The sequence below is a fragment of the Lactuca virosa genome, chromosome 7, assembly GCF_052849685.1.
Source record: "Lactuca virosa cultivar CGN04683 chromosome 7, Lactuca_virosa_CGN04683_v6, whole genome shotgun sequence".
In the NCBI taxonomy this organism is placed as follows: Eukaryota; Viridiplantae; Streptophyta; class Magnoliopsida; order Asterales; family Asteraceae; genus Lactuca; species Lactuca virosa.
Window position 1 is genome coordinate 207,763,109 of NC_136432.1, and position 72,089 is coordinate 207,835,197.

General features: G+C 38.2%; 5 protein-coding genes across 6 annotated transcripts; 3 read left to right on the forward strand and 2 right to left on the reverse strand.

The window, feature by feature from the left end:
- The first annotated feature begins 13,825 nt into the window (after positions 1-13,825).
- LOC145124006 (pfkB-like carbohydrate kinase family protein) lies at positions 13,826-16,200 on the forward strand. Its single transcript, XM_079059212.1, has 9 exons — positions 13,826-14,032; positions 14,182-14,313; positions 14,398-14,500; positions 14,585-14,632; positions 14,717-14,814; positions 14,877-14,991; positions 15,066-15,148; positions 15,306-15,837; positions 16,017-16,200. The coding sequence occupies exons 1-9, from the start codon at positions 14,003-14,005 to the stop codon at positions 16,073-16,075; spliced, it is 1,200 nt and encodes a 399-aa protein (XP_078915338.1). The 5' UTR covers positions 13,826-14,002; the 3' UTR covers positions 16,076-16,200.
- Positions 15,042-18,402, reverse strand: LOC145124007 (LOW protein: PPR containing-like protein). The gene is made up of 2 exons (XM_079059213.1): positions 17,378-18,402; positions 15,042-15,107 (listed from the first exon to the last, which is right to left on the reverse strand). Exons 1-2 carry the CDS (start codon positions 18,310-18,312, stop codon positions 15,056-15,058), a joined length of 987 nt encoding a protein of 328 aa, XP_078915339.1. The 5' UTR covers positions 18,313-18,402; the 3' UTR covers positions 15,042-15,055.
- Positions 18,403-18,570: 168 nt separating this feature from the next.
- LOC145124008 (HVA22-like protein k) lies at positions 18,571-20,464 on the forward strand. The gene is made up of 8 exons (XM_079059214.1): positions 18,571-18,707; positions 19,119-19,177; positions 19,347-19,444; positions 19,559-19,610; positions 19,687-19,750; positions 19,831-19,926; positions 20,027-20,099; positions 20,203-20,464. Exons 1-8 carry the CDS (start codon positions 18,675-18,677, stop codon positions 20,328-20,330), a joined length of 603 nt encoding a protein of 200 aa, XP_078915340.1. The 5' UTR covers positions 18,571-18,674; the 3' UTR covers positions 20,331-20,464.
- Positions 20,465-22,920: 2,456 nt separating this feature from the next.
- On the reverse strand, positions 22,921-24,639 carry LOC145123507 (Tetratricopeptide repeat (TPR)-like superfamily protein). Its single transcript, XM_079058715.1, has one exon. The coding sequence runs from the start codon at positions 24,572-24,574 to the stop codon at positions 23,018-23,020; it is 1,557 nt and encodes a 518-aa protein (XP_078914841.1). The 5' UTR covers positions 24,575-24,639; the 3' UTR covers positions 22,921-23,017.
- Positions 24,640-65,659: 41,020 nt separating this feature from the next.
- LOC145127887 (deSI-like protein At4g17486) lies at positions 65,660-67,935 on the forward strand. 2 transcript variants are annotated; one of them, XM_079063018.1, is made up of 4 exons: positions 65,660-65,926; positions 66,584-66,827; positions 66,922-67,209; positions 67,444-67,935. In XM_079063018.1, exons 2-4 carry the CDS (start codon positions 66,605-66,607, stop codon positions 67,716-67,718), a joined length of 786 nt encoding a protein of 261 aa, XP_078919144.1. In that variant the 5' UTR covers positions 65,660-65,926; positions 66,584-66,604; the 3' UTR covers positions 67,719-67,935. The 2 variants fall into 2 exon arrangements, with proteins under 2 accessions (XP_078919144.1, XP_078919145.1); XM_079063019.1 differs by lacking the exon at positions 65,660-65,926 and adding an exon at positions 66,005-66,151.
- Positions 67,936-72,089: the final 4,154 nt, after the last annotated feature.

Consider the following 72,089-nt stretch of genomic DNA (forward strand, 5'->3'; position numbering starts at 1 on the left):
ACAGACGACGATATTTTGTTTCCCATGATCAAGTTTATCTTCACATGCTCCACATCCCTATTTCTTCTTAGGCCCTGCAAATCAGAACAAATGTGAAAACCACATCCTGTATCAAGTACCCAAGAAATAGCATGTGATGAATCATTAGATTGAATAGTGTAAATACCTGCGAAGGACGGCTTGATCTTCCCATCCTTGATTTCTTGCAGATACTTCTGGCAGATTCGTTTTCAATGCCCTATGTCGTGGCAGTGATAGCACTCTGCATCCTTTGGTTTTGACGTGGGTGCAGCGGGACCGGCCTTGGTTCCACTAGAAGAGGTGCCATCATGGGACTTTCCCTTATGATGGCTCTTTGAAGGAGCCTTCCTCTTCTTACCCTTCCCTTGCCCAATAGTCAGAACTGGGGCAGCAGTAGGAGTAGGAGTTTGTGCAACAGATTTGTGTTTGAGGTTGCTCTCAACAGTCCTCAACAGCCCTTGAAGTTTACTCAATGTGACTTCCTCTTTGTTCATGTGGTAGGTCATGTGAAACTGATTGAAGCAGGGTGGCAGTGATTGAAGAATGATGTCAATTGACAGCTCTTCATCGAAGTTAACATTTAACTTCAGCAGGCGGTCGACATACCTATGCATTTTCTGCTGATGAGCAGTGACAGACTCTCCGTCCCTCATCTTGGTTGTGATCATCGAAGTAATGATCTCGTACTTTTCCTGCCGCGCACTCTGGTGGTACTTGTCAAGTAAATCCTAATGCATTTCGTAGGGATAGTAGTCATCGTAGGACTTTTGGAGTTCAGCAGTCATGGTCGCTAGCATGATGCAATGGACTTTCGTGGCATCATGCTCATGGGCCTCAAAGTCAACGATCTCCTCGGGAGTAACAGTGTTGACATTCACCTCCTTGAGCTCCTTGTCAAGGACATACTCATTTTCCTCATAGCGGGCAACCATTCGGATGTTTCGGATCCAATCATTAAAATTGGTCCCATCGAAGATCACCCTCCCACACAAATTCATGAGTGAGAAGGAGCCAGAGGTGTTTGAGCCTGAAACGTTGTTGTTGTTTGAGTTCGACATTTGAAAAAGAAAAGGGACAAAGTTTGATTAGAAAAGAATCCCCAATTAAACACCCAAATGAGAAATTAGGGCTAGGATCCAACAACATTATTTGCAATTTAGAAGAGGGATGTCGTAATCTAAACAACAAATAATTTGAAGGTATGTGAATGACGATTCACTAATTTCCACCATGAAAAATGAAAAGGATTAAGTTTTAAATGTATTGAAAAATCCTAAATCTTTTGAGATTCATTGAACCTTTCAATGGCATGTTTAAATCTCAATATGCCCCTCAAGTTTGTGACTGGGATACCGAGGGTCACAAATAGGGTGTGAATAACCATGCAAATGTACATGCTGCCCTCAATGTTACAGTCACCTAATCAATGTTCCGGTTAGCCATACACGCTCCATTGATCTATGACAAACATTGAGTCGCCCTTTGCCACCTTTGCTAAGACCCAAATTAGTATGTCGGTTAACCCCACACGCTCCACTAACGTCTCGACAAGGGTACAAAGTGCAATTTCATGGAATAGCATCAAATTCACATTTTTTCCTAAAGTAACTAAGATTGGGAAATTTATGAAAACATTTAGTTACTTTATTAATTGAAAACATTTAGTTACTTTATTAATCATTATACTTTTAATGAGAAATTAGTTTGCCCTATCCTACCCGTTCGGCTAACGACCCTCCACCAATCAAGGAAGCGGTGGGTGAGAGTGAACACCCATTAAACGGTCATTTTATAGGCCATAACCTTATACCCCCCTTATAGATCGGCTTCGTGAATGACGCCTACTAACGGTAAGACTATCTTAATCTTATATATATATATATATATATATATATATATATATATATATATATATATATAATTATTAATCTTATAATATTATAATAGTATAAGGGTGTATTTTAAACATTTCAAAATACTAGAGTTTTAATCAAATTTAAAATTTCCGAAAATTAAGACCTTTTAATTTAAAATTTTAAATATTAAAACTTTTGATTTAATAATTATCCCAAAATTAAACAATTAATTTGAATTATTAAATCTTGGAGGATTATCTATTAAATTAAACAATTAATTTAACCTAATCCCTTAATCCCCTAGAAATTCGAAATTTGGGATGGGATAATTCAAAAAATCTTTAATTACCTTTTAAACAATTAAAGGGATAATTACAAGATATGGCAATATCCAAATCCCTAAAATTTAGGAATCTTATCTTAGGGAGGAGGCAATTTCGAAAACTGTAGGGTTAGACAACCCTAAATTCGAAATCTTGGGGCTAAAGGAAAGGGTTTGGGAAACCCTAGCAAAATTTCGAAAACTAGGGTTTAGAAACCCTAATTTCGAAAATCAAGCCCTTTAGGGTTTATTAGCCATAACCCCTAATTTGTCAAATTCATACTCTTGTATTAAATCTAATTGAAAACAAAACCAAAAGCTTTGATACCACTGATGGGTTTTACACAAACAATCCTATGTGTGCATGCAACCCTAATTGGATCATGTTTTCACTATTAGACATACAACTTTATGAACACAAAAAGAAACCTGACATGCTTCTACAATTTTCGAAATTCACATAGAAGAATAGAACACATACCTTTTGTTGTTATGTAGTAATAACAACTTGTTTCTTGAATCTCCTTAGCTTTGAAAGCAAGTACCACACGTGTAGTACCTCTAATGACTCACAAACACACTTGAGTGAAAGGATGAATATGAGAGAGAGGATGGAGGATAACTATCTAACAAAATCGACTCTACTAGGTTTTCTCCAAGGGTTGCCGATTTTGAGTGCCTTAGGGTGCTATTTATAGTTGAAGTCAACTAGGGTTTCAAGGTGGAAACCCTAAACCCTTACCTTAGGGCCTAAGCAAACCCATGGACTCCTTTCCTTAAGCCCTTGGATGAAAACTCCTAGATACTTCTAGGATTTTCGGCCAAGCCTTAATAAAGGTGATCCAATGGCCCAAAGTCTCAACTATCAAATAATTACAAAACAGTCCCTACACTTTAATTAATTCCTTTAATCCCAAAATTAATTCCTAATTAATTTCTGATTAAATACTAAATAATAATATGATTCCAAATTAATATATTATTCATATAATATATTAACAAATCATATTTATACCCTAATTTATTATTCTTAACAATAAATCAGCCTCTCTCCTCAACAGTCATCGTGTCTAGTCACTAGTGTGAAGGCAACTCAAAAGGACCATGTTACAACCGGGTCAAGTGCATACCAAATATAGTTATGGACTTAGACACTAATCCAACAGATCTTTCTTCTAGAAGTATAAAGTTTGAATCTTGATGATGAAATTGTTAGATCTATCTAGTTTTGGGTGTTATGAGCTTTTGGTCATTTTAAGTGCATAAAGTTTAGATCTTGAAAGTTTGTAATCTTGTTATGGATAAAGTTGTAAACTTTATCCATCTAAACATCATTTTGATTCAGATCTGAAGGTTGGAGACTTGGACTTAATGGATTAAGTTTAAAAAGATGTACTTTTGGGTCCCTTTGAGACTTAAAGACTAGATCTTGTTTGTTGGGACCATTCTAATGGATAAAGTCGGAAACCTTATCCATTATGGAGCTATTATGAACCATAAAAATGTGATCTTGGCCCTTTTTTCCTTCTATTCAAGAGTTGTGATGTCTTATTGGGTTAACAACTTAGGGTTTTGGAAATTAATCACTTTATAGCCATGCAAAGTCATAAAGTTGGAAACTTTATGACTTAGGACATCATTTTGGGCTTGGATCTGAGTTTTGGACGTAAGGGCTTAATTGAATAAGCTCTTAATGGAGTTTTAGGACTGGATTGCATACGCTAGGCGTACCTGGTGGCACGTTGCACGTACACGGTTAGCACCCCGTTTTTGGTCAACATCAGAGTACGCTGGGAAGAAATATTGACTTTTGGACCTTGACTGTTGGCTTTGACTTTAACCAGGGTTGACCAAGTTTGACCTAAGGGCATTTTGAGTAATTTGATTATAGTTTGAGACTTGGGTTTCTGTTAATTGTATAGGCGTCCGGTAGAGACAGCTTTTGGAGCAGCGATCAGTGCAGTTAATCTTTCAAACTGTGAGGTGAGTTTCCTCACTGTGTTTAGCGAGTTGAAGGCACCAATGTTGGCCCATGGTTTAATATGTTAGTATGCTAGTTGTCTGCGTGACTCTTGTATGTGTTATGTGTATATGTTTTACCGGGCGGGGGCAGATTACTATTCTGCATGCTATTATCTTTGTGATTATCGCATGTGTTTGTATGATTATATGTTTATATGTTTATATGTATACCGAGCGGGGCCTGATGCCAGGCGGTGCCTGATGAGTGACATATCTAGTTACCGAGCGGAGCCCGATGTCGGGCGGGGCCCATTATATGTTTTATATGTATAGTATGTGGTATTTTGGGGAATTCACTTAGCTTTATGCCTATGGTTTCCAGTTTATCTTTCAGGTACTTTTGATTCGGATGGGAAGAGCCTGGGATGATTGCAATGCACACACCATATTGTTCTGCCTTTTGTATTACTCTGATGTACTTGGATGTTTATTGATACACTCTGATTCACTATGGTTTTCATGATGTTGTTTTGGATAATGGTTTTATCAATTTAAAAATCGAAATTTTTGGTCCTATTTTTAGGACGTTACACAAGTGCCATTGACTTCACCTTTTCTGGCGACGACATGTCGTCAGAGTAGGTAGCGCGCGGGAATAAAAAAAAACTCGAGTTTATGAAAATTTATACCGACGACAACTCATCATTATAGATTTAATAAAAATAATTTCTATTTTTTATTAGTAGTGTTGCAAATAAAATTGAAACAAATTCGTTTTTTTCAACCTCTATCCAAACAACAAGTCATTCGTATAAAGGGAGGTGGATCTGTGTGACATGTGTGCTGACAACTTGTCGTTAGTACCTGTTTACTAATATGTTTTTATATTAAGCAGGAAAAAACCAAAGGACATTGTATTAATTAACCCTATGTCGACGACATGTAGTCAGCATAGGGTTTCATCTTCTTCAGCTACCCTAATCGATCCCATTCATAGACGCCATATTTCTCCATATTATCTCTCGACAAACTTTCGACTCCGACGCATTCCACCGGTTTTTAACCAGTGACTTCTTCATTCCTTCGTGTTTTCTTGATTTATAATTTTTTAGGAATGTTTGTGGTGTTTTTAAGGATTTTGGGTTTAATTTTGCAGAAAAAAAATAATAATCTGACAACCGCTCTGGCCACTCCCTTTCACTGACAACGATCAGGTATGTTTCTTGGTCTTTCTTTTCTTCTTTGTTTCTGATTTCACCTATTTTCTTCTTTGTTTCTGATTGCACATTTGGGGTTTTTTTTTCCGAACCAGTCATCATCACTGGACCAATCATCGCCACCATCGCCGACCACCGTCGTCAATCCCTACACCGGAGGTAAGTTCACTGGTTTCCAATCATGATTTTTGTTTTTTTTCTGTTTTCTAATTTTGGTGGGAAATCTATTTTTGCTGATGTTTAGATGTTTTGTATGTTTGTATGTAACACCATGTTTCCGGTCATTTCTTATTTCAGGGCCATGGGCTGGAAGACGATTGTGTAAAGGTTTTGGGCCTTAAGGAGATAATTTATAGACCTTTTGGAAGGAGGAAATGATGGTCGCGAGATCTTAATCTTTGAATTGTGTTTCATGCCAAAGAGTAGGAAAGGGAACATCATAGGCTGGGGTCTTAAATGAAATATGGATTTCTGTTCGAGAATTTTTTTAGTCCAATATATCTAGATAATATTGTGGGGCTCTTCAATACCTTTCCGCGAATATAAAGATCGTCGAAAACAGAGTTGGAACGAAGAAATTATGACCTTTAGAAGTTAGGAAGGTTTTGGGCTTAGTCGAGTACGCTGAGCTTACTAGGCATCCCTGGTACATTGGGCGTACGCGATCAGAACCCGAACCCTATTTTCATGGTTTGGGACATATTTAAGCTCCTTAACTTCCCCAAACCCATTTCATTCTCAGCCTCCCCCTCTCCAACGCCCTCCTTTGAAACCCTAACCCTAGTTTGAGCCTTGGGAGCAAAAAGAAGGTGTATTGGTGCATCTTGGAGAAAAAGGAGCTCATTGGAGAAGTGTTGGTTGCTTTGGAGCATCTAGATGCATACCTTGTTCACCTTGATCTTTCTTCTAGATGTATAAAGTTTGAATCTTGATGAGGCATTTGTTAGATTTAGCTAGTTTTGGGTGTTATGAGCTCTTTGGTTACTTTAAGTGTATAAAGTTAGATCTTGAAAGTTTGTGACCTTGTCATGGATAAAGTTGGAAACTTTATCCATCTAAAAATCATATTGATTCAGATCAGAAGGTTGGGGACTTGGACTTAATGTATTAAGTTGAAAAAGATGCACTTTTGGTCCCTTGGAGACTTAAAGACTAGATCTTGGTGGTTTGGACCATTCTAATGGATAAAGTTTGAAACTTTATCCTTTATGGAGTTATTAGGAACCATAAAAATGTGATCTTGTCCCTTCTATCCCTTCCATGCAAGAATTATGATGTCTTATTGGATTAATAAGTTAGGGTTTTGGCTTTCGGACCTTTTCTAGCCATGGAAAGTTATAAAGGTGGAAACTTTATGACTTAAGTTGATGCTTTGAGTCTTGATCTGAGCTCTGGACGAAATACCTTAAGGAATTAAGTGCTTAATGAGGGAGTGGGAACAGGCCGCGTACGCTAGGCGTACTCAGCTGTCCTGGACTTTGACTTTCGTTGACCGTTGACTTTTTGACGAAGTTTGACTCTGGGTCAAACTTGAGGATTTTAGACTGTTGATTAATATTTTATCTGGTTTTGGTGTTAGTGGAATCACAGGAGCAAGCAGTGCAGAAGGGAGAGTATCGTAGTGTTTCAAGGTTCTTCGATTCAGGTGAGTTTCCTCATTGTACTTGCAGGTCGAAGGCACCAATGACGGCCCACTTGGTTATGTATCTTGGTATATAAGATGTTGATATGCTATAGTGATTTGTTAGATCTGTATCCTGGTATATAGGATGTTGATATGTTGTAGTGATCTGTTAGATCTGTATCCTGGTATATACGGTGTTGATATTTTGTAATGATATGTTAGATCTATATCTTGGTATATAGGATGATGCTATGCGGTATTGATCTGTAGATCTTCTTGTTTGTCTTTTGGTTGGTTATATGTTTATCTGATGTATATATTGACATGGTGTAGTTGGGTTGAGATTGTACTACTTTGTGTTGCCAGTCAACAAACCTGGGGCAATCCAACTGGGAGGTTGTGGGCCAGGGGTAATCTAACCGGAAGGTTGTAGGCAATGGGTAATCCAACCGGGAGGTTGTGGACCCAATATATAGTATGTATTACAATATAACCGGGAGGTTGCGGACCAGGGCAATCCAATCGGGAGTTGTGGGCCAGAGATAATCCAACCGGGAGGTTGTGGACCCGAAGGTATTCCAGTCTGATGACTGATTGACCCAGCATGCATGATTATATATGTTATATGTTTGTGTGGTGGTACTTTGGGGGGGACTCACTAAGCTTCATGCTTACAGTTTCAGTTTTATGTTTCAGGTACTCCAGATGATCAGGACAAGACGAATGCTTGGTCGTGCACACCATCCTAGATTTTATGAGATTATGATTTTGGGATACTCTGATTTATGTTTATGACTTGTGGAAACTATGTTTTGTAAACACTTAGGGTTTTGGATTGGTTTTAAAAATGAAAATTTTCACCTGGATTTTTAGGATGTTACATTGTATGAAACCAATTCTGTGTATAATTTGTTTGTATGAAACTGATTTTGCTCATGTTTTCTGATTAAGGTTCGTTGATTTTGGGTATTATAACTTGAACAAGGACTAAGCCCGTAACATATTAAGGGTTGGAGGCAGATGCACTTCAAAGAAGGTCGGAGTTGGTGTACACCATAAGCAGAAAAAGATTGGGTAAGTAATAAACAAAGTTAATACACTGTTAAATATGTTGTTGTTGTTGTTGTTGTTATTATTGTTATAATAATAATAATAATAATTATTGTTGTTATTATTATTATTATTATTATTATTATTATTATTATTATTATAGTGTTTTTAAGGTATATTATTTTTATTTTAGTGTTTAAATTTAGTTTTTTTAATTAATATATGTTTATTGTTTTCTTTATTTTAGGAAAAGATTCAAGCAGAGTATACAAATATGCAAGAAGATGTCAGGGATGTAAATGAGTCTAATTGTCTTACTCATGCCCTTAGTGAGAGACACAGACATACTCTCGGAGTTGGAAGGAAACCAAAAACCAACAATCATTTAATTCCAAATCAACCTCCTTCCAAATCTTTCAATTCTCAATCTCAAAATATGGATAATACCCGATTTGTTGCATTAACCTAACAAATGCAACAATACTTACAACAAATGCAACAAGGGTATAATAACTCATTGGCGATCGTAATTTCTAACTTTCAAAATTCCACAATTTCAATTCAATCCCAATATTTTTCCATAAAATACCTCCGAACCAACCAACAAGACCGAGGAGACCGAGGAGGCGGATGACAATTGTGGTGATTGATCTTTTATATTATTTCGAACAATGTTTGTTGAAGACTTGTTTTTTTTTTTTTTTGTAATTTGGTATGTAGTAGACTTTAAGTCTTGAATTCGAATTATGATGGTTTGTTATACTTATTTAGTGTTTGACATTATGCTACATATTATCTGGATTTGTTTTAAAAAATAGGTTTGGTATATATAACAAAATCTATATAAAATATTTTTTTTAAAAAATAGGATATACCGACGACATGTCATTGGCATAAGTCCTAGTTATATATAAAAACAGTTTTGACATATACCGAATAGCTCAAATGGAAAAATTGTTACACATTTATCCCGACGACATGTTGTCACAATATGTCAATGTGTCCTGACGACATGTCGTCGGTATAAATTGTCTCTATAATGACGACAAGTTATCTGTAAAAGTAAATAATAACTTTTTTCCTCGGAAATCACTTTCAACGACCCTTTTCTAACAACTTGTCGTCGGTACAGGGGGCCTATCACGCCGACTTTTTACCAACGACTTGTCGTCGTTATAAGCTTTCCCGACAACATGTCGCCAGCATATGGGTAGTAAATGTCGTCGGCATAAGGATCTTTTGTTGTAGTGAAACATGTTATTGTCTATTTCATGTAACTTACATTTAATCTTTAAAAAAAAAAACAAACCATATAGAGTGTGATTTTTCTATTGCATTTGATATTATTATATTACTGTAATTAAGTATTTAGTTCTAAAACTTTTTTTTTGGAGGGTATAAAGTAGGTTTTGACCTCTCGTTTTAATTTTGGAGGGTATAAAGTAGGTTTTGAACTCTCGTTTCAATATTTGTTACCTAAATCAACCAAATAGTCAAAATTAAAAATCAAAATTAAGATTTACCCATTTTATCACTTTGACAATTGTTATAGATACTTCGTTAAGCTAAGCCACACGTTTGTATTGATATTTATCACAAAGTCATGAACACATTATATATGACACGTAAGCTTGATGTTCTTCGAATTCCTAAGTGCCACAAACAAACCTTGATTGTTCAATTTCTAACACTTTCTGACACTGTTTCTCCTCGTATTTGTTACATACATTTTATCGGTTATATACAGGAACCAAAAATCTGAAAGAAGCAGAATCAATAAATTAATATGAGATCAGTAGTTAAATAATTATTTTGTTAATTTATATGGTTAATGAATTAATAATAAATCAATTAGAATTGATTAATTATTAATCAAAATTAATCTGGAATTTATTCGGGATTAACTGGAATTAATTAAAGGTGCAAGGGGTGAACTGTAATTGTTCAATAGTTGAACAAAAGAGACAATTATAGAACCATCCAAGGGTGGACGATTTTGGGAACTCTTCTAGGGTTTCCGGAAGCCTCGTGGATTCTAATAAGGTATGATTTGAATTGCGATTAAATCCATTATTTAATTAATTCAAATTTAGTTTTGCCTGCAAGTTACCTAAATTATAAATAGGACCCCTTGGGCATCAAATTTCGTTGACACCTTTACCTAAAAGCTTAGAAACGGAATTTTTATCCTTCTCCTCTCTCTCTCTCTCTCCTCTTCATTCTAGGGTTTCTAGGGTTTTGGGTGTGAGCCATTAGAGTCATCATACTTTTGATACTTGCTTTCTAAAGACACAAATGAAGGGATTCAAAGAATTGTTTACAATAACAATTCTAAGGTATGTAAACCTTAACACTTGTATGATTTTCGAATTAACTAGGGTTTATGCTAGATTTTCTTATTCAAATTATGTTGTCTTCAAAGTGTAATACATAGATCCTTTTAGGTTGCATGTGCCATTTTCTTAACTGTTAAGTGATTTTCTGCATTGAGCATTTTGTTGTAACCTAATAAACCCATCAATGAGTTATTTACATAAGCAAGAAGGGTATTGTAATGATGTAATGATGTAATGATGTACGACATATTTATGGGTATTGTAATATATATATATATATATATATATATATATATATATATATATATAGTTATTTGTATATTGTTCAATGTATGCTTTTGTGATCCATTCGTTACGTCACTCACCCCAACACTTCCGCCGCCGGCTGTGGATGTAACACATGTCCTGGATCTTTCAATTCCCCCAAACCCTAACCCTAATTTCGATCCATGACAACTCCCCAATCTCCGTTTCAAACTCTTCCATCTCCATCATCGTCATCATCACCTTCTTCACAAGTTTTACCCTTCTAATCTAAATTTTGCATGGTCGTTTAAATATTTTATTGATGTTCGACAATAGTGGAGCTTCATAGATCCACCAAGAACATGACGGAATTTTACGTGAGGATGAAGTTCTTTCGAACCAGAAACTCGAAACCAGAAAAACCCTTTTGCAGATACTTCATATGGCTTTTTTGGTTTTCCCTCTAGTTTTACTTCTTTGCTAAGTTTCTCAACAATCATGAATCCAATACAAATTCGTTGAAGAAAACGATAATCTCTCTCTCAATCCAATGTTGTTTCTTGTCCTTTTTTTGAATTAGTTCCCCAACAACCCAAAATTAATCAAGGTTTGAATTTGATAATTTGATTGACAAAGTTTCTGTAGGGTTGATTTGAGTCGATTTGAAGGTTTGTTGAAGGATTTGAAGGTGTATGTAAACGTATTACCATCGAAATACAACAACAATTGCTATCAAACAAACGGTGCAATAATCATTTATTTGCTTTGGAGGTGGCGATTCATAAAGCATTGATGAAAAGCGATGTTCAGACGTTTAATCCCTCGGAGGCTAACTTCTTCTTCGTCCATGTTTACGTTTCCTGCAACTTCAACACCATTAATGGATTAAAGTATATAAGCAACTAACGACATTGATTTGGGTAAAAAAACTCTCCCGACCCTCGTCAAGGAACATAAACTACAGGTGTATAGGTGTGTGTGTGTGTTCATCCGAGAATCGTTATTGACGTCGTTTTCCATGTAGTTCCTTAGTTTTCTGGTAGTAAAGCTCTGTTTTTCGGTAATTTGAGATCTCGTAGCTTTTCTGAGTCGAATTTCTCCGGAGATGAACTTTTTTTCCCGGTAATTATGACCGGATCACGTCATGAAACTTGTTTTAATTTTCAATTTAGTTGATTCTAGTAGATAATTTGTGAATTTTTAGTTGAATTGTTATACAGTATGATGACTTGACGGAATTAGAATGGTTGTCGAGTTTCACCCAAGAATCATTCCCAACCAACGACTTTTAAAATATGTTAATTGTCTCCACCGTGAACATAAATCCAACCACCGACACATCATCCTCTGCTTTCTCACTTGAACTCCAACGAATACAGACATAACCGGTTCCTCTACCGCCATTAATATGTGAATGTTTTCCAAGAGAAATAGAGAAGAGAGGGTGGGAATAAGGATTGCGCTTGAAGAAGACAAGAGGACAAAGCTGAAAGGAAGTAGGGACTTTTTAAGGAGAGAGAGAGAGAGAGAGAGAGAGAGAGAGAGAGAGAGAGAGAGAGAGAGAGAGAGAGAGAGGTGTGGGGCCCTTCTTATTTTTTTAATTATTAAAATAAATAAATGAGTATTAGATTTTTCAAAATTGAAAGAAAAATAGAAAATAAATACATCATAGGGTATTACAGTCATTTCAATATTCGGAGGGACCAAATACGCAACGAAACTAGCTCAAAAAACTATCAATCCATAATAGTCGGAGTTTTGACCAAAACCTGGAAAAAAAATTCATACCACATAGACCATTTATGTAGTTTTGTCTTTAATAAAACAATAAATTAAATAAAAAAATATCAGGAGGGTATTTTAGTATTTTCAGTTTTCCTAGGGACTAAAACCACATACAAGCATGGTCAAAAAGATCACTAATCCCAAAAAATCGTAGTTTGGACAAAATCCCGAAAAAAATACATATCACAATGACCATTTTTGCAGTTTTGTCTATATTTTAAATATAATAATTAATAAATAAATTTTGCCTAGTTTATTAAATATGATTAGGTACATTCTAAATGTAATAATTTATTTGGTTATAATTTTATTTTATAAAATTTTATAATAATAAATAGAAAAACCTAATAAATTGAAGGGTATATTTTAACAAACTGTATAGTAAAGTATTTATCTTTTGTACAAAAAATAGTGTTGGAAGGATGATGACTAAAGGGTAGGGGTGAGCAAACCCAAACCAACAAACCAAGAAACCGACTAAAACCGACGAAACCGAAACCGAAAAAATCGAAACCGAAGCAAAACTGACGGTTAGGGTTTGAATTTTTTAAAAACCGAAAAATCGGGTTCGGTTTCGGTTTTTACGCAACAACCGACCCATCCATCCCGAGAAACCGACCCATACTTAAAACCGACAAACCGCCCCAAGAAACCGACCCATCCAACCCGGGAAACCGACTCATACTTGATTGTTTTTTTGGTTATAATAGACTACTTTGGGCTTTGGTTGTAACTTGTATTAGACTATTTTGTTGTAAGACTCATGTTTTTTAAAGTATTTAACTTCAATTTGGTGTTTCTGAAGTATTTAACTTTTTTGCTTCATTTTTGGAAAATGGGTTAAAACCCAAAACCCATGGGTTTAAACCCAGAACCCGTGAGTGTATGAGTTGAACCCAAGAAACCGAAAAACCGACCTCAGAACCCAAGAAACCGAACCGACCAGAAACCGATCCTATTGGATTCTGAAAACCAGAAACCGAACATTTATGGGTTGGGTTGGGTTTGGGTCCAAAACCGACCCATACACAGCCCTACTAAAGGGTGTTTAGGATTCCTTTTCAAAACAACTAATATATTTATTATTATTTTTTTTAAAATTGATAAATTAAAAAAGATGTTTAAACTCAAAAATATTTTTTAAATTAACTTTTCTATTTGCTTAAAAAAAATTAAAAACAATTTAAAACATGTCTGTTTAAAGCTTTTTAGCTTCTTAACCATAGCTTAAAAAATTAATTTTAATAAGATTTAATCAAACATTTTTTAACTTGTTAATTCAGCTAATCAAAATATTTTTATAATTTTTTTTATCATCCCAATAAATCAATAAACATTTTTATTTAAAAATCGAAACACCCCCTAACTAGTTGTGAAACTACTATTCCAAGATCTAGGGCCATTAATATCCAGTACTAATGTTTTGTTAATCGATCTTTGAAATTCATTGCGTATCATAGAGACCCTGCTTTGATTCATAAATCATCGTCGTGTTCATCGTCGGACTCATATGAAACTCTATATCACTCATCGGTAGTACTGCAGTAGCTCGAGATAATTCAAGGGAGTTGTTCGGAGGCAGTATGGATCGTCACTCTCCTCAAAAACCACACGTATACCAACAAATTTATCTTCTTTCCTCAGTTAAATTTCTCAAGTTTTTGTGTCAATCTGTATCTGCTTAATTATTCACGATTTCTCAATTTTTTTAGCCTGTTACATGTCTAAATGCTCATTATGGTCTTCCGATGAGCGATTGCAGTGGCTAGTTAAGAGCAAAAATCAGAAAGAGGAAGAAGGTGAAGCGCAGGCTGTGATAATTGGTGGTATGGTGTTAGACATACACGCCATTCCTTCTATTCCTCCAAACCCTAGAACCACCGCTCCTGGCAAGGTACATCGATGATACTTCCAGTTTGAAAATGATGATAATTTGTTAGAAACAAACAATTCAATGTCGATATAATCCAATATTCAGGTGCGCTATGCAGCGGGAGGTGTAGCAAGGAACATTGCCGAATGTGTATCAAAGCTTGGAACAAAGCCTTTCATGATAAGCGCATTAGGATCGGACATTGCAGGTTCGAATTCAATATAGTATGAATCAAAATATCAAATCACAACACTACTTACGAATTGCTAATGTAAATTTTCAAATGCAACAGGAAATATGCTGTTAGAGTACTGGAAATCTACAGGATTATCAACAGAAGGTAGATTTTTTTTAGTTTTGATTGAAATTTCACAGGAATTTTCATGAGTTACAGTTTTGTAACAAAGAAACAATCTTATTAAAGGTATTCGAATGGGCAATGAGATAGAGACTCCAGTTGTATCCATTGTTTTTGATACTGAAGGAGAATCTGCAGCTGCTGTTGCAAGTGTTGAATCTCTTGTAAGTTACATATTATCACTTTTGTAAACTTTTTCCATTCTTATATTTGTTGTTTGATACAGGAACAATTTCTTACACCCAAATGGATTCAACAATTTAAATCAAATATATCATCTGCTCCTATTGTCATGGTTGATGCAAACTTAAGTCCAGTAGCTCTTGAAGCATCTTGTCAATGTATGTACTATGTCTATGTATATGTACCTCCCCCCCCCCCCCCCCAATGTCTAATGAAATCTTTTTACTTGCAGTGGCAGCGGAGGTGGGTACCCCAGTGTGGTTTGAGCCTGTATCTGTAGCCAAGTCAAGAAGAATTGTTTCAGTTGCCAAGTATGTGAGTTTCCTATTTTAACCCTCTATTGTAAAAATAATAAGCTTGAAATATTGTTTCATTAATAGTGTATCTTGCAAATTTGACACCAATTTTTTTTTTTTTTTTGACACGTGAATTATAATAAACTTATTGAAAATAAAATACTGATTTTTTACAGATAACCTTCACTTCACCGAATGAAGAGGAATTAATTGCCATGGCAAATGCCCTATCTCCCAAACACACCTTCTCCCCAATTCAAAAAGAAGCCTCTGGAATAACCTCTCTATTCCAACAACTAAAACCAGCAATCTCAATTTTGTTAGAAAATGGCATCAAAGTAGTCATTCTAACCCTTGGATCAAAAGGCGTATTATTATGTTCCAAAAAACACTTCAATTTCCTTCATTCTATTGGCCCAAAAAGAAACAACAATAACAAAAGGTTGCAAGAAACTATAAATCGAGTCTGCCCGGTGGGCCGGTTTTCCGGCGGTGGTGGTGGTGGTGTGGTCCATTTTCCGGCGGTGTCATTGGCGGCAGTTGTGAGGTTGACCGGAGCTGGGGATTGTTTGGTGGGTGGTGTGGTGGCGTCTGTTTGTGGTGGTTTGGATTTAATGCAAAGTGTTGCAGTTGGAATTGCAGCTGCTAAAGCTACTGTTGAAGTGGAGACCAATGTGCCTCTTCAATTTGATTTGGACCATATTGCAGGTATGTTTTCATGATGAGATGTCATGTTTTTATTGCTGATGTGGCATGTAAAGGATCCATGTATGTTTGTAGTATAGATGGGCAAAATAGGTAAATTAGGGTTGAAAATATTCTAAAGAAGGAAATGTTACATTTTTCTTGGAAGAATTTGGATACTTACAGTGTATTTATTTGTGCAGAGGATGCAAGATCGGTGTACTTGGGTGCAAAGGTTGTTTTTTCTCAGTCTATGTTGTAAGACCATGTATAATTTCCAACATTGAATGAAGAAGGTTCTAGAAGCTTCTAATGTTTTGGAATATACCAAACTTTATGTATTGTTATCAAGATAATAAACTAATAGTGTCATGTATTGTACTAAAATCGATATCGTTGTCAAGGTTCAAAAAGATAGAACAAAATGAGACAAGATATAAAAAGACGTAAATAACCTCAAAAAAATTCATATAAAACTTTTTCAGTCTCCATCATTTCCATAACCAATAATCCTAAAATACCATAGACACCTTCCATTTCCAAATGACACGTGTCACCGGAGATAAAACTATGAACTTTCCCACCAACATGAACCCAACTACAACCAGCCGCCTTACCAATTTCCTTCCCTCTCATCTTCTTCCTCATCCTCCCCACCTCCTCCCACCGCCCCTCCGCCGCATAAACATTCGCCAACTGTACATACCTAGTCCCACTCTTCCCGCCAATTTTCAACAACTCCTCCTCCACTTCCCGTGCCAGCTCACCTTTCCGGTGAACCCTACACCCACTCAAAAACGACCCAACCGCCACCACATCTAACTCCACCGGAATCTTCCTCATAAACTCCATAGCTCTCTCCACCTCATTACCTCTCCCATATAGATCAATCATACACGAATAGTGATCGATTTCAGGTTCGATTTTATAAACCTCCGTCATCAATTTGAAATAATCCTCGCCGGTTTTAACCAACCCACAGTGACGACAAACCGATAAAATCGCGATGAAAGTTACGTTATCCGGTTGAAACCCTAATTTCACCATGTTATCGAAGAGCTCAAAAGCTTTATCTTCATAACCATGGTGAGCGAAACCTAATATCATGATATTGTACATCACCAGATCCCTAAATTTCGAACTTTTGAAGATTATTTCTGCGTATTTTATGTTCCCGCATTTCGAATACATATCGATTAACGCACTGATTGTTTTATAATCGATTTCAACGATCGTTCTTATTAAATACCCATGAATTTGTTTTCCGGGATCGATGATTGCTTGTAATGCGCATGCACCAAGCAAAGTTGCAAGAATCGAACAATTGGGGATTGTTTTTTCTTGAATTTTGAAGAATTGAAAGAGTTTGAAGACATCTGAAGAATCATGACTGTTTAAGTATCCGGAAAACATAGCTGACCAGACTACAGTGTTCTTAGATTTTAAAGAATCGAAAAGTTTTCGGGCTTTTATCATATCGTGTTGTGAAGAGTATCCTACAATCATTGAAGTAGTTGAAAACATGTTTTCGATTTTATTTCTTGAATGGATTGATTCAGCGTACCTCATGTTGCCACATTTGCAGTAGAGATCGATGATTCCGCTGATAATGAAAGGATTCGAGTTCATTCTGTTCTTCACAATTCTGCCATGAACTTCTTTCCCCAATTTTAAACTTTTTGTAGAAGAGCAAGCACTCAGAACGCTAGCAAAAGTGTGTTCATTCCATTGAAATCCGTTTTTCATCATCAAAGAAGATAATTCAATGGCGTCTTTATGATACCCATTTTGGGTGTAACCTGTAATCATCGTGTTCCATGATACCACATCGTTTAACTCTAATTGATTTGAAAAAATCTCCATAGCCATATCTAATCTTCCTTCTCTACAACAAGCTGCAACAACTGCATTTTTGGAAACGACATCCACTGACTCAAAATTACAGCCATGGAAAGCCTCATAAGCTTCGTTAAAACACCCAGATTTTGAATACATATCAACCAGCGCACTCACTGCAAACCCACTTAGATTATTTCCAGTTTTCACCATGAACGAATGTAATTGTTTCCCATATCTTGAATTCCGAATCTTCGCTGTCAAATTACACATCGTGGTGAGAGTAAATTCATCGATCTGAACATCATATTCATACCCTGTGAAATGCATCTGTGTGAATAAATCAAACGCTTGTGTTTCATGACCTTCACTGTTTGCGTATCCAGACAACATGGAATTGTAGGTCACGGAATCTTTACATCGGGCAGCATCGAAGAGAAGTTGGGCCTTGGGTAAGTTGTTGGATTTTATATGGGCTGAAATTATGGCGTTCCATGTGAAGACATTTCGTTCAGGCATTTCGTCGAACAGGTTGCAGGCTTCTTGTAGGAATCCATGTTTGGAGTATAAATGTATAAGCTGATTGCATGCAAAAAGTGTAGGAGTGTAACCAGATTTTATGGCGTAAACTTGTGGTTTGAGAGCGTCGATGAATAACCTCATTCGTGAACAATATCATCTCCCACATCCACAATCTCTTATTCTCTTGATTCAAATGTACAAAAATCGATGCGTGATGTGCAATTTGATTCTAAAAAGTAAAACCCACCCAAACCCCTTCCCTCCTCTACTTTTTAAGCATGTAAGCGTTAAGCATTTAAAAGTGACAAATCAAAAACGTTGAAGGGCCTTTTTTGATTTATGATAAAGTTGCTGGACCGGAATGTAAATATTTTCCGCCAACAACATAAACGGTCTCCGCCCTAATTTCCTTTAAAGGTTTAAACCTGCGTTTCCGGATCTAATAGCCTTCTGATCACTGTATCGATTACAGAATCCGATTGCAGAGATCCGATTTCAATACGATGTCGATCCTAGGTTCAAATATCCCGAGCGAGGTAATCGATCTCAAACTCCTTATGTTAGGGTTTCTTTTGTTTTTAACGTCGATTTCACAATTTGAAATCATTTCTCTTGAATCGGTATCTGTTTTCATTTCTTATGTCATCGTTCAATTCTTCCCCAAAAAACACGACATTTGATAAACTTAATACGCGATAAGTTGAAATCATTTGACTAGAAACATGTTGCCAATTAAAAACTAGTAATCAGATGAAATGAGGACGCTGAATTGTAGGTATGCCGTTATGGAACTTCGTCGTGTTCATCATCTTCGTCAATGTGTTGGAAAAACTTTGTAGATATGTAGATATTAAATTGTCTAGCAATATACGAAAACATATTTTTGAGCTAAGGTTTATTCTACCAATGATGATTCAATAAATTTGGGGATTTTTCATGTAATGCAGGTTGGATTGAAGTTGCTTCTTTGCCCACTTGGATCCAACATTGTCCTAAAAACAGCATGGTAAGGTTTGACTTGAGTCATATGGTAATTGAGTAATTGAATTCAATGCATATAAATTATTCTATTAGTCCCAATTGCTCAAATTGAATAGGTTTTCATGTTCTTAGATATGAAAGAAAGTATATGAATTCCATTTTTCAAATTGTAACACATTGTGTTCTTTCTGTAGCTGTTCTGTAGGTGTTATTTTACCTGTGTACTCTACATTTAAAGCCATTGAAACAAATAATTCAACTGATCAACAAAAATGGCTTTTATACTGGGCAGGTTGGTAATGCTGTGACCTAAACTTCAACATAAGTTTTATTTTATGTTACATTTATCTATTATTTTAAAATCTTTATGATATTGGTAATATCTTGGAGGGTTTATTGGTTGCAGCATATGGGAGTTTTAGCATTGCAGAAACATTTGCAGATAAAATTATCTCATGGTATTATCATGTTTATCCCAACTCTCAAATTGAAGGTGGCAGTGGCATATATGTAATTATTGGCTTTTTTTCTCAGGTTTCCACTATACCATCACATGAAGTTTGCTTTTCTTGTTTGGCTTCAACTTCCCACTACCAATGTAACCAATTTCTTTCTCAAATATCCTAAATTAAAAGTAAAAAGAATAATGATATTGGAGTTTGTTTTATTGTTCTACAGGGTGCTAAACATTTGTACATGAGTCATTTACGTCCTTTTCTTTTGAGGCATCAAGCTAATCTAGATCAAATTGTGGGAATCTTGTACAATGAAACAGTAATTAAACCCTCTTTTCTCAAATTTTATGTATATATTTTTACATTTTAACCTACTAATTTGTAATTAAAAAAAAAACGCTTTTATTATGATCTTTCAGGGTAAATTTGTTAGTGCTCACGAAGGGGAATTTAGATTCATGAAGGCAATTGCCCTGAAGATTTTGATATCAGGTATTATAGGTATTATTGGTATCAGAGCATTGATTTAAGTTAATTAAGTATTGATACATATGGTGATTAATTTTTTAATTTTTATCTGTTTTATTTGAATTAGCAAAACATTTTATCAACGATAGCAGTCAACCGGTCCCACCTCCAGAGGGAAGAATCACAGGCTTAGGCGAACAAATAGACAGCTCTGATGATGATGATGATGGTTATGTAACTGTGCCTGCAACTTAATGCATGATCAAGCAACAATGTACATGACTCAAAATTGTTGCTTTTGATATCAAGTAAATGTTCAAACCCTTTTTTTGTTAGTTTATGAAATGGATTCTGTAAATAATTTTTTTTTTACAATTACTGTTGGAGTATATTATTGTGTTATATTTCCATGTCAGCATTCTTTGATTCAAGTGTTGGTTTATGGTTGTTGAGTTATGTAACATACACGTTTTGAAATCGTGTTATGTAATTTGAAAAGTTAAAAATATTATGAAATATTATGTGAAATTGAGTGTTGAGTTCTAAACAGATAGTTTTTACTAGAAATGAAGTAAAACTATGTTTAGAATCACTCATAAAATATTGGAAGTCTTATGAGATTCCAATTAAAAGCCAATTAGTGAAATTTAGCGAAAATATAAAATTTGAAATAAGTAAAATTTTATTATTGAAAGTTGTAGATAATCTCGTTAGAAACATGTAGGCGAAAACCTCATCGAAATCCGAGTTATAACGAAGAAGTTATGACCAATCAAAGATCTGCGATAAAACCGGCACGGTGCCGAATGACGTAAAAAGTGAGTTTTTGAAAGTCGTAGTAATCGTTAAACCGATAATTTTGATAAAAAGAACGCCAAAATCTGACTTCGTATGAGGAAGTTATGATTTTTACAAGTTTCAGCTTAGCAGTAGACAGCTAAAAACTCGAATTTTAGATCGAGTATTTTTAGCCGACACAACCTAAACGAGAATCGAAGGTATCGTCATTAGTAGTACAACGGTAAAAAGTCTGACGAAAACGGACGTCGGATGAAGAAGTTATGAATTTTTAACGGATTTACCAGTCTCGGTCTGTTAAAAATAATAATATAAAAATAAAGTCAAAATTTTCCGACGAAGTCTAAACGAAAGTTGTAGAGCATAATTTTCTCTACGCATGCATATAAAGAACGTCAAAAACAGAGCCCGTATGAGAAAGTTATGGATTTTACAAGATTGGGCACATTTTCATTTAATTTTCGCATGAATAGTGTTGATCCACGTGGCATCTTCTGATTGGACCGTAGCCTCGCGTGGCACCCTCTGATTGGTCCGAAGTCGTCACCCCTTTCCCCATTGGACCGAAGTCCGGTCCACTAAGAGGCTTCCATCTGTCCGAAGTCGATGACGCGTCTGAGGAGCTGGTGGCTCGCAAGCTCGCCCCGTGTCACCCTTCCGAGCCTCGCACCTGGCCGCCTCGCATGCGCGACTTCTGGCCTCCGAACCGAGCTCCGGCTGCCGCGTGGCCTTCGCAGCTGCTGACCCTCCTAGCCTCGGATCCGAAGCTCCGGATCTCCTCCCCTATAAATAGTGGCCTTGCGAGATTAGCCGGGTATTTTGAGAATTTTGCCATTTCTCACCCATTATTCCATATTTTTAATATTTTGACTTCCCCCGAAGCCCCGGGATTAATTCCAATGCCCGAAACACGCCCCGAGATTCCCGAGAAGCCCGAAAAATTTATCTTTTCGGTTTCGAAGCTCTACCATCGCAGGCCCGGTTTTCAAGAAAACTCCCGGTTTTCAACGACGAAAGTCATATTTAGAGCCGAAGTGCTGCCCAAATTATTATTTTGACCCCCGGTTGTTTTAAGGTGAGTTTAATATGTAGAAACAATTGTATGTTATGTGTTATATGTGCTATGTGCTTTTCCATGTTATCATCTCGAGTTGTTGTATCCGTTATTTTTATAGCAAGACTGTACCTCTGACTTGAAGTGTATGACATAGGCATCACTTTGGCTTCGGTAGAATAATATTCCTGAGTATTTTCCCGTGTTATTTTTATTTCTGCTATTTATGATAGCAAAGCTATACCTTTGACCATGTGATCAGTTTAAGAACTCAGATTCACAGTGGTACTGGTATGTAGCCTCTGACCATGTAGAGCATGTCCCCCAATAAGTGAATGACTCTATTCTATGGCATTGACAGATGGTTAGACAAGGCGTGAAAACCTGAAATCTACAAAAATGTTAATTCGAAGTTGTATGTCTTCTGTGCCATTTTGGCCAAAGCGTTATTGATGTATATTAAGTATGGAAATTGTTATGTCTCAATGATTGTATATCTTTGAATCAAATCAGTAATTGTTAGGGAAAGCTTATCACATTATGCCTTCGTTGTTCCTTGCTCCTATTTGCTTCTGCCATATTGGTATATATATGGCATAACGTTATATTGTATCTATTATTGAACTCACTAAGCGTTATCGCTTACCCATCCCAATGTTTTAACATAATGCAGGCAATAAGCACCCAGTATAGTTGGAAGACTTAGAATAGTTGTAATATTATTTTTTGTATTTTGGTTTAGGTTTGTATAGATTTACAATATTCTTGGTAGTCATGTAAAATCTTAAAACATAGTCGGTTTGTATCCAATCTTTTGTAATGACTTTATCAATGTAAAAATATTATTTTATGAATATGCATGTAGCATGTTTTGGAGTAATTATATTGTCAAGTATGAAAGTTTGGGTCTTTCAGAAATATGAAAGTATAGAAAGGGGTTCTTTCAAGTTAGTTGTTAGATATTGGTTAGAAAAGACATGTAGTGATGCATGGTTGAAATTTTTTGACATTATGTCAACCATATTTAAATATGTTGCATCAATATATAAAGCATGTGGAATTGCATTATCACTTTGTAACACATTTCACCTCAACTAACTTCACTCATACTCCATCCCGGGGTTTTCATCAACCCCTGACTATCCATCATCTGTCTAACACCCGCAACATCTTTCCATTTCCCAACACTTGCATATATATTCGACAACAAAACACAATCACCCGAATCATTAGGATCAACTTCCAACAATCTCCTCCTCACTTCCTCACCCAACTCCACATCACCATGAATCCCACAAGCCCCCAAAAGTGTCCTCCAAATCACATCATTCGCCTCAATTGGCATTTTCATTATAAACTCATACGCCTTTTTAAGCTCCCCACTTCGCCCATATAAATCAACCATACATCCATAATGTTCATAACTCGGTTCAATTCCATACTCATTTTTCATCATGGAAAAGTATTTACATCCGTGTTCGATTAACCCCGCGTGACTACACGCGTAAAGAATGGAAATGAATGCAATTCCATCGGGTTTAACCCCGGAATCCACCATTTCATGGAAGAGCTTCATGGCTTCTTCTCCATACCCTTGCATTGCTATTCCAGCCACCATTGTTGTCCAAGAAACTAAGTTCTTTTTTCCGGGCATTTTTTCAAAAACTAAACGAGCCATTTTTATGTTCCCGGATTTAAAGTAAGTGTCCATTAACGCATTGGTGATAGAAATTCTTGAAACAAACCCAGATTTCTCTAAATAACAATGGAGAATCTTGCTGAATTGGAATTCACCAGATTGTGTACAAACAGAGAGAATTCCAGTTAGGCTTACCTCGTTAGGTTTTGATCCGAGCTTGTGAGACTGTAGGAAGAGATCGAAAGCTTCATTGAAACATTCGTTGTGAGAAAACCCTGTGATCATTGTGCTCCAGGAAACATCGTCTTTTAATGGCATCTCGGAGAACAATTTCATGGCGAGGTGAACTTCCCCTGATTTCATATACCCGGATAACATGATGTTACTGGAGTGTATATCTCTAACCTGCATACGTTTGTATAATGTCTCAGCGCCCTTTACGTCGTAACACCTAATGCACGCTGTAATCATGGCATTCCACGCCACCACATTTGGTTCAAACATTTCGTCGAACACCTTCCGGGCATGACAGATCCACCCACATTCTGCGTACATACTGACAAGCGTTGTCCCGACGTATAGATGGTTGTGTAATCCGTAGAGTATTGCTTGAGAATGGAGTTGGATCCCGGTGTTGTAAGATCTTATATTCGCAGCTGCTTTGAGAGAAAAGGCGAAGGAGAAGCTGTCTGGTTGCAGGTTGTTGGAGTTCCGACGCATGTCGATGAAGGTAGTGAAAGAGTTGTGTGGGTGATCTGAGTCGGAGAATCCGCGTATGACGGTGTTGTACATGAATGCGTCTGGATTTGGGAGGTGGAGGAGGAGAGAGTAAGCGTGGTGGAGAGCATCGGAGATGAGTGTGGCGCAGTGGAGGATGAGGTTTCCGGTGATGAATGCATCGGAGTCGAGCCCGGTTTTGAAGATGTGGGTGTGAACTTGTGTGACGGATCTAAGGGTGTTGCAGTGTTTTAATAGACATAAAAGATCTGCAACGTTGCCATTGACCATTGGTGAAGATTCGTCACCGGAAAGTTGGCCTACCGGAGCAACAATAGGTGATTGGACTTTCGCAAGAAATTAATATGATTAATCAACAATTAACAATTACTTATAAAATTGTTTTCGATCCAAAATTTTTTAGAGTTATTGCCGAGGTTGAAATAGGTGTTCGCGATGTAGAAAAAATAGGTAAAAGACTCGAAAAATCAAAAAATTCTCCACTGCAGACAGAAAAAGTAAGGTCCTGTTTGTTTTTTCTGAGGCAAAATGTCTGCAGTCTGCGGACCACATCTGTAGACCTCTGCAGTAGAAGAGGTGGACCAAACGTCTGCAGTCTGAAAAAAAAAGACTGTTTGTTTTTTTAACATCTGCGGGCTACTAAAATAAACTGAAATCTAAATAAACTTATTTTTTTAAACTTCAAAGTGATTTTTTAAATATTTTTATGACTTTGTTATAAATAATTAACGAATCTAGATCAACTTTTATGTATTATTGTATAAAAAATAAAAATAAAAATGGTATGAATTAACGTATATATTTGATAAAAACCAACAACTTTGATTGCAAAGTTATAACTAAACATTATAATTAGTGATCAAGAATTTGATACATAAATGGATAGAAATAAACTTCGATTTTTTCAATTAAATCCATTAAAAACGTACCATAAATATTTTCTCGAGAAATTGAAGATACTGTATTAAATAATGTTTTACAAAATTTGGCAAAAAAAATATAAGAATATATTATGATTTTTTTTCATATTTATATAAACAACTTCAACGACTATTATTGTAATAAATCTTTATTTATAAATTTGTCAAAAATATAATGTTTGTATCGTCGAACGTTTTTTTTTTAAGTTTTGTAATTTTTTTTTCAAATTGTTTATCATTAATAAAGTTGGAAAAAATATAAATAAAAAAAAACTTAAAAAAATGAAGATATATATGTTTTTTTAGGCTAGAAGATGTCTGAAGATGTTAGAAGACTCTGGTCCACATCTGCGCCAAGAAGAGGGCGCGCAGACATTTTTAGGTCTGCAGTCTTCAAAAAAACAAACAATCTGCAAAGGTTAATGTCTGCGCGTGGTCTGCGCGGCGCAGACAGAAGAGACCACGCAGATCTGCAGACAAAAAACAAACACTACCTAAGTGTTGCAGGTGCCACACCGGGACACCTACTAGGTCCACCCCTGTAGTCACTACCAACCCACCGAAAAAGTACTGTCACATCTACGCCACGTCAATATCACCACCAACCCATTAGACATAGGAAATGGTAGGGGTGACAAATTGTGCTATCGTTTCGTGTTTCTGTCTGATACGACAATGTTTTATGTAACACGAACACGACACGACACGACACGATGTCGTGTTTTTTTAACTAACACGAAAACGAACGAATTAAAAAATGACAAACACGACACGACACGAAAAATATATCATATACTAAAAACTAGTTTATTTAATGAATACTTTATCAAATATAACACGAAAAACACGACAAACACGAAAAACACGATAAAGAACTGCTAAATCGTGTCAATTTCGTGTCGAATTTTGAACACGAACACGACACGACACGACATCGTGTTTTTTACAGTTAACATGAACACGACACGACATAGAAAATTAAACTTAAAAAATTGAAAATTAAACCTAAATTACTAAAAAAACATAAAAACACATAGAAAACGAAAACTAAAATACTAAAAATAACATAGAAAATTAAACTTAAATTACTAAAAAACATAAAAAAACATATAATCTAGTTGTGATATTTGTCGAGAACTTCTTGTTGAATTTTTAAAAACACCCTTAAATTTTTCGGGTCAATATTCGGTAGCGGCACCGTGTTTATAATTTGAAGATCGGTGAGTGCCAATTGCTGCCGACTAGCTTCCTCCGTTGATTCAAATTTTTTTTTTTTGTAAAAAGTTTAGAGTTTTGTCTATTTTCTCCGCTAGTATGTCCTCGTTGGTTGTTTTTCCGCTAGAAGACGCTCCCTTTCTCGCTTTGTCCCTTCCTGGTGGTCGACGAAGTTGGACGTCCGATGGACCCTCCCCCTCAGTGGTGTCGAACTCATCTTGAGGTCGAGGTTCACACCAATGTCCGACTCGAACGTTTTCGGCCTTTTGTTGGAGCCGGTGGTAGATCCCGAATGCGTCGTATCCGGATAAAGAACCCATTTTGGACCATTGGGACTATGACATCCCCATTTTCACGGCCAGAAAAGACCGATTTTGTTTATGCTTTATAAAAATCAGAGTACTTCTTTTGATAAAAATGTTGCGGAATTTGTTCCCAGTAAAACATGATAAGTACGTTATCAAAGCATTTCTGAAGAAATGTATTTTTATTCATTTTAAAACATTTGGGTGTCATCGTCAATACAAAAACATAAGCATAAACAAAACTTACATTCATTATCACTAGTGATTTATGTCTCCTTAATCTGTCAGTGTAATGTAACTTCATATCGACACCTGTGATTCAAATAAACTGAGTGGGTCAGGTTGGGAAACCTGGTGAGTACATAGGGTTTTCAACCCACAATAATATAATTATTATGTTTAAACATCAAACAATCAACCCAATTACCCATCCCCATTATCTTCTTTACTCTTAAGGATCTATCCTAAGAATCAACTATTCCTCGTTTATTTATTCCTAAGGATCATCCTAAGGAATTTGGTACGAAGTCCATCGTTACCAAGGTTTATAGATTACAACTGGTGAACACGTAGTCCAAAACATCTGGTAAACACTTAGTTCAAAAGTAACTAGTGAACACACTTAGTTCAAAAATACCTAGTGAACACACTTAGTTCAAAAATACCTAGTGAACACACTCACTTCAAAATACCTAGTGAACACACTTAGTTCAAAAATACCTAGTGAACACACTTAGTTCAAAAATATCTAGTGAGCACCTAGTTCAAAAACACCTACAGATTACGAGCCTGCTAGCGTTCCACTGGACTGTCTAGTATAGTCCGTGGTCGTCCTTTATACTCCACTAGATGACTGGATCACTGCCAACATTGATGTCTTTTATCGTGTTATCACACAGCAACTATTTCATCTACCCATGTTTTACCCAACACATTTTGTAGATATAAAATACATATACAGTTTAAATCATTTAAAACATGTATAAAAATCTTTCACTCGGCATAGACATCAAGTATTCAGACAATATGTACACATAACACGTAATTTATATTAAAATACTTCATATCTATGTGTAAGATGAAAGTAACTATGCACTCACCTGATAAGGTGGTCACTCGGTACTCGGACAGCGTTTCGTTAATCTTAAAACAATTTCCCTCGGACAAAACCTAGTATCATTATCACTAGAGTTTAGTCTAACGTTAACCGCGACTAATTAATAGTCTAGCTATTATTATTATTATATAAGCGTTAAGCAACACTCTTATATAACTCATAATAATAACTTAAATAATTATTTTAAGGTCCTAATAATGTTACTATATTAAAACATAAGCTATACTAAAGATAGGGTAGACATAGCTCACTTACAGCGGGTTTTTCGCAAAACCGGGCTTCGCTGGAGCAGCGTTCCCGAGCCGAAAGGCTCTTTTCTCGGGACTCCGGGAGCCTCGGGGCTTCCTTCAGGTGCTAGGGGGTTTACCTAGACTTTAGGGGGCTTAAGGGAGGCTAGAGAGAGAAAGTAGAGAGAGAAAGTGAAGTTGGAAGGTGTGAGAAATGAGGGTGCCCAGGCACTCTATTTATAGGCTGGAAATCACCAAAACTCGTCGAGTTGGCCTCCAACTCGTCGAGTTCCAGGCCAGGTGTCACCATCTGGTGGCTAGCCTTGGGGAGGAAGCAACGGCTGTGATCGCGTCACGTCACCCAAACTCGCACAACACCCTCCCGACTTAGAAAAATCGTAACTCTCGCATACGAGCTCTCTTTTCGACGTTCTTTATATCCACGCCTAGGTAAAAACAAGATATACAACTTTTATTTAGACTCCGTCGGCTAATTCTCTAGCAATCTTAAATTTAACAGTAGGAGGAGATTATACTGTTAAATGTCCGCGTAAAATTCATAACTTCTACATACGAACATCGTTTTCGTCTGTCTTTTTATCGTTGAGTTCCTAGTAATGAGGTCTTCAACTCTCATTTAGGTCGCGTAGGCCAAAAACCGCTCGAAGTAAAATTCGAGTTTCGGGCCGTGCACTGCTATGCCGAATCTTAGAAAATTCATAACTTCCTCATACGAAGTCAGATTTTGGCGTTCTTTTTTTGTACGTTCTCGGTTTTTCGTATACTACAACTTTTGTTTAGATTTCTAAGGATAAAAAGTCCTCCATCCTAAATTCACTATTTACGTCTCCCGGTGCCGTGCCGGTTTTGCCGAAAAACTTCGACGAACCATAACTTCTTCGTTATAACTCGGATTTCGGCGTTCTTTATATGTACGGAACCCTTGATATGTATTTTAAAACTTGGTTAAGATTATTTATTCTAAATAATCTTTCATCAAAAAGTCATTTTTGACGCTCATTGTCTCTAAATTGACTAGCCCGGATCTACGGGCGTTACAATTATCTCCCCCTTAGGATGATTACGTCCCAGAATCATCAACGAAACAGGGCTTGTATAATGATTCCATATGTTATTTATTCATCCTAGGTAATAACTATAACTTCGATCTTGCACCCACTCTCTAAATTATGTTAGACTCTAAACTATGACCTTCAAGTCACAATCTTGATCCTTATTGGAGACTCCTTCTTCTCAAAAACTTAAGAATAAGTTCTTTGATTTCTACAATAGATCGACGGGTCTCGTTCTAATGACCTCTCATCGTATGTTTCAATGCTTAGACTCGGGTCTCTTAGAGTCAAATTCCAGAACAGACTATACCTTCCTTCATGTTCTAATGTGATATAATCGCATTCTAGCATGTAGCACTTCTAGCTACAAGTTTCATATTTCAATAATGATCACGATACTCTTACTGATCGCTTCGATTATCTTTCACTTCAATCGTGTGGCTTGAGTCAGATGCTACATTGATCTTGGTTCTCTAAACCATGTAACACACTCATCTTAGTCGGACTCGATATGATATGACCTCTAGGGTCGGAATATCAATCATCTTCTTAGTCATTACCGAAACGATGCTAACGACATACTTTAAATAAAATGGAATCAATTACTAGCTTCTTGGTAACCTTGTGACTTTCCCTGATCCAAGTGTGAGTCCTGTGCTTCCGGTAGTATAGGCCTCTACTACCATTCACACCTACTCATACTCGTCCCAAGTATTATCTCGTAGCTTTCCAAGTCATCATACAAGAAAATCACATAACAACTTAACACACCAGATAACAAAACGAAGGTTTTCCTTGAAACGATTACATAGGTGTTCAAGTTCACCCTAGACTATGCCTCTAATAGGCTACACCATGCGATACTATCCTCACGGCTATTGCATAACTTGATGAAGTCCTCATCCTCGATTCCTCGTGTTGTTTTCTGCTTCATCGAGAATCATGTGGAATCCCCTTGGCCTTGGTGGTGTGTTTGGCCTTGCTGCTTCATTCTTCTTTGGGCAATTCTTTGAAAGGTGCCCTCCTTCTTTACATTCATAACACACCCTCTTGTTGGATGTACACTCATTGGCGTAATGCCCAGACTTTCCACACTTGAAACATGCCACCTCCTCGCCGCATTTTCCAAAGTGTTTCTTCTTGCGTTTATTACACCATCTTGCTTCACCTCCTCCTCCTCCAGACTTCGGGAATTTTCTCTCCTTGTTGGACCTTGAAGATCCTTCATGCTTCCTTTTCTCGCCAACTTCAGCTCTCTCCAGACCCTTCTCTCTTATCTGGGTCTCCACATTCTTAGCAGCCCAGATGACGGCTTTCATAGTGGTTGCTTGCTTGACCATTAGACCAAAGGCCACTGGTAATCCGTGGGCAAACTTGTTGACCTTGGAGAGCTCAGTTGGAACTAGATAAGGAACGAGCTTCATCTTTTCCGTAAAACTTGCAGCATACTCGGTGACACTCAAAGTCAACAGTCTATGTTGACTCGACTCGTCGAGTGCAGATCACCGACTCGTCGAGTCCTTCCTGAATTCGAGAAGTCGTGAAATCCTTGATTGGCTCGTCGAGTTCCCTTTTTAACTCGTCGAGTTCATACGTGGCCAAGATTTGGAAGAAACCCTAGCCAACTCGCTGAGTCTTCTAATAACTCGCCGAGTTCAAGGCAATCTTCAACGAACTCGCCGAGTTGCTCAACCAACTCGCCGAGTTCACGGCTATGTTCATAGGACTCGCCGAGTCCAGCGTTCTACTCGCCAAGTTCATTCAGTCCTTTTTCCATACAGACCTGGTTTGAGCCATGCAGTGGCTCCAAACCACAGATCTAGGCTTCTAGGGCATGCTTATCACGTAAAGTTGCAAACTTTATGTGACAACCGTCAAATTTCGGTCAATTCAAAGTCAAACAAAGTCAACAAGTCAAACCGGTCAACTCCAATAACCCTTGTATGTTAGGGTTTATGTTATGTAATCACTATACAATTCGCTATTTTAATGAGAAATCATCATTTGGAAAGTTCATGTGTTTGATTTTCCTTAGCCTTAACAGTGCTAAACAACGAACCAAAGCGATAAAACACTATTGCACAATCATCGGGATTGTGTAGGACACTAAATCATGGCTTAACGGGGTTTACGGACCTTGCGTTTCAAAGCCAAACACTCAAAAAGGTCTCAAAAGAACTCTCTCTAAATCTCTTTCACTCAATCTCTCTCTATTAGAAATCTCTCCCAAATCTCTCTCAAAAGTTCCTTTAACTTTTTGTAATCATTCGGGTCATCACGACCCTTAACCGGGTCAAAAACCACTTGAAACGGGGTAAAAACGGGTAAAATAGCCTTAAGGACCCAAAACCGAAGCTTCAGGACCGAAGCCTCGCATCCGAAGGCTCGGACCGAAGCCTCGCATCCGAAGTGCTCAGGACCGAAGCCTCGCACCGAAGCCTCAGGTCCGAACCTCGGCCCAGGACCGAGCAACTTCGCAGATTCAGCCTTTTTTCCCGGTTTTCGACTACGACTTCGTTTTAACTCCGTTTTTCATTATTTTAACGTGGGATTTTCACCCAAAACTTTATTTTATAAACTAAGGCCCCAAAATCTATAAATCTCCAGGGTTTTTATAAAATATATTAAAAGAATTAGTGGTTGAACTAATTATTGAGGGAATATTTGCTTTTCCTTAATTTATGGCAAAAGCAAACCACCACCACCTCACTCTATGATTAGCCACTCTTTCCCACTACCCCTTGTCTCCTTAGTGGACCTTTACACCCAATCTCCAGCTCTTCCCACGTTCTAAGAGCTGGAGGATTGATCCTCTCTCCTCATTCTCCATAAAACTCTTTCATTCTACACTTAGCAACCAAGAACACTCTCCAAAATTCTCTCATCTTTTCTCTCAACTTCAAGAACTTCAAGGCTTTCTCCAGGGATTTCTTTCTTCAATTAGTAAGTATCTTCATCATTCACAAAATTATTAAACTCCATTCTACTCAAATCATTGATATCTTACACAAGTTCCATCTTATTCGGTGTTAGATTCTAGAATCATCAAGACATCTTCTTAGTGTTCTTGGGTTGAACACTTCCTCTCTCTCACTTTCATCTACTGAAACCACATAAGGTGAGTTCATACCCCTACATTTACATGTTTTTCTTAAGTTTTAAGGGGGGAATACAAGTAAAATCATCAAGAACACAATTAAACTTTTTCTAACAGATTACATCAGAAAAGATGGACGTTAATCACGGACTGTTTTGGTCAACTTAAATATTTTAGTTTTCAAAACTGTTCCAGGTGCAAGTAGTTCAAACTCTTAGCTTTAAAATGGCTACTTGAACATCTCCATATGATTTTTATACAATTTATGGTGATTTTTACAAAACTGCCTGTCATTTCAGAGGCAAACCCGGACCAGTCTGTGATTATGAACATTTTCACCTCTGTTAGAGATCACTAAAAATCATGATAAAATTTACGAACAAACTAGACTCATATTCCAAACTCTCAAAATTTGCGGATTTGGATTTAGAGCTTTGATGATTTTTCTATAAATTTTCTAATAACAGTAACAGAAACTGTTTTCAACGAAAAGTTGCTGTTAATTTCATTTCACCTTGTAACATGTTGAGCAAGGTGTATATCTTTATGTGATTATATGTTATTGCAATATATGACATTTTATCTTAATATTTAGACACACATCAGTTTACAAATGGATTTGGACATATAAAATATAAAGAATAACAAGTGATTATAATCAAAGTACAACCGATACATTCAAACATTTAATAAACTATTTTGAATATAGTTTGCATACATTACTACGTACTACCCTTGGTTGATAAACTATAATAGGTATAGTTTATGATACATTACATAACACATACATTTAAAAAGGGTACATTTATACAAAGGATATTTTCATTAAGCAAGGTACGGCCATACGGTACCAAGTTTTCATAACACGTAATTCCGTTAATGACTTTGTGAGACATTTACTTCAAATTACCATTAAGTCCTGTATTGTAACCAGAGTCTCCTTGAGGGAGAGCGTGATACTTGTGTATAGATCTATATTGGGTTTGACAAACCCACACCTAAACTGCATGCAACAGTTAGACCGATAGGTCTGGGGTGACAAATGTCATAACATTTCCGACGCCTGAAGAACGTCGTTTTAGGCAACCTTGGTCATAGTATGGTTATAATAAACTCACATAAAGTATTAATAAACATTGGAATTTACGGGAACTTCATTAAAATTTAACGAGTTTATGTCGATTTAAACTTGCATTGTTTTACTATAAATATGACAAATTACTTGTACATTTCGGTCTTTGGGTTTTAAGACTACATTTACACATTAAGGAAAATATTGGATTTTCTAACACAAATACTACTTTTACAAACGAAAGGCTTTTAATAATACCAAACAAAAGCTTATGAACTCACCAACCTTTGTGTTGACACTTTTTCAAACAACTTGTATTCTCAGGAAATCATTAAACAGGTAATCAAGTGCTTTTGAGGATGGGACACTAAGGCGTCTACTATTTCATATTTTATCAACATATTGTAATTGATTCGTAAACATGTAATTCATACAATGATGTAACTTTTTCAATTATATATATGTTGGTTGTGTTTGCTTGAATTACTATTACAATTGTTGTTATGATACTATACATGAAGTCCTCCACCCCCGGACGTTTCCGCCATCCTTGGTTTGGGGGTGTGACAGATTGGTATCAGAGCGCAGTTTATAGTGAATTAAGTATATCAAACCACATAAGATATACAAACTATAAACACAATTGGGACTAATAGTCTCTGATTTGTGCATTTTTCAAATAAATATACTTTTAGAAAATAAATGATTTTTTTTATTAAAAGTATAAATACATGCATACATGCTCATATAGTGTCATAACTAGAAGAACATAAAATAAAAGAAGAGGAGTTGTACATTATGGGTATGCCTTGGTATATGTAAATCAAGTCTGGGAAGGAGATAGCCTGATCAACTATATCTGTCCGGGAATTGACTTGCATATACCAGGGGATGGTCAGGATGGACAACAAATCTAACAAACCTAATAACAGACTACAAAGGATACTTTAAGAACTCAAAACTAAACATTTACAAATACTATAGGAGTATTTTGTGTTACTATAATAAATTATTTGAGAATTAAATAGGTCTTTATTTATAGATCAATAGCTGCTAAGTGGATGCGCTAAGGTCATATGTAACTAAGATACTATAGACTTAGAATTTATGTATCTTTGTTTCACTTCTTGTCCTTGTTTGGTTGTGGTCTTGGAGTTAGGGTCATCTATTCGAAGGACTATTATATCTTAATCACATATGACTGGTATGCACTTTGCAACTAATTAAGTAACCGATAAAGATCATTTTAAAATATAATATATTAATTATGTCCCGACTAAATTAGTATATGTGAAACTTCTACAAACAGTCATATACTTGGAAACAAGGAAACTCAAATAAAATATTTTATACTTTCATTTTACCTCATAACCCAATGTATTGGGTCAATTAAAAGTATAAAATCGTATGTATCGTAAACATACCGGAAAACAACGTAATAATATACTTTATGTATAAAAGATTTCTCTTCCTATAAATACACTTTTACTAAAAGTACATTGGTTTACGACTTATGACAGAACCATGCCGCCAAGGAGAAGACCAAGACCTTCCAGCAACACAGCAACACCTCCTCCGCCGCCGCCTCCACAGTTTGATCCTGCGATGTTCCAGGCTGCAGTAACAGCAGCCGTAGCGGCCGCAATGTCGCAGATAGGGACAAACGGAGCTGGTGGTTCGGGATCGGGGGCTACAAACTCTAACCACGGAGACAGTACGTGGCGTGCAAGAGAGTGTTCATACAAAGACTTCACCAATGGCAAACCCGACAACTTCAATGGAAGCGGGGGAGTCATCACTTTGATGCAATGGTTTGAAAAGACCGAAGTAGTCTTTCAGGTGTGCTCTTGCCCCGAAGCGAGCAAAGTTAAGTTCGCAGCCTTCACCTTCACCGGTCGGGCCCTTACTTGGTGGAACTGCCGGATTAAGTCACTTACTCTCGAAGTGGCTAGCTCCATAACCTGGGCAGAACTAAAAACGTTGATGATGAAGGAGTACTACCCGAGAGGTGAAATTCAAAAGCTGGAACAAGAACTTTGGAACCTCAGGATGACGGGCTCTGACCTTGAAACCTACACCACCCGATTCAATGAATTGGCTCTCCTCTGCCCAACAATGGTTACTCCGGAGGAGAAAAAGGTGGAGCGATACCTTTGGGGACTGTCTCTCCACGTGCAAAGTAGTGTCCTGGCTTCAAGGCCAACTACTTTTGACAGTGCCAGGGAGCTGGCACAACAACTTGTTGACCACCGAGCCGGTCATAATACTACAACCACCACCACTGATAAATCAAAAGGAGGAAACAACAAAAGGAAGTTCTGGAACGAAAAGAAGAGCCAACCAGCACAGGACCCTGCTAAGAAGCAACAAATTGTTGCTGTCCATGCTGCCACTAATGCTGCCACTACTGCTACCACTCCAGCACCACCGAAGCCATATGCGGGAACCCTACCTAAGTGCAACAAGTGCAACTTTCACCACAATGGTGCTTGTAGGGAGATGCACTGTAACAACTGCGACAGGAAGGGGCACACTGCTCGTTTCTGTAAAGCGCCGGCTCGACCAATCAACCAAGTCGCCAGTACGGGGGCAACCCGAACCTGCTACAACTGTGGAGACGCAGGTCACTTCAAAAGAGACTGCCCCAAAGCACAAGCCCCTAATGCTGGTGGAGTAGGAAGAGTCCTGGCAATAGGACATGGGGAAGCAGTCGAGGATCCCACGGTGGTTACCGGTACGTTTCTCCTCAATAACTCTTATGCATGCGTACTATTCGATAGTGGAGCGGAGAGGAGTTTCGTGAGCCACCAATATAAACATTTACTTGAACAAAATCCCCAATCACTAAAGGATACTTATGTAGTAGAAATGGCAAATGGGAAAGTAGAACGCACTAGCGATATATACTCAGAATGTACTCTCACTCTAGACAACCATACATTTAAAATTGACCTGATGCCGGTCACCATAAAAAGCTTCGACGTAATCATCGGGATGGATTGGTTAGTTCCTCACCGTGCCGACATTCTATGTTACGAAAGGGCCGTTCGCCTCAATCTACCAAATGACGAAACCCTTCTCATCTATGGTGACAAACCTAGTGCGAATTTACAAATCATCTCATGCATCAAAGCCCAAAAGTATCTCCGGAAGGAGTACCACGCCTTCTTAGCCCATGTAGTAGACAAGAAACAAGACGTGAAAGACATCAAAGACATCCCCGAAGTGTGTAACTTCCCGGATGTGTTCCCAGAGGATCTTCCTGGTGTACCACTCGCACGACAAGTCGATTTCAGAATTGACTTAATACCCGGAGCTACCCCCGTAGCCAGAGCTCCATACCGCCTCGCACCATCAGAAATGCAAGAGTTGTCCAGTCAGTTGAACGAGCTTTTGAGCAAAGGGTTCATCAGACCAAGCTTCTCACCTTGGGGAGCACCAATCCTTTTTGTAAAGAAGAAGGACGGATCCTTTCGCATGTGCATCGACTATCGGGAACTAAACAAACTCACCATCAAAAACCGATATCCTCTACCCCGAATCGACGACCTTTTCGACCAACTCCAAGGAGCAAATTTCTTCTCAAAGATCGACCTAAGGTCAGGTTACCATCAGCTACGAGTTCAAGAAGATGATATTCCCAAAACTGCATTCAGAACTCGCTATGGGCACTACGAGTTTGTGGTGATGTCCTTCGGTTTAACAAACGCACCTGCGGTATTCATGGACCTAATGAATAGAGTGTGTCGACCCTATCTAGACAAGTTTGTAATCGTATTCATCGACGATATCTTGATCTACTCGCGAAGCGAAGAAGAGCATCGCCTACATCTACGCCAAGTGCTAGAGACACTAAGAGCGGAGAAGCTTTATGCTAAGTTCTCTAAGTGTGAATTCTGGATTAGAGAAGTGGATTTCCTTGGACATGTGGTAAGTGAGAAAGGCATACATGTGGATCCCTCCAAGATCAAGGCAATCGAGAATTGGTCAGCACCCAAGACGCCAACCGAAATTCGACAATTCCTTGGGCTTGCTGGCTACTACCGAAGATTTATACAAAACTTCTCCAAGATTGCGAAACCACTCACCACCTTGACGCAGAAAGGTGTGATATTCAAGTGGGAAAATAAACAAGAAACTGCTTTCCAAACGTTAAAACAAGCCCTACGCAGCGCACCGATCTTGTCTCTCCCAGAGGGAACCAAGGACTTCGTAGTGTACTGTGATGCTTCGAATCAAGGCCTCGGATGTGTGCTCATGCAGAGAGGGAAGGTTATCGCGTATGCATCAAGACAGCTTAAGACGCACGAGGTTAATTATACTACGCACGACCTGGAATTAGGAGCAGTGGTATTCGCTTTGAAGATCTGGAGACACTACCTCTACGGCACGAAATGCACTATCTTCACTGATCACAAAAGTCTTCAGCATATCCTCAATCAGAAAGAGCTCAACATGCGACAGAGGAGATGGGTAGAGTTGCTGAATGACTACGAGTGCGAAATTCGTTATCATCCGGGCAAGGCCAATGTAGTGGCCGATGCTCTAAGCAGGAAGGAGTACTCGGGCCGCCGAGTAAAATCCTTAACAATGACAATCCATTCCCACCTGACCATACAAATCAAGGAAGCTCAACTGGAAGCTTTGAAACCAGAAAAGGTGGCAGGAGAGACATTAAGGGGAATGGATAAAAACTTAGAAGTCAAGGATGATGGAGCACGTTATATCATGAACCAGATTTGGACACCGAAGTTCGGTGGACTCCGAGATGTTGTCATGAATGAAGCACACAAGACTCGATACTCCATCCATCCCGGGTCGGATAAGATGTATCTGGACCTCAAGAAATTATACTGGTGGCCGAACATGAAAGCTGAGATTGCTACCTATGTGAGCAAGTGCCTGACTTGCGCTAAGGTCAAAATCGAATACCAGAAACCATCCGGGCTATTACAACAGCCGGATATACCTGAGTGGAAGTGGGAACGAATAACCATGGACTTCATAACCAAGCTGCCTAAGACATCGGGCGGGCTTGACACAATATGGGTAATCGTAGACAGATTGACCAAATCAGCACACTTCCTACCAATAAAAGAAACCGACAAGATGGAGAAGCTGACTAGAACGTACATCAGAGAGATTGTAGGACTCCATGGTGTGCCGATATCCATTATCTCCGATAGAGATAGTAGATTTACCTCACGGTTTTGGCAGTCTCTACAAAAATCATTGGGAACTAGGCTTGACATGAGTACGGCCTACCACCCACAAACCGACGGACAGAGCGAACGAACCATTCAAACGTTGGAAGACATGTTAAGAGCTTGTGTGATAGACTTCGGTAAAGCATGGGATACCCATCTACCGCTTATCGAATTCTCCTACAATAACAGCTATCATACTAGCATCAAAGTCGCTCCATTCGAAGCTCTTTACGGTCGCAAATGCAGATCACCCCTGTGTTGGGCTGAGGTGGGGGATGCACAGCTAGCTAGAGGGCAAGTCTCTAATAGCACCCTCACTGGCCCTGAAATCATAAGGGAAACCACAGAAAAGATCGTTCAAATTCGAGAAAGACTGAAAGCGTCTCGCGATCGGCAAAAGAGTTACGCAGACAAACGACACAAACCCTTGGAATTCCAGGTGGGTGATAGAGTACTACTAAAAGTTTCCCCTTGGAAAGGAATGATACGATTCGGCAAACGCGGGAAACTAAATCCAAGGTACATCGGGCCATTCGAAATCCTTGCTAGGATTGGGCCAGTAGCATACAAACTTCGATTACCTCAGGAACTCGACAAAGTACATCCCACATTTCACGTGTCGAACCTAAAGAAGTGTTTGTCTGATGAGACACTCGTAATACCACTCGACGAAATCGAAGTTAACGAAAATCTCCACTTCGTGGAGGAACCAGTCGAAATCATGGATCGGGAAATCAAACGAACGAAACAAAGTCGTATTCCCATCGTGAAGGTCCGTTGGAACGCTAAACGAGGACCCGAATTCACCTGGGAACGCGAGGATCAGATGAAACAAAAGTATCCACATCTCTTCCCAAACTCTTGAAATCCCAGTCAAAATGAAAATTTCGGGACGAAATTCCTTCTAACGGGGGGATGATGTGACAACCGTCAAATTTCGGTCAATTCAAAGTCAAACAAAGTCAACAAGTCAAACCGGTCAACTCCAATAACCCTTGTATGTTAGGGTTTACGTTATGTAATCACTATACAATTCGCTATTTTAATGAGAAATCATCATTTGGAAAGTTCATGTGTTTGATTTTCCTTAGCCTTAACAGTGCTAAACAACGAACCAAAGCGATAAAACACTATTGCACAATCATCGGGATTGTGTAGGACACTAAATCATGGCTTAACGGGGTTTACGGACCTTGCGTTTCAAAGCCAAACACTCAAAAAGGTCTCAAAAGAACTCTCTCTAAATCTCTTTCACTCAATCTCTCTCTATTAGAAATCTCTCCCAAATCTCTCTCAAAAGTTCCTTTAACTTTTTGTAATCATTCGGGTCATCACGACCCTTAACCGGGTCAAAAACCACTTGAAACGGGGTAAAAACGGGTAAAATAGCCTTAAGGACCCAAAACCGAAGCTTCAGGACCGAAGCCTCGCATCCGAAGGCTCGGACCGAAGCCTCGCATCCGAAGTGCTCAGGACCGAAGCCTCGCACCGAAGCCTCAGGTCCGAAGCCTCAGGTCCGAACCTCGGCCCAGGACCGAGCAACTTCGCAGATTCAGCCTTTTTTCCCGGTTTTCGACTACGACTTCGTTTTAACTCCGTTTTTCATTATTTTAACGTGGGATTTTCACCCAAAACTTTATTTTATAAACGAAGGCCCCAAAACCTATAAATCTCCAGGGTTTTTATAAAATATATTAAAAGAATTAGTGGTTGAACTAATTATTGAGGGAATATTTGCTTTTCCTTAATTTATGACAAAAGCAAACCACCACCACCTCACTCTATGATTAGCCACTCTTTCCCACTACCCCTTGTCTCCTTAGTGGACCTTTACACCCAATCTCCAGCTCTTCCCACGTTCTAAGAGCTGGAGGATTGATCCTCTCTCCTCATTCTCCATAAAACTCTTTCATTCTACACTTAGCAACCAAGAACACTCTCCAAAATTCTCTCATCTTTTCTCTCAACTTCAAGAACTTCAAGGCTTTCTCCAGGGATTTCTATAAATTTTCTAATAACAGTAACAGAAACTGTTTTCAACGAAAAGTTGCTGTTAATTTCATTTCACCTTGTAACATGTTGAGCAAGGTGTATATCTTTATGTGATTATATGTTATTGCAATATATGACATTTTATCTTAATATTTAGACACACATCAGTTTACAAATGGATTTGGACATATAAAATATAAAGAATAACAAGTGATTATAATCAAAGTACAACCGATACATTCAAACATTTAATAAACTATTTTGAATATAGTTTGCATACATTACTACGTACTACCCTTGGTTGATAAACTATAATAGGTATAGTTTATGATACATTACATAACACATACATTTAAAAAGGGTACATTTATACAAAGGATATTTTCATTAAGCAAGGTACGGCCATACGGTACCAAGTTTTCATAACACGTAATTCCGTTAATGACTTTGTGAGACATTTACTTCAAATTACCATTAAGTCCTGTATTGTAACCAGAGTCTCCTTGAGGGAGAGCGTGATACTTGTGTATAGATCTATATTGGGTTTGACAAACCCACACCTAAACTGCATGCAACAGTTAGACCGATAGGTCTGGGGTGACAAATGTCATAACATTTCCGACGCCTGAAGAACGTCGTTTTAGGCAACCTTGGTCATAGTATGGTTATAATAAACTCACATAAAGTATTAATAAACATTGGAATTTACGGGAACTTCATTAAAATTTAACGAGTTTATGTCGATTTAAACTTGCATTGTTTTACTATAAATATGACAAATTACTTGTACATTTCGGTCTTTGGGTTTTAAGACTACATTTACACATTAAGGAAAATATTGGATTTTCTAACACAAATACTACTTTTACAAACGAAAGGCTTTTAATAATACCAAACAAAAGCTTATGAACTCACCAACCTTTGTGTTGACACTTTTTCAAACAACTTGTATTCTCAGGAAATCATTAAACAGGTAATCAAGTGCTTTTGAGGATGGGACACTAAGGCGTCTACTATTTCATATTTTATCAACATATTGTAATTGATTCGTAAACATGTAATTCATACAATGATGTAACTTTTTCAATTATATATATGTTGGTTGTGTTTGCTTGAATTACTATTACAATTGTTGTTATGATACTATACATGAAGTCCTCCACCCCCGGACGTTTCCGCCATCCTTGGTTTGGGGGTGTGACACTTTACATGCATGCATAGCTTTAAGGGCTCCAAATGTCAAAACTAAGCTCTTAATGGGGTTCTAAGCTCAAGAGGGACCTCAATTACGAACATAACTGAGACTTTACAACTCTAGAAGGTAATGAGGGTCCAGATCTGAAGTATAGCCCAACCATAAGGTTTCTCTACCAAGGATTTGGGGTTTTAGGGCTTAAAAGCAACAATTTAGGGACAAACAAGATCTAATAGATCAATAATCAAGATGGAAACTTTATTACCAGAATGGGTGACCACAAATGAATGTGTTCTGGATCTAAGTCCCCTTCCTTGAGCTCTTCAACCCCTTCCTTCTTCCACTTGCTCCAATGTGCACCAAAAGTCCCTTCACAAGGCAACAATCACTCAAACTCACCAATGGAGACTAGGGTTTAGATAAGGAATGCTCTGAGGGTGATGGAGGCTGAGATGGGGCTATAAGGACGTTTAAATAGGGTGCAAACCCTAAGGATTAGGGTTTCCTCCTGACTGGCCTACTCGCCGAGTCCAGGCGTGGACTCGCCGAGTAGATCACTTAAAGCCCGCGTCCAATTCGACATCTACTCGGCGAGTTAGGGCTACAACTCGCCGAGTAGCTCTTACAAAAAGAAACATTTAATCAAATTAAATACGTACCAGGAACGGGGCGTTACACTTCTCCCCCACTTGTCTCAGACTTCGTCCTCGAAGTCTGCTGCTGCTGCTGCATCTGAAAACAACTCCGGGTAATGCCCCCGCATCTCCTCTTCGGACTCCCACGTCCACTCTGAACCCTTCTGGTGCTGCCACTGCACCTTCACTAACTGAACCACCTTGTTCCTCAAGGTCTTCGCCTTTCGATCTAAGATCACAACTGGTCTCTCGATATAATTCAGGCTGCTATCAACCTGAATATCCTCCATGGGTACTACTGCTGACTCGTCCACCAACATTTCCTCAACTGAGAAACATGGAAAGTGTTGTGGATCTGGCTAAGCTCTGCCGGGAGATCCAATCGATAGGCGACCCGACCCACCCGGGCCAAAATCCTAAAAGGACCAATGAACCTGGGGCCCAGCTTGCCCCTCTTTCGGAATCTGATGACACCCTTCCAGGGTGATACCTTCAGGAGGACCATGTCATCCACCTGAAACTCCAACTCGGATCGGCGTTTGTCGGCATAACTCTTTTGCCGACTCTGAGCGGTTTGCAAACGCTGTCTAACCTGCTGGATCTTTTCGGTAGTCTGCAAGACAACCTCCGTACTACCCATCACCCTGTGCCCAACTTCGCCCCAACAAACCGGGGTGCGACATCTCCACCCGTACAACATCTCGAATGGCGGGGCGCCAAGGCTAGAATGATAGCTGTTGTTGTAGGCGAACTCCGCAAGCGGTAGGTGAGAATCCCAGCTCCCACCGAAATCAATGACACATGCCCGCAACATGTCCTCGAGGGTCTGAATAGTCCGCTCGCTCTGGCCGTCTGTCTGCGGGTGGAATGCTATGCTGAAGTGCAATCGCGTGCCCAGCTCCTCGTGAAACTTTTGCCAGAAGCGGGAGGTAAACCTGACATCCCGATCAGAGACAATGGAGACAGGAACCCCATGGCGAGACACGATCTCCCGAACGTACAATTCGGCCAATTTCGCGGCCGATGAGCCCTCTCGTATAGCCAAGAAATGGGCGCTCTTGGTCAATCGATCCACGATGACCCATATAGCATCAAACCCCTTTGCCGTCTTCGGCAATTTGGTAATAAAATCCATCGTGATCTGTTCCCATTTCCACATGGGAATCTCTAGGGGCTGCAGCTTTCCATGCGGCCACTGATGCTCGGCCTTGACCATCCTACAGGTCAAGCACCTCTCAACGTACCAAGCGATTTCCCGCTTCATGCACGGCCACCAATAGCTCAAACTCAAATCCCGATACATCTTGGTAGCCCCCGGGTGAATAGAGAAATGAGACTTATGAGCCTCCTCCATAACCGTCTGCCTAACCCCACCCGTCATTGGAACCCAAACCCGACCGCATCGGGTTAATAGTCCCCGACTATCCTGCACAAACCGGGTGTTCTCGCCCTTGATCCTCTCCAGCTTCCAATTTTCCGGGCGGATGCCCTCAACCTGGGCATCTCTGATCAAACTCACCAGCGGAGAATCCACCGCTATCCTCATACATACCGCTGGGGTGGAAGACCCCGCTGACTTGCGGCTCAAAGCGTCCGCCACTACATTCGCTTTACCAGGATGGTAAAGGATCTCGCAATCGTAGTCCTTGACTACGTCCAGCCACCTGCGTTGCCTCATGTTCAGGTTCAGCTGATCCATGATATGTCTCAAGCTCTTGTGATCCGTGTAAATGGTACAACGGACCCCATAGAGGTAGTGTCTCCATATCTTGAGGGTGAACACCACCGCCCCCAGTTCCAAGTCATGCGTAGGGTATCTCGTCTCATGCGGCTTCAGCTGCCGCGATGCGTAGGCTATCACTCGTCCTCTCTGCATGAGGACCGCCCCTAAACCTGTGATGGATGCATCACAGAACACCACAAAATCCTCGACTCCCTCCGGGAGTGTCAATACTGGAGCCTCGCACAAATGCTGACGGAGGGTCTCAAACGCCCTCTGCTGCTCGGGACCCCATCGGAAATCCACTCCCTTCCTTGTCAGACGAGTGAGGGGCACTGCAATCTTGGAGAAGTCCCGTATGAACCTCTGGTAGTACCCTGCCAACCCCAGAAAGCTCTTAATATCTGAGGGAGATTTCGGAACCTCCCACTGCATAACCGCCTCGATTTTGGCCGGATCGACCAAAATCCCCTCCTGGTTAACGAGATGTCCGAGGAACTGGACCTCCCGTAACCAAAACTCACACTTCGAGAACTTGGCGTACAACCGTTCCCATCTTAGAACTCCCAACAGCTCTCGCAGATGTTCCTCATGCTGCTCTCGGGTCTTGGAATACACCAAGATATCATCTATAAACACTATGACCGAGCGATCAAGCATCGGTCTACAGACCCGATTCATCAGGTCCATGAACACCGCTGGCGCGTTGGTGAGCCCAAACGGCATCACCACGAACTCGTAATGTCCATAACGAGTTCGGAACGCGGTCTTCTCCACGTCCTCCTCTCTGACCCTGACCTGATGATACCCAGACCTCAAGTCTATCTTGGAAAACCAAGATGCACCCTGTAACTGGTCGAAGAGATCGTCTATCCTCGGGAGTGGATAACGGTTCTTCACCGTCAACTTATTCAACTCCCGGTAATCGATACACATCCGGTGCGAACCGTCCTTCTTCCGGACGAAAAGTATCGGTGCTCCCCATGGAGAACTGCTAGGTCGAATGAACTGCTTGCCCAGCAGTTCCTGCAGCTGCGATGACAGCTCCTGCATCTCTGGCGGTGCCAATCGGTACGGCGCCTTAGCAATAGGGGCCGCACCTGGCACCAGGTCGATCCTGAACTCGACCTGCCTCTCTGGAGGTATCCCCGGTAACTTCTCCGGGAATACGTCTGCGAACTCCCTGACCATCGGTACGTCGGAAACCGAAATCTGATCCCTGGATCGCGTATCTACCACATACGCTAGATAACTTGCACACCCATGCTGAATGTACTGTCGTGCCCTGGCAGCTGAACAAAACCCTGATCCCACTCTTGTGCCCTCGCCATATACAATCAGTTCTCCCCCACTTGGGGTTCGAACTACTACTCGTTGCCCCTCACAGTCGATCATGGCACCGAATCGACTGAGCCAATCCATGCCTACAATCACGCATACCTCCCCCATGGGAATCGGAATCAAATCTATCGGAAATGACACCCCGAAAATCTCCAAGTCACACCCTCGATAAACTGAAGAAGCAGAAACCCCGTGTTCGTTGGCGATAGACACTCACAACGGACACTCTAACTCGCCCATTGGCGTACTGAACTCCCTACTAAATGTCTGAGATACGAAGGACCGACTCGCCCCCGAGTCAAATAAGACCAAAGCAGGCAAGGAGTTCACTAAAAAGGTACCAGCAACCACATCTGGTGCTGCTCTGGCCTCCTCCGCTGTAAGCTGGAAGGCACGACCCTGAGCCTTTGGAGGCTCTGCCCTGAATGGTCTCCCATCCGTGATCCTCAAAGTAGCCGGCGCTGGAGCCTGCGCTGGTTTGGCGGCGAGTAACGGGCAGTTGGCCTTCAAATGGCCAACCTGATCACAATGGTAACATAACCTCATACTCTGAACTGGAGCGGCCTGGCGACAGTCTTTCGCGTAATGCCCCTCCTTGCCACACTTGTGGCATCCACTACCAGCTCGACACACACCAGAATGACCCTTGCCACACTTCCCACATGTGCGGCTCTGTTGACCCCCGGTCCTAGTATCAGCGGTCTTAGACCGCTTCGGCGCCGGCTGAGAATGTGCCGGGGCCTGCCGCTGTTCTCTCAACTGCTGCTCAATCTCCAACTCATGCCGTCTGGCGGCCTCCTGCAACTCTAGAAGAGTATCACATCGCTGGGTAGACACAAACTGACGGATATCCGTCTTGAGCATGCTCAGATAACGGGTCATCTGGGCCTGCTCTGAAGCAAACTCCGGGCAAAACATCGCCCTCTCGGTGAACATCCGGGTGATCTCCGTCACCGACTCCCCATCCTGTCTCAAACTCAAAAACTCCTGTGCCAATCGCTCCAGCTCAACCCGTGGAATGTAACGGGCGCGGAACATATCCCTGAACTGCTCCCAAGTAACAGCAGCTCTCTGATCATCAGAGTACGACCCAGTCGCAAGTCTCCACCAGTCCTTGGCCCCAGACCTAAGCAGGTTCAGAGCACACCTGACCTTCTGGTCAGCAGGACACGAGCAGGTGAAGAAACACCCCTCCACATCTGAAATCCACCTCATAGCCTTGATGGGATCCTGCATCCCATCAAAAGTAGGGGGCTTCGTGTTATCGAAGTCCCTGTACTGAAAACCTCTACCAACTCCTCCTCCCGTCGCTGATACAGCTGATGCAGCTGCTGCGGCGGCTGTCTCTGCAAGGGCTGCATAACGCTCATCAAAATACTCCACCATGGCGGTCTTGATCGACCCGAACATCTCCGGTAACTGAGCTCGGAATGCAGCAGCAACCTCATCATGCAGGATCTCTCGAATCCTGGCATCCAACTCCTCTGTACCCATCTGCACCACTGGCTCAGGTGCTGTCGGCCCCTCCTGGCCTCTGTCCCCTGATCCTGATCCCGAACCGGATCCAGCCACGAAGCGCCTCGTCATCACCATTCTGAAACATATCACCAGTTATCAGATAATTCATATAAATCACTGGGAGCCAACTCCCTACTAACCCTAGGGATTGCGACTTACTTGACATGCGTATAGGTCCTGTGCTTTCAGTAGCATGGGCCCCTACTACCTTCCACACCTACCCATATTTGCCCCAAGTATCACCACAACACCCTAACAATATGCACAACATGGCGAGCGCTCAATCCTCACTCCTAGAGGAATGCTAAATATCTTATAACTGACCTCCCGGTCTCACTCAATCCCTCCTATCCATGAAACTTCCACCAACCCTGCAGCACTAATGTATGCTAGCCATGCATAACGCTGGACCCTATAGACTTTAGAATATCCAATCCTACCCCAAGCCCCCAATCAAACAAGAACAGAACATAAGGCCAAATCAAACATTCTCAGGCTATAAGATCTTAATTATGTACAACTGGGATGCATACATTAGACAACTACAGTAATGATGTCAATCTCACATAAAGGAAACCCTAGGCTAGCATGCATCATGTATTCAGGCAATTCTATCATGCAATTCCTGAAGATCCCTAGCCTAGCACTAACATGCTGTTCTATCATATCGTATAATCAAATAACTTGTATGGTATTTTGGGGTCTACTTACTGGCTCCGGCTGATCGTACGCCCTGCATCCTCCTTTATTTATTTTGAAAACCTTTTTGAAAAATCATTTTGAAAATCCTTTCCTTGATTTGAGACTGGAGTCACACGAGTGTTCCTCCAATTCACTCAAACCAAGGCTCTGATACCAACTTGTAACACCCAAAAATTCAAGCCAAATTTAAACTTTCAAAACATGTCGAATTTATAAAAACATTACAACTTTGTTTTCAAAATACATTTATATCAGAGTTTTCCCAGAAACATAACATAATAGGAGGAGCTGTACGATCATGCCTTCGCCTTGCCGCGATCCCCTGATGTACCTGAAACAATAAACTGAAACTGTAAGCCCGAAAGCTTAGTGAGTTACCCCCAAAATACCGATACACATACAGTCCACATAACCATGTCACACCATGACATATCATAACAAACTGAGCAGAACAGCACATAACGGGTCCACAGCTTTACAGACTGGAATACCCCTGGGCCCACAGTGTGAGTCTGGAATGCCTACCGGGCCCTCAGCTCACATTTGGATTGCCACCGAGCCCTCAGTACGAGTCTGGAATGCCTACCGGGCCCTCAGCTCGTATCTGGAATGCCACCGAGCCCTCAGTACGAGTCTGGAATGCCTACCGGGCCCGCAGCTCGTATCTGGAATGCTCCCAAGTCCTCAGTATGAGTCTGGAATGCCTATCGGCCCCTCAGCTCATATCTGGAATACTCTAGGGTTTGTTGGCTACCGCACGGAGCAGTACAACCTCAACCCATCCCACATAACATATCAACATATAACATATAAAGCACATACAGACAATCAATCAGTATCACAGGTAGTCCTACAGACCTACCCTCTAGCGTATCAAACTAGCATACATAACTAACTCATACTCAACATAATACAACTACTAGGATATCATATCCAATGGGCCGGACTTGGTGCCTTAGACCCCTTAGTATAGTGAGGATAACTCACCTCGTAACTGTCGTCGGAAATAAGAAGGCTCAACTCCTGGGTCCAACACGAACTCCACCACCTATAGGTACCATACAAACCTTTTTCATAAATCTCCCAATTACCAGAAACCATCAGAAGTCAACTGGTCAACTCTTGGTCCAAGTCAAATTCCACAGTCAAAGTCAACAGTCTATGTTGACTCGACTCGTCGAGTGCAGATCACCGACTCGTCGAGTCCTTCCTGAACTCGAGAAGTCGTGAAATCCTTGATTGGCTCGTCGAGTTCCCTTTTTAACTCGTCGAGTTCATACGTGGCCAAGATTTGGAAGAAACCCTAGCCAACTCGCTGAGTCTTCTAACAACTCGCCGAGTTCAAGGCAATCTTCAACGAACTCGCCGAGTTGCTCAACCAACTCGCCGAGTTCACGGCTATGTTCATAGGACTCGCCGAGTCCAGCGTTCTACTCGCCGAGTTCATTCAGTCCTTTTTCCATACAGACCTGGTTTGAGCCATGCAGCGGCTCCAAACCACAGATCTAGGCTTCTAGGGCATGCTTATCACGTAAAGTTGCAAACTTTACATGCATGCATAGCTTTAAGGGCTCCAAATGTCAAAACTAAGCTCTTAATGGGGTTCTAAGCTCAAGAGGGACCTCAATCACGAACATAACTGAGACTTTACAACTCTAGAAGGTAATGAGGGTCCAGATCTGAAGTATAGCCCAACCATAAGGTTTCTCTACCAAGGATTTGGGGTTTTAGGGCTTAAAAGCAACAATTTAGGGACAAACAAGATCTAATAGATCAATAATCAAGATGGAAACTTTATTACCAGAATGGGTGACCACAAATGAATGTGTTCTGGATCTAAGTCCCCTTCCTTGAGCTCTTCAACCCCTTCCTTCTTCCACTTGCTCCAATGTGCACCAAAAGTCCCTTCACAAGGCAACAATCACTCAAACTCACCAATGGAGACTAGGGTTTAGATAAGGAATGCTCTGAGGGTGATGGAGGCTGAGATGGGGCTATAAGGACGTTTAAATAGGGTGCAAACCCTAAGGATTAGGGTTTCCTCCTGACTGGCCTACTCGCCGAGTCCAGGCGTGGACTCGCCGAGTAGATCACTTAAAGCCCGCGTCCAATTCGACATCTACTCGGCGAGTTAGGGCTACAACTCGCCGAGTAGCTCTTACAAAAAGAAACATTTAATCAAATTAAATACGTACCAGGAACGGGGCGTTACACTCATCCTCCCCTTCTTCAGATTCTGGAGTTCATTGTTGATCTCCAGAAGATCCTGTTCAGAGCAGTACTGCATCTTTAATTGCACTAGGAAATCTTCCCAATACATCTTGCTTGCTTCTCCCTTGGGCATCGTGTTAGCTAGTAGATTCCACCAGCTCAGTACTCCAGACTTTAACAGAAGGACTGCAAGGGCGGTCTTCTGTTTGTTGCTACACTCGCAACTCTCAAACATTGTCTCCATCTCGGAGATCCAGTCCATAACTTCCACCGGTGATGGGCTTCCAGAAAGACTCGGGGGTTTGGATGCCATGAAATCCTTGTACTTGCATCCATGTCCGTCATTTCCTCCATCCTAATTATTTCGTCTAACTATCGGTGGGTTGGCTTGACCAACCGTCCCACTGTAGTTCCCTCCTTCTGACTGCCCATCATTCAGCTCGGGCTGTTCAATAGGCATCGTAAGTTCCTCTCGATTTTGTTGAAGTAAACTCCTTGTTTCCTCCATTTGACGATCTAACATCATTTGAATCATCGCTTGTACCCCGGCCATTGTGATTGGCTCAGGTGCGGTTACTACAACAGGTATTTGTTCAATCACTAGGGGTTGTTGATTCCTATTTCCATTCGCGTTCCCAACTCCACTTCGGGTTCTTTCCATTTCGATCTATACACCAAATCAGACGGTCGGTGTATAATGACGAGAATTAAGATAGGAAAGATTTTATCTATGATTGACGTATAAATCCCCTTATCTCTCCGAAAAGTTATATGTCAGTTCTAATACCGTAATTAAACGTTTAGAAACCTGAACACATAAAGTTTCCAGATCCGGTCGGCAATAGACCATAGATCCGATCATATAATGCATATCATAAATCATTTAGCACATAAAAGCATGTTAGGCATTTTTTTCCTAAATAAGCTAGTGCTTGTGTCTATTCAGGTGTATTACCTAAATTTTATTAGACACACTCCTCACAATCATCGCTTAGCATTCTAAGTTTAAGTCTAGAAATAAATCCATATTCCTAGTTCGCTTAAACTAATGCTCTGATACCAACTATGACATCCCCATTTTCACAGCCAGAAAAGAACGATTTTGTTTATGCTTTATAAAAATCAGAGTACTTCTTTTGATAAAAATGTTGCGGAATTTGTTCCCAGTAAAACATGAGAAGTACGTTATCAAAGCATTTCTGAAGAAATGTATTTGTATTCATTTTAAAACATTGGGGTGTCATCGTCAATACAGAAACATAAGCATAAACAGAACTTACATTCATTATCACTAGTGATTTATGTCTCCTTAATCTCTCAGTGTAATGTAACTTCATATCGACACCTGTGATTCAAATAAACTGAGTGGGTCAGGTTGGGAAACCTGGTGAGTACATAGGGTTTTCAACCCACAATAATATAATTATTATGTTTAAACATCAAACAATCAACCCAATTACCCATCCCCATTATCTTCTTCACTCTTAAGGATATATCCTAAGAATCAGCTATTCCTCGTTCATTTATTCCTAAGGAATTTGGCACGAAGTCCATCGTTACCAAGGTTTATAGATTACAACTGGTGAACACGTAGTCCAAAACATCTGGTAAACACTTAGTTCAAAAGTAACTAGTGAACACACTTAATTCAAAAATACCTAGTGAACACACTCAGTTCAAAATACCTAGTGAACACACTTAGTTCAAAAATACCTAGTGAACACACTTAATTCAAAAATATCTAGTGAGCACCTAGTTCAAAAACACCTACATGTTACGAGCCTGCTAGCGTTCCACTGGACTGTCTAGTATAGTCCGTGGTCGTCCTCTATACTCCACTAGATGACTGGATCACTGCCAACATTGATGTCTTTCATCGTGTTATAACACAGCAACTATTTCATCTACCCATGTTTTACCCAACACATTTTGTAGATATAAAATACATATACAGTTTAAATCATTTAAAACATGTATAAAAATCTTTCACTCAACATAGACAGCAAGTATTCAGACAATATGCACACATAGCACGTAATTTATATTAAAATACTTCATATCTATGTGTAAGATGAAAGTAACTATGCACTCACCTGATAAGTTGGTCCCTCGGTACTCGGACAGCGCTTCGTTAATCTTAAAACAATTTTCCTCGGACAAAACCTAGTATCATTACCACTAGAGTTTAGTCTAACGTTAACCGCGACTAATTAATAGTCTAGCTATTATTACTATTATATAAGCGTTAAGCAACACTCTTATATAACTCATAATAATAGCCCAAATAATTATTTTAAGGTCCTAATAATGTTACTATATTAAAACATAAGCTATACAAAAGATAAGGTAGGCATAGCTCACTTACAGCGGGTTTTTCGCAAAACCGGGCTTCGCTGGAGCAGCGTTCCCCAGCCGCAAGGCTCTTTTCTCGGGACTTTGGGAGCCTCGGGGCTTCCTTCGGGTGCTAGGGGGTTTACCTAGACTTTAGGGGGCTTAAGGGAGGCTAGAGAGAGAAAGTAGAGAGCATGGGCGGAGCTTCAACATTTAATTTGGGGGGGGGGGGCGGAAATATAATATGTATAAAAATCGATGAGTAGGGGGGGCCAAAGCCAAAATTTTATATTTTTGGGGCTAATATGTATAAAATTAAAGTATACGGGCTAATTGTAATAAAAAAAATCAGGGGGGGGGGGGGCACAGCCCCCCTAGCCCTAATAAAGATCCGCCCTTGGTAGAGAGAGAAAGTGAAGTTGGAAGGTGTGAGAAATGAGGGTGCCCCGGCACTCTATTTATAGGCTGGAAATCAACAAAACTCGTCGAGTTGGCCTCCAACTCGTCGATTTCCAGGCCAGGTGTCACCATCTGGTGGCTAGCCTTGGGGAGGAAGCAACGGCTGTGATCGCGCCACGTCACCCAAACTCGCACAGCACCCTCCCGACTTAGAAAAATCATAACTCTCGCATACGATCTCCGTTTTCGGCGTTATTTATATCCACGCGTACATAAAAACAATATCTACAACTTTCATTTAGACTCCGTCGGCTAATTCGCGACCGATCTTAAATTTAACAGTAGGAGGAGATTATACTGTTAAATGTCCGCGTAAAATTCATAACTTCTACATACGAACTCCGTTTTCGTCTGTCTTTTTATCGTTGAGTTCCTAGTAATGAGGTCTTCAACTCTCATTAGGTCGCGTAGGCCAAAAACCGCTCGAACTAAAATTCGAGTTTCGGGCCGTGCACTGCTATGCCAAATCTTAGAAAATTCATAACTTCCTCATACGAAGTTAGATTTTGGCGTTCTTTTTTTGTACGTTCTTGGTTTATTGTATACTACAACTTTTGTTTAGATTTATAAGGCTAAAAAGTCCTCCATCGTAAATTCACTATTTACGTCTCCCGGTGCCGTGTCGGTTTTGCCGAAAAACTTCGACGGACCATAACTTCTTCGTTATAACTCGGATTTCGGCGTTCTTTATATGTACGGAACCCTTGAGACGTATTCTACAACTTGGTTAAGATTATTTATTATAAGTAATCTTTCATCAAAAAGTCATTTTGACGCTCATTGTCTCTAAATTGACTAGCCCGGATCTACGGGCGTTATAGCGACAAACTTCCCACGCTTTTTGGTTGGCAAATGGTTTACCATTGTTGGTAATTTTGTATTAGTACAACGCGGTTGATAAAATGTTGAAATCGTTGCTACCACTTCTGTGCATATTTTTAAGATTGTCAAATACGTCGTTAAATTTGGTGCAAGCCGCTCGAAGGTCACGCCATTTTGCATTGACTGAGTCGTATGTCCGGCTCGTTTGTCTTCCTAATAATGCGTGTAAGTGGTCTAAAACACGATTCCAAAAGCTTTGATCCGTTTGCGTGTTGCCGACATCCCCGTCTTGTGATATGAAAATCCAAGCTTTAGCTAAAGTTTCCTCCTCCTCCTCGGTCCATTGCGTATTTTTCTTTTTCCTTTGATCTTTTGATTTTGTTTGCCTTCTACGACTTGGTTGTGTTTCTTCAACCCATTCTTCATCGTCGTCATTGTCGAGGTTTATGGGTTGAGGTTGAGATAATGGAACTTGAGATGGTTGTGAAGTTTGTTGACGTTGGGAAGTTTTGGGTTGAAATTGCAGAGAAGGTTGTTGTTGAAAGGCTTGAAATTGGGGTTGAATAAATTGTGGTGGTGGTTGTTGTTGTTGGTAGTAGTGTGGAAAGATTGGTGAATAGAGGTTGTTGTTGAATTGGAGATGATATCAATTTCATGTAGCTAAGATTCGCTAACGGATCATTTGGAGTGTTTGGGGTGTTCGGGGTGGGTGGGGTATTTTGGTTTGGATCCATAACAATATATGCAGAATGAATATTTTTTTAGTGAATATGTGTGTTTGTGTTGAAAAAGTGTGTGTTTGAAATGAAAAAAAGAGTGATATGTAGAGGTTGTTGTAGTAATTAAATATATTTTTTTATTCTTCAAACGGTCACATGGAATTGGTCAAAAGGAATAACCAATCAGATCAAGCGTCTTATCCTGTCTCCGTGAGGACGCCACACTCAACCCATTGGAGGTGGGAGTGGTGTTCACGCGTCTTGGGAGCTGACACATCAGCCTCTCACACGTCTTCTGAGTACCACTTCGGGCAGCTTAAGGCTATGGGAATCCTCAAGTGTGAATTATGAATGAAGTGTTGGGTTTTGAGCATTCTAACACTTCCTAAGTGTACATGCAACCCTAATAAACCTTGGATCTATGTTTGTCTAAGGTACATGCAAAATATTATTTTCCAAGGTTTATAACCTATCTAGCATGGCATGGGGTACTTTTAAACATAAAAGAACTAGATGAATTACATACCTTTTGTTGATTGTTGATTCCTTGGAGTTTGAGAGCCAAGCACCAATAATGTGAATGCCTCAAATGGAAATCACAAATCACCACAAACTTGGAAAATGTATGAGAGAGTATACTAACTCTTAGATTTCGGCCACCACTATTACACACACACTAGGGTTTTATTTCATGCAACATGAGCTTGTTTATATAGTGTGCATGGTTAGGGTGAAACCCTAATAACCCATGTCTTTTCCTTTCCAAGGATCCATGGGTTAAAAGCTCCATGGATCATCCATGGACTTCCATATAAGCTTAGCCCATTAACAAATGAGTATTAGCCCACACCATATAAATATAATAGCCCATGATTTAATTAGTCTTCCTTTTAATCACTAAATTAATTCATAATTAATTCAAGATTAAAACTAATTAAATAACATGACCTTATATTAATATATTATAACTTATAATATATTAATAAATCGTAAGTATACAATTCTCATAAAATTATCCATAAACAGTTTGGGTGAAGTGCAACCCAAATGGACCATGCCGGGTCGGGTCAAGTATATACCAAATAAGTTATGGACTTAGACACCTTATCCAACAGTCTCCCACTTGGATAAGTCTAATAACTGTATTTGCGTATGTTACTTCAGGAACCAACCAGCAATCGTAGCTCTCGAAAACTCTGTTGAACTATGAAGCGCCATTTTAGATAAGTGATCATATAATCCTCTGTTCTCATGATATCAGCCGGACAAATACATGGAACAACGTCATACTTATTGTCCAGCAGTTTGTTTCCCGATTTCCGATTTGTTTGACAAAGAACTAAATTGAACACATCAATTAGGTTCTGACCGGGCCCGGTACATAGGTCAAAACAAAATCATCGAGGGGCCCAGATATCGCTTCTAATTCTAGAAGGAACAGATAAACTTCGACTCATATGCTTGTTCTACTACTTGTTGAATTGTACACAAAGGCACGTTTTATAACATCAAGTTACTGATGCGTTTTCGTGCAATCAATGCACAACCAACTCATAGGTAACAACTCATATCTCTAGGTTTGAAGACTTATATGATATTACCGTCTCACGATCACTCGAGATAAATTCCATGAAGTGATACAAGTGAGCGTGGGTTAATTCCAATACTCATAACTTATGAGCACTCATGAATGTTGTAGCAACCATTGCTATGACTAAACACATTTAGCCATCTACAAACTCGATTCATGACAGTCTTAATTCATACCTACTTCCAACATATGAACGACTGTGGAGTGTTTAAATAACTTAGTCATTCGGAAAGAATAACCTAGCTATTCTGGAAGTCAAAACATGCAAAGTGAAACACAATAATAATCGAATCCAATATGGTCTCAGAACCCTTTTGAATATAAATAAAACCACCTTTTATTTATCACCATATTGATTACACATTATTCATTGTATAATGTTTCAAATAATCAACTTAATACTTGAATAAAAACAACAGTTGTCCCATGCTCCTAGCATGTACACTTTGTTTTTCTAAACAATAGTTATGCCATACTCCAACTATGCACACTATGTTTGTGTATGATCTTTACTTTGTGAAATAGATCATTTGAACATGATTCCAATGATGCTCATTTCACAATCCCAAATCCTTATTGTAAATGTAAAAATTCCTAATTCCTACCATTTACCAAAAAAACTGTTAGATTTTAAACTTTTATGCAATGTTCCTCTTGTAATGATTATGCACAAAGTCACAAAACTTGTCAACAGTCATTACAGAGTATTCCAAAGGAGATCAACTCTATGGAAACGAAGTCTCATATTCAAAGTACATTGCTTTGAACATCCTTCTTGCACTAAGGTTTTCTAATCTTACACAGATTGAATAACTTCCACCTATGGAGAAATTTCCATAGTCCCATTTTGACTATCACTTCCGAACAAGAGTTACCTCTTTTCAGAATATGTCAATATGGTCCTTTCCAACAATTTATATCCTACTTCTAACTGTCCCCGAGCAACCAATCTTTGGAGAACCTTAGATTGTCCTCGACAATTGCTTAATCACTTTAGTCATATCCAATTCTAGACTTTTCCCTTCTTAATGCCCTAAGCATTTGGAAAATTTAGAAAGGATAAATATTATAGCACATGAAATCGATCCTATATCCGAAGCATATGGGACATGATTCATGATGTCTCACATAAAGACATGATACTAGACCAGTCTTTTGCTACAATAAGGATGAATATTATAGCACATGAAATCGATCCTATATCTGAAGTATATGGAACACGATTCATGATGTCTCACATAAAGACATGATACTAGACCAGTCTTTTGCTACAATATTTTTTATTTTCCATGTTTTCAAAATTTAACTATGAAGAGGGATGCCGTAATCATAATCGAATTTTGATAACGCAATATATATAGAATTTCTTTAAGTTGAACCATTCCAACATAAAATACATATATATATCCTTGACTAAAGATGATTAAAAACTCAATCTAAGCTTTTAGAATTGAAATGAAGTATAATTTACTCTCCCTTAATTATAGCAAAACAACTTTTCAACCCCTACAACTTTACGAATTGAAAATTTTGGTTTTCTATAACTAACATTGCTAACTTGCAACACTAAACATAATAATCATGCTCCCACTAACATGATGATTATCAGCATAACACTTATGCTCCCACTAGCTCTGACATATTTCCAGAAATCAGCTGGACTCCTGAAATTTAGATTTGTACACCCTTTCTTAGATAGCTCACATGTGTGTCTAAACAATTTCCAGAACTATGAAAAGGGATGCCGTAATCATAGTCTTAATTGTTTAGACCTTTGCCATTTCTCACAAGTCCATGTTAGTGTGCCGGTTAACCACACACGCTCCACTAACGACTTTGAGAATGCAAACATCACAATTGTTATCTACTTAAAATCTTCTTAGTGAAAGCATTTCCTCACCATCATTTTCATGAATCGAAGAGAAACCTTATGACACTTAGATTTTATAGTGTATGAGTTTCTATCCATGTGAATTTGTCAAAAGCATAATCACAAGACAAGGTTAGTGACAAATTAGCCTTACATGGATTGAACTTGTTCAATCTTAATTTCTTGTCACCTGGTAGCACAAGGCCCACCAATGCTTCCAAGCTGTTATGCACACAGTTTAGAACTAACAAAACTCATATGCATAGTCAACTTAATAGGAACAGACACAGAAACAAGAATTATGTCAACTTAATAGGTTGCAAACCTTAAGTCGTGTGCTAGTGATAAAACTCAGGTTTTACTCTTAATATCTTGAAATCCTTTCAGGATCTTAAAGACTCCCACTGTCCTCTTGACATATAAGTTTCCCTAGTCAAGGACCATTCCTTGACAAAACAAATATTCAAGGAATAGTGCGGACTCTTATCAAGATAAACACTTCACACAATTGGTCTTAGTTGGTCTTTGTCTTATCCAAGACATCACAACTTACCAATTTCAAATGTACAGGAGTAGAAAACATTTTACACTATATTTGATAAGTGTTTTAAACCTTACTTTATGTCACTCAATGTTACAATCTTGGAGTATGACTCTAAGAGTTGTTTTTGGAATGAAGTATGATCCATCTTCTTGATTTTAACCATTCCAACAATTCACGACCCCTCATCTTAGTCATAACAATGCACTAAGATGTCCTTAGAGTATGAATTTGTGATATGGTTTCATAATCATTAAGATGATCATAAAACATGATACTAAAGTACTCTCCCATCTTTTCAGATTTGAGAAACTTTTTATCTCTCTGCCAAATTTGATTCTTCTCATCCGTTCTGCCATACATTGAAACTTTTCCAATGTTACAGAATTATACTTAACCTTATAAGTATAACCATATTTACTAATCTGTAGTAAATCATGACGAATCGATCTTTGTGGTGGACCTTGACCAGCACACACCCAGTGTGCCTAACTCCTTAGTCCTTCAATTGGCTCACATATGCATGTAATCAATGAATTAGTCTCAATTTTACAAAGATGAGAATTCTCATTCATCATACAATACAACTTGTATGATTCCAAGTTTCTGTCTAACTGAAGCTTCGGTGATGAGAACCTTTCCTCATTTGGTAAATTCAGACACTACCACAAATGAGAGAATCAAACTCATATTTCCAATATTGCTAGAAACATACAAACATCAATTTTCCATAAATGCCATTGTAAGGGGATATAATATAAAATAAACTAAACAAAACTTTTATTTCTTTATAAAATGCGGAAAAATATTCCTTACAATGCATCTTCAAATGAAAACTATGTTATTACATATTTCCTAGCAATCTATCACAACTTTTAAGTAGTAGCTCAAAAATCCGATCCTCGAACCATGCGATAGAAATCCATCTTCGTGATCAGATTCAGCACACTCTTCTTTTAACCTTCCTTTTGCTCGATCCTGCTAAACATCAAGATGCAACCTAGTCACATCATGTAATAAGAATCAACAATTAGGAACTTTAACAAAGTTAGATAGTGGACTTACCTGAAGCCGAGTCAAACATTTTGTCTCTACTTGCTTTCAAATATTTCAGGTATTCAGGGCAGCTTCGCTTCCAATGTCCCTTCTCATGACAATAAAAACATATAGACTCTTTGGGAATGGTACACGAGACAATCACAGACTTAGCCTTTCCCTTTACCTTTTGGTCAACCGGGTTGACCAAGGTCGATCTCTTTCCATTGGGACGAGAAAGCTTTTCTGGACTTCCAATGTTACCATCGTCCATGTCCATGGAAGTTTGAGAATTAGGCCTTCCATCAATATTTGCTTGACCATTGCGCCAAATCATTGCTGATTCAGCAGCAACAAGCAAATAAGAAAAATCTATTAGGGTTATGTCAGGATCTGTCATATGGTAGTCTTTAATAAACTCACCATACGACTCAGGAAGTGACTGAAGAACCCAGTCAACAGCGAACTTCCTTGAAATAACAGCACCCAACATTCTCAACCTGTCAATGTGTGACTTCATTCCTAAGACATGAGTGCACACAGGTCTTCCATCTTTATGTTTCGTTTCTAGTAGAGCTTGAGTGACCTTGAACCTTTCAAGTCTTCGGGCTTGTGGGTCAGGGAGAATAAATAGAGGAGGTGGAGGGAGTGAAGCATGATGTTGAGGGACATCATCTTCAAGAGGAAAGCTTGTTCCAAGCGATTGGGAAGATCATAGTTGTCTGAACCAGACATCTACAATGGGAGAAAATCAAGTTGGTTGATTCAAGTCCTTAATATAACACCCAATATGAAATATTAAGGCTAGGACCCGACACAATATTTTATAACTTGGAAGAGGGATGTCGTAATCCAAGCTATAAAATATTTGAAGGTAGGCGAATGACGATTCACCAATTTCCACCATGAAAAACGAAATAATTTATTAGGTTTTAATTGGATTTGAAACTCCTAGATCTTTTGAGATTCATTGAACTTTTCAATGGCATGTTTCAATCTCGATTGTGCCCTCTCAAGTTTTGTGACTGGGATGCCGAGGATCACAAAACAAGGTGTGAATAACCATGCAAACTCACTAGGTACCCTTAATATTATCACCTAATCGATGTGCCGGTTAACCACACACGCTCCACCGATCTATGATAAACATTAAGTCACCCTTCGTGATCCTTACTAGTCCAAGTTAGTGTGCCGGTTAACCACACACGCTCCACCAACGACTTGGTAAGGTACAAAGTGTGAATTCCATGGACTAGCACCAAGTTCACATTTTTCCTAAAGTAACTAAGATTGGGAATTAAAATATTTAGTTACTTTATAATAATCATTATACTTTTAATGAGGATTTAAAGTCATTGTCCTACCCGTTCGGCTAACGACCCTCCACCGATCAAGGAAGCGGTGGGTGAGAATGGACACCCATTAAGTTGCCATTTTATAGGCAACAACCTTATACCCCCCTTATAGATCGGCTTCGTGAATGAGGCCTACTAACGGTAGAACGACTTATTCTTATACATATATATAATAATTAACCATTAATGTTATAAATAGTATAAGTGTTGAATTTTAACTATTAAAACTCTAAGGGTTGGAATTAAAGTTTATTAAAGTGTGTGAAACTTTACAAATTCCAAAACTTGAGGGCAAGTTTTGTAACTATCCAAAACTTTTCATTTCATAACTTATGAATTAAAGGTTCATAAAAATGAAGACTCTTCATTTTTATGTAAATTATGTGTTTAAATGTGTGTTTAAAAGAAGTGACCTTTGGATATCCATAACTTGAGGACAAATTATGGACTCCATTAAAACACATAAATGATCAAGAATTAATCCAAAACAATTCAGCAAATAATTCCTATCATCTTCTAAATTCATAAGAACATGAACATGATCATCAAAGTTTCAAGAATTATATGAACACATACAAAGCATGAAATTTTGATATAAGCTATTGTAAATGGATTAGAACAACCATTACACCAACTAAAACAAGTTTTAAAACACCAAAACAGTTTAGGGTAATGTTTCTAGTCCATTTCCAGTAGCAAAAGTCGAAAATATGCATTCTGAGGCTTCTACTCGCCGAGTGAACGAACCTACTCGGCGAGTAGGATGAGTTTAGTCATGGACTCGGCGAGTCCCCCCATGGACTCGGCGAGTTCATCATGCAGACAGCAAGAAAATCAACTTTTTCCACTATTTTGCATCAAGTATCAAACAAACAAGCCTAAGCTCTGATACCACTGTTGGGTTTTGAACATTCTAACACTTCCTAAGTGTACATGCAACCCTAATAAACCTTGGATCTATGTTTGTCTAAGGTACATGCAAAATATTATTTTCCAAGGTTTATAACCTATCTAGCATGGCATGGGGTACTTTTAAACATAAAAGAACTAGATGAATTACATACCTTTTGTTGATTGTTGATTCCTTGGAGTTTGAGAGCCAAGCACCAATAATGTGAATGCCTCAAATGGAAATCACAAATCACCACAAACTTGGAAAATGTATGAGAGAGTATACTAACTCTTAGATTTCGGCCACCACTATTACACACACACTAGGGTTTTATTTCATGCAACATGAGCTTGTTTATATAGTGTGCATGGTTAGGGTGAAACCCTAATAACCCATGTCTTTTCCTTTCCAAGGATCCATGGGTTAAAAGCTCCATGGATCATCCACGGACTTCCATATAAGCTTAGCCCATTAACAAATGAGTATTAGCCCACACCATATAAATATAATAGCCCATGATTTAATTAGTCTTCCTTTTAATCACTAAATTAATTCATAATTAATTCAAGATTAAAACTAATTAAATAACATGACTTTATATTAATATATTATAACTTATAATATATTAATAAATCGTAAGTATACAATTCTCATAAAATTATCCATAAACAGTTTGGGTGAAGTGCAACCCAAATGGACCATGCCGGGTCGGGTCAAGTATATACCAAATAAGTTATGGACTTAGACACCTTATCCAACATGAAGATAAGGTCACATATGTATTTTATCATTTTACAACCAATCCACTAGGTTGTGGAAATGGTGTTTATCGGTGGGTTGGTAGTGAAGGGGCAAAAAGAATAGAGAGAAAAAGAGTGACTGGTGCTGCTATTTGCTTCTTATTGGTTGTCTTCATTCCACTTTCATAGAGACTCTACACCCTAGCCACCGTATATTGGGGCAGTGTTCACACGTCTCTTGGTTTGTCACATAGGTTTTCACGTGTGACTTGGGGCTCCATTCCAGATAGCCTTAATTTTTGTAATTTTCCAACGTTTCGTCCAACCATACATATATAAATACTCATAGTTATTTTTTTGAACCGACAAATATAAATATATAATCTACACCTAAACTAACACATAATTCCATCTATGTCCACGACGGGACTTGAACCCTCGATCTCAAGGTATTGGCATCACCTGATATCGTTGGGCTAGAAGGCCTTTGGTAATACTCATAGTGATCAATTATATCTTTAAGTGTTTGTGTGATTATCGGTCTCCTTCCATTTGTTGTGTTGGTGATATGTTATGTTGTTTGATTGGGGTTTTTATACAACACATTTCGACTATGTCGATACCCATTGTCCTTTAGGTCTGGGTAGTCTCTTAATTGGTCAAAGGTAACCGTTCATACTTTAAGTTGTCTTTAAATAAGTAAAAATGAAGTTGTCGTTGAACTAATCGCTCCATAGCCTGCCTCTTCTACTCGATGCCTCCAAACCTCCATACCCTCATCACCTTCCAGCATAACCCCGAGCCTGTGTTAAAGTTTTATTGATCCATTATACTTGCATGAAGGGGGAAGAAGGAGAACACTTTTATTTTACTTATTATACCTATGTTTTTTTTTCTCTTAGTTCTCAAATTGTTGGCTTTAAAAATGGGTAGTCGATTTCCTTTTCAATGTCCTTAGGATATGTTGTGATTATGATTTGTGTGTTCATCTGATTTTTGTGTTTGTATGTTCATCCAATTTTTTGATGATTTTGTTGACTTTGTATGTTGATCTTTGGTGTTCATTTTGTTTATGGTTGAATATTTTGTTTGTGTTGTTTAAGTTATTATGATCATATTTTTGTTAATTAACTTGGAATTTTTAGTAGCAAATAAATGGTTAAACAGAGGAGCGGAGTGGATTCTTTTTTTTTTTGAATGTTAGAATGCTAAATTTATTCATTCAACAACTTCGTTCAACAGCTTAACCTTGATAATTCTTACATCATTCCGTCCTCTTAATTAATGGTTCATCTATGAATCATTACGTTTCTACTAAACAACTTCTAAGACCCCCCCCCCCCCCCCCATATCGGAGGCTCGATGAGGTCAAACAAGAATGTATTAAACCACAAATCATTCAATTTTCTACCAAACAACACTTTATACTCCTTCCCATGGGATGTGTTAAGCTATCGTGTCACACCGATGAAGGATATATTAATAAACACATGTCTAACATCAGAAAATAAGTATAAAAGCCACGTGAAACCTTAATTTGTGCAATCAATGGTGAATGAAGGAAATTCAATCGTTGGAGGTGCTTCATGCTTGGTATATTTGTAGAATTCGTCTTTTACACAACAAGGGATTGGAAATCCTAGATTGTACGTAAGGGTTTATTTATTAAACATTAAAGCTTGAAATTCTCTAATCTTTTGATAATTGATATTTGAACATTGATGTGATGTTAACAGCATTAGTAAACACTTTGATAATGTTACTTGGTGTCCAAAACATTGGAAAACCCCTTACCCACTACCTGCAAGTCTAAATGGATGGAGTAATGGTTTTTTTTTTTTTTTTTTTTTGGGAGCTATTGCTCAGCGTAGTAAGTCTATCTTCAAGGATGTTCGGATTAAAAAAGAGTCTAGTTTTGATATGGTAGATTGGTAGTTGCCACATCTTTTATTTAAATATCAAAGAGATGTAGAAAGTTTAATATTTCTTAGGTCGATTGGCTTAAAAACTTCTATTAAAAAAAAAAAACTTAGTTAAAAAAATAACAGTTGTGATGAAATGAAAACTAATTAAAAATACATATATCCTTTCCATACAATTTTGCCAATGGCGAGTGTGTATGTTTGAGGGCTGAGGCAATTAGAAAAGGAATACATTCGAAGGAGATAATTCGTCTTTTAATGGAAACCTATAAAATTCAAAATAAAGCATAACTTTGGTAAGAAGTAAAATTGTTTGCTTTTAGTCCCTATATTTTTCTTGACTATCCACTGTTTGTCATGATTATTAGAAAATGACACCACCACCTTTCTTTGAGAAGTTTGAATGAAGGGAATGCTTACCATCCTCAACTTCAATTTTGTTACATCATATTTCTATAAGGTATCTTATGGTTATAACTTATAACCTTAATGACAACTTATAGTTGTTAAGCAAAATGTAACTTTGATAGAAACTAACTTATGCCAACGAAAATTTTTTGATTAATAAATGGATTTACGTAGTGTCCAACATGGCCGAACCCGGTCTAATCAAAGGTATGTACAACTCAGAATTCTAGAGCCTACCCTACCCGACACAGTCCATTAATGTGAAAACTTTGCATGGTTTAACTAAAAAAAGTCTGATTGTTTTTGTTGAATTTATCTTTTAACACTAAATTATAAAAAAAACATAAAAAACATCAGTTATATTTATTAATATAAAAAACGTTCACAGCTAAATATAAAAAACTTACAAAATTAAATTTAAATAACTGTCTTATAAATTATAAATACTGTGAAAGTAAATTAAAAAAGTTAGAGTTGCATAATTTGTATGATTTTAAGCTACGGAATACTTTCAATAATTTTTGTTTTTTTTTTTTGATGTAGGTCTAAGCAGTTTCAGCTCGGATCTTAAAATAATCTGATAAAGCCTAACTCGTAGTCCTCCATGGCCGGTTCCAAAAAGGCATGATTGATCCGATGCTAGAAAAGCGTACAATCTTATCTGATCCGATCTTGGAAGCTTATCCTGACTCGAGTCATGTTGGGCCCAATTTTTTGTGTAACTCTAGATCTACAAATGATAGGAGATGATGAGATACAACTACAACTCTATAATAAACCATATGCTACAAAAATACATTATATACACATAAACCAACTAAATATACATCTAACATAAATTAAATTGCTTCATACTTTTTATGCCTATAAATGTTCCTACCCAATAAAATTATGACAAATGTCATCATTTCATATTTTTTTAACTAACTCATTAAGGCTATATTAGGAATATATCAAATAAAATTAAATTGAATGGTAATTTGTCATAATTTTAATGGCTAAAAATAATTATAAGCATAAAAAGTAAGAGGTAATTTAATTTTTCTACACTCTTGTGATCTTGTATTTGTCTCATTATCATCCCTTTACAATAGTTGTGAAGTTTATAATTATAGGTACTAAAACGGAATATAACCAAAATATAAGGATGTAAACTAGAACTACATAATCATTGACCCAATTTTCAAAGCTCAAACCCCAGTTTTTCTTCTCATTTTGACCAATCACTTTCGCTTTATTCCCTGAATCAAAACAAAAAAAAACAGTCTTTATAGGGATGATTACCAGCTCAATAATTGATAATTCATTGGAGTAGAGTAAATTATAAGCAGATTGGTGTTCAAGAATTCTTTCCTTCTCTCGAAGGACGAAGAGTGTGGGGTTTTTCAAGGTAATTTAACGTAAACCATTTCTAGGGTTTAGTATTTCTCCCCGGGGTTGTATTCCCTTTTTCGAATCATCTTTTCGGTTTCTTTAAATCTTCAATTTGTTTATTGGCTTCGATAAGTATTCGAACATTTGTTTTTTGTTTGATTGTAATCTCAAGTGCTTTCATGTTTTCTGCATTTTGATTCTGCAATTTAGTCTCTGATTTCATGATGGATTCAAAAATTGTGTAAGTTTGATCTAAATTCTCTTTCTGGATTTTGAAATTTTCTTTGGATCTTTACTACAATCCTCTTGTCTGATTCATCTTCTCAAAATTAGATTCAAATTTGCATATAAATCTTTTTTGATAGTTCAGATACAGAGTAGTTCAGATTTCATCCATTTGCAAACAAGGTCACAAAAGTTAAAATACGCTTCCAAATCTGGATTACATCGCATTTCTCGCTTGTTCATCTTCTTGTTTCATTGTAAAAGTACAACAACTTAGTCTTACTTCAGTCTTTTAAAGTCCTCAATCAACGAAAATTCTTCATTTCTTGTTAACTTCTTCCCTGTTTCTGTTTTACATATTCCAATTTTTGTTTGTGCAATTGGTCAATTGTAGAATCTCATACTCCATTCCTTAATCAAAATCATAACTCGATCATGATTCATGCAGATCTAGACGACGAATTTCACCATGTTCTTTAGCTTCACACCTTTCAAAGGCATGAAATCAAAAATCGTTCCTTACTATATGAACGGAAATCCATCAAGTCTTTTCTGCATCTTACCACGAGACGATTCTTCACGCTTTTTTCCTCCTGGAAGCGCCCCTGTTTACCTTAATGTCTACGACATCTCCACCATTAACACTTGCATATCATGGACAGGCCTCGGTGCCTTTCACACAGGATTAGAAGGTGATTAAACCAAACCTCCATTTCTTCAATCATTTCCCTCCAGTTTCTCTGTTCATAATTCTGATTGTTTGTTCTTTGTGGTGGTTGATTACAGTTCATGGTGTCGAATATGGTTTTGGGTGTCATCAAGAATCAGAAAGTGGTGTTTTTGAGATTGAGCCTAAAAAATGCCCTGGATTTAAGTTTAGAGAGTCGATTTTAATGGGTACTACGAATTTGAGCCCTAGTCAAGTTCAAAGATTCATTGAGCTCCAATCTAATAACTACTATGGTGACACGTATCACTTATTTGGGAAGAATTGCAATCATTTTTGTGACGATATGTGTCAAAAGTTAACCGGAAACAAAATCCCTAGATGGGTTAACCGGCTAGCCAAATTAGGTACATGACAAAACTGGTTGTACTGTATTTTATATAAACTGATAATACTGATATACTGATGTCAATAAGACAAAAACATGTATTGCATTTGACATGTTTATTTTTATTGGACCGAGACGGATGTTAATGAGACAGTCAGTCATTCTGACAGACTGACTGAGACTGATGTTAATGAGACAGAACAAAACTATGTTTGGGTTGTTTGTAAGCTAATCTTTTGAAATGATTTTGTAGGTTCATGTTGTCGTTGTATACTCCCGAAATCAATCAAGGGTTCAGGTGTTAAAAACAAATCAAACTCTTCCGATGATGATGAGTATGAAAACAAGAGTTTAAGAGGTTCATTTAGTTGTTTCTCATCATTTTCAACGCATAATAAGTTGAGAAAGGTGTCAATTTCGTCATTATATAAACATTCACTCTACAAAGGATGCCTTCCACCATGGGAGTTACAAGTGGACTCACAAAGGCTTTGTGAAGAAGAAGATGAAGATGAGGATGATGAGTAAAGTGGTTTTTGTCATGTTTCATTTTTTTTATCGGTTTTGGTGAAACACCAAAGATTTTGTGCAATTGATATGAAAAAGATAAAAGATTTTCGTGATTGTGTTGTAAGATTTTCCCGAATTTTGATGCTTGGGATTGATTGTAAAAATATATTCTTTGTACTTTGGGCATCTTTAATAGTGGATAATGTACAAATGGAATTGATGCTTTTTTGACTGAGTTGATCTTTCTTTTTTGTTACGATATCCTTGAATTATCTTTTATCTTCTTTTATGGGTGCAATTAAAAAACTTAGGGATTGATGAGAAAAAACTTAGTAATATTGGCAATTCCTTTTAGAGTACTTGTTAATTGTTGTCATAAAATTAGCAAATACAATTTGTTTTATGTAAAAAGATTTATGTAATATGTAATATTAAGTAGAATTTCATCTATATCTTTGTAAACTTTTATAATTATATTTATATCTTTGGAAAATTTCAAATTACATACGTATCTTTATAAAACATAAAAACTTAATTTAATCATATGTAATATATTAAAAAATAAAAACATCTTTATACTGATTTTTTATTACTAAAAAATAATTAACTAGTAACGTTATAATATTATCATTCGTCCACATTGTTATTCTTTTGCTTTATGAATTCTTATAAAATCCTGACACCTATATTGAAATTAGTTTTTCTATAATTTTACAAAGGAAGAATAAAATTGTTTAGAAGAGAATAATCGTAGGCCTCCTAAATCGATTATAGAAGATAAAATATATTGTTGCCAAGCGATCAGTAATATGCAATCATCGAGTTCTACTAATCGATAATGCAAAATAAGAAGTGACAAAGAATGATGTCGTGAATAAAGAGATCGATTATGAGTGGGATTACAAATGTGTGTTTTAATAATTTAGTTATAATCTAATTTAAAGATATTGTTTTTACTTTTTAAATATATTAAATATGATTAAATTAAATATTTGGGTATATATGTACGTTTATAGGTTATATATATATATATATATATATATATATATATATATATATATATATATATATATATATATATTAAGCGATAATGACTTGAGAGGATAACGAACTTTTAACTTTGGTCACATTTAGTTACTGATTTTTTTTCGTGTTTGATTTACCCTTAAATTATTTGAAATTGTTCACATTGTACCCTTATGACCAGTTGTTACCGGTCATAAGGGTAAATGTGAACAATTTCAAATAATTCAGAGGTAAATCAAGTACGAAAAAGTTCAGGGCTAAATATGAACAAAATTGAAAGTTTGTTACTATTTCAAGTAATTATCCTGTAAATGATTCTAAATGTTATTAAGAATAAGCACAAGCGGAATATGGAGGTCACAAAAGTGAGGATGTTGTAGTAATTGTTTGATATACCTTTATTGTATAAGGTATCAAAAACAACACTTAGAAATGCAGCATAAGTGACTTCAATCACATAGAAACAGAAGGAAAAAAAATTATGGTGGTTTCAGACATATACTTAGGATATAGGCGGCGGTTTTCACTCCAGATGGCGGGGACGGTCGTTATAGATCGATACTTTTCTTCCTAGTTATTACTTGCATCTATATTTTCTATTTGTATGTTGGTTCTATATGTACTTCTCCTTGTGCTCCTTTTTATTTTCGATGTAATTTTTAGTTTTATTGCTCGTATATGTGTACTTTTGCCTTTGTGAAACTCTATTGATTATTTCTTCTTTGTGGGTTGGCGTTTCACTTATAGGTGAACAAAAAAAACTCTAGTTAAACGTTTATCTTATGAACTAGTACTTAAAGTCATGAACTAAAACATGGTTATGTGGTACGTATTCTATTATGTAATACTCTTTATAAACACAACACAAAACAAATCGTAGTGAATGAAATCACAATTATTAATCTAAGTCATTGCTACCAGTAGGCAAAATAAACTAACAGATTATTACAAAAATGAATAACGACTTGAAAGAGTAATAAACTTTCAACTTTGTTTATATTTAGTCACTGAACTTTTTTTTCGTGCTTGATTTACCTATGAATTATTTGATATTGTTCACATTTTACCATGATGACCGGTTGTTACCAGTCATAAGGGTAAAATGTGAACAATTTCAAATACTCCAAGAGTAAATCAAGTACGAAAAAAATTTAGTAACTAAATGTGACCAAAGTTGAAGGTTCGTTACCCTCCCAAGTCATTATCCCATATATATTTTGAAGTTTTATAAAGATATAGACGTAATTATGAAAATTTATAACTATATGAACGAAATTCTTAATTAAAACGGACAAATTTGTATATATGTTAAAGGTAGTGAGAATGTTTGTACATGGAGCCAAACTAACCTTTTACAAAAAGAGAGACGATAAATTAGGTATGTCAAAAAGTCTCATGGGACCCCGATTCTGTTGGGGCCCTATCCAGGGGTATTTGCTGGAAAAAAATCGGGGTCGGGAGAAACTTTAACCCCGTTTTAATTTCGGGGGCGGGGGTTGACAGTCCCGTCCCTAAATCCCCATGGGGGCCCCGTTAATAAATTATATATATATTATATAAATATAATAAACAATATAATGATTTTTACATACCAAACTTCATCAAAAAACTTGTTTTTAAGTTGTTTGTAACATGCAAAATTATGCTATAAATAACTATTTGTTACCCAAAAAATAGTTTCTTTTAGCACAAACAAAAACTTCTTTTAGCCCAAATAAGGTAGCCCAAAATCAATCGGGGGCGGGGACGAAGGTAAGAAGGGGAATTCGGGGGCGTGGGCAGGGTGTAAAGGATGGAGATTTCGGGGGCGGGGGCGGGGGATGCAATCCTCGTCCCGTTTGCCCCCGTTGACATCTTTACGATAAATTATCATTTCGTTTTAATTTGTCTTTTATGAAATAAAACAAATCGGAGTATAATTTATAACAGTTTAATTTAATCATATAAGGTTTACATAATCATTTTGGTTATCTTAGTTTATTCCACAAAACATCTTATATTTTTATCTTTTTCGATTTAGACGTTGAATATTTTTTTTTTCTTAAAAAAATCCAATTTTTAGCTATTTCTTATATTTCATTCTAGGAACCGATGTGTGAGGTGTGTGACAGGTAAATTAGATTTATTTCATAAAAGATCATATATATTTTGTTTTCGCTTTTGACCTAAAACTTTTTTTAAATAAACTCAACTTTAAGTTATTCATTGTTATTTCATTAATGAAGTCGGTTACTAACATGTAACTCTATATCTCTCTAACTGTAACGTCCCAAAAACTAGAGTAATTTTTTTCATTTGATATAAAAGAAACGATACTAATTTCTTTCTCAAAAGAGTAAAATAACCATTTGTTCAAACATCATCAAATCAGAGTCATAAAATGAAAAGTGCGGATCATCTCAAATCATAAAAGTCGATGCGATGCGATCCTATGGGGCCCTTCCCTTTGCTACCAGAAGTACCTGAAATATTTAAACTCTAAACCGTAAGCACAAAGCTTAGACTTCCCTAAAATACCACATACCATACAAGTAACGGGCCTAGCCCAACAGTTATGTTTCATTCATATGAGCCCAGCCCGACATAGATACATTTGGGTTTTTCCCATTAAACATATAAATGGGCCTAGCCCAACGGTCCCAGCCCAACAAGCATATAAACAAACATGCAAGAGTCACAAAGACAACTAGCATAACCTAACACCCAGTGTCCTACAATATAGTGAGAAGACTCGCCTGATTAAAAGCTAAATTACAACAATCACTTAGAAATAGCTATGCACACCACGAAACCTACACAATGGCCAAACCTCAGTCTACAATCCAAAAACCCTACATTGACCAAAAGTCAAATGGTCCAAAAGTCAATGGTCCATAACATTCACGTCGTGACCTGCTATAGGTCACGTCGTGAATCATTGGCCGACAAAATAGTCGGGACAGGCTCGAATTTGTGTCGTGAATCTCAAGCAGGTCGCGCCGCTACTTCTGGCTTAACAACCACCTTTTCCTTATGTTTTAATCCTTCTATACATAAACCATGATCTTCCAAAACTCATCAAAACAAGGTCTTAATTGATAAAGTTCCAAGCTTTATCCATTTGGGATCCCTAAACGCTAAGATCTACAATCTTGGTCATAAAAGGACCAAAATGAGCTCATGACCTTACATGGTTCCAAATGCAAGATAACATTCCATGAATTGTGACCAAAAAGGTTCACAAGACCCTCATAAATAACATTTCGGTCTAAAGTTTTCCAAACTCCACCCAAACCATGTGAAAAGGTAAAAAAACAAAGCCATAAATCTTGATCCAACAAGCGATAATCATAAAGCAATGAACTTGAATACCCACATAGATCC

Coding starts and splice junctions, on each gene's coding strand:
- LOC145124007 (XM_079059213.1), bottom strand. CDS start 18,312: ATGAGGTTATTCATCGACGCTCTCAAACCACAAGTTTACGCCATAAAA. Junction 15,108..17,377: donor TGCAAATGTGGCAACATGAG/GTACGCTGAATC, acceptor ACTTGGCTACAG/ATACAGGCTCAAACCACACT.
- LOC145124008 (XM_079059214.1), top strand. CDS start 18,675: ATGTCGATCCTAGGTTCAAATATCCCGAGCGAG. Junction 19,927..20,026: donor GAATCTTGTACAATGAAACA/GTAATTAAACCC, acceptor ATGATCTTTCAG/GGTAAATTTGTTAGTGCTCA. Junction 20,100..20,202: donor CCTGAAGATTTTGATATCAG/GTATTATAGGTA, acceptor TATTTGAATTAG/CAAAACATTTTATCAACGAT.
- LOC145124006 (XM_079059212.1), top strand. CDS start 14,003: ATGGATCGTCACTCTCCTCAAAAACCACAC. Junction 14,033..14,181: donor ACTCTCCTCAAAAACCACAC/GTATACCAACAA, acceptor GAGCGATTGCAG/TGGCTAGTTAAGAGCAAAAA. Junction 14,501..14,584: donor ATTAGGATCGGACATTGCAG/GTTCGAATTCAA, acceptor CAAATGCAACAG/GAAATATGCTGTTAGAGTAC.
- LOC145127887 (XM_079063018.1), top strand. CDS start 66,605: ATGTTCTTTAGCTTCACACCTTTCAAAGGCATGAAATCAAAAATCGTT. Junction 66,828..66,921: donor CTTTCACACAGGATTAGAAG/GTGATTAAACCA, acceptor GGTTGATTACAG/TTCATGGTGTCGAATATGGT. Junction 67,210..67,443: donor TAACCGGCTAGCCAAATTAG/GTACATGACAAA, acceptor ATGATTTTGTAG/GTTCATGTTGTCGTTGTATA.
- LOC145123507 (XM_079058715.1), bottom strand. CDS start 24,574: ATGGTCAATGGCAACGTTGCAGATCTTTTATGTCTATTAAAACACTGC.